Source organism: Notamacropus eugenii, chromosome 2 (assembly GCF_028372415.1).
Source record: "Notamacropus eugenii isolate mMacEug1 chromosome 2, mMacEug1.pri_v2, whole genome shotgun sequence".
In the NCBI taxonomy this organism is placed as follows: domain Eukaryota; kingdom Metazoa; phylum Chordata; class Mammalia; order Diprotodontia; family Macropodidae; genus Notamacropus; species Notamacropus eugenii.
Genome location: NC_092873.1, coordinates 357,615,664 through 357,676,611, shown reverse-complemented (window position 1 = coordinate 357,676,611; position 60,948 = coordinate 357,615,664). Strand labels below are relative to the sequence as shown.

General features: G+C 40.3%; 3 protein-coding genes and 1 pseudogene across 3 annotated transcripts; all 4 read left to right on the top strand.

The window, feature by feature from the left end:
* The first annotated feature begins 2,506 nt into the window (after positions 1-2,506).
* KRTAP17-1 (keratin associated protein 17-1) lies at positions 2,507-9,594 on the top strand. Its single transcript, XM_072646424.1, has one exon. It carries the CDS (start codon positions 8,034-8,036, stop codon positions 8,361-8,363), a length of 330 nt encoding a protein of 109 aa, XP_072502525.1. The 5' UTR covers positions 2,507-8,033; the 3' UTR covers positions 8,364-9,594.
* Positions 9,595-10,444: 850 nt separating this feature from the next.
* KRTAP16-1 (keratin associated protein 16-1) lies at positions 10,445-14,471 on the top strand. The gene has a single exon (XM_072638554.1). It carries the CDS (start codon positions 12,650-12,652, stop codon positions 14,009-14,011), a length of 1,362 nt encoding a protein of 453 aa, XP_072494655.1. The 5' UTR covers positions 10,445-12,649; the 3' UTR covers positions 14,012-14,471.
* Positions 14,472-17,767: 3,296 nt separating this feature from the next.
* Positions 17,768-20,226, top strand: KRTAP29-1 (keratin associated like protein 29-1). The gene has a single exon (XM_072638553.1). It carries the CDS (start codon positions 18,772-18,774, stop codon positions 19,858-19,860), a length of 1,089 nt encoding a protein of 362 aa, XP_072494654.1. The 5' UTR covers positions 17,768-18,771; the 3' UTR covers positions 19,861-20,226.
* A 29,669-nt stretch (positions 20,227-49,895) lies between these two features.
* LOC140524021 (creatine kinase B-type pseudogene) lies at positions 49,896-51,041 on the top strand (annotated as a pseudogene).
* The last annotated feature ends 9,907 nt before the right edge of the window (positions 51,042-60,948 follow it).

Here is a 60,948-nt window from a genome sequence, read left to right as displayed (position 1 = left end):
CTAATTGGCCTTCTAGTTTCCAATCTGTCTCCTCTCTTATCCATCCCCACAGGGTCCTGGTTTGAAGAGTTGGAAGGAACCTTGAAAGCTACTTACCCAGGAAGGCTAAATGATTTGTCCTAACTTAAACTAGTGTCACAGAAAGGATATGAACCCTGATCTTTTGACATGTTTGCTATGATAGAATGTGAGCTCTTTAAAGACAGAGACTATTCCATTGTCTTCATATTACCCATGCCTAGAATATCTAATAGCCTGATACCTAATAGTCACTTAATACTTTTTGATTTATTTATCCATCTAAGATGAAATCTGATTGAGGTGAGTGTTAAATCTGACACTGGAGTTGATATACACATATATGTACACACACACATATATATGTCAGAAATACTTTTAAACATGATTGGGAAGGTATGGTTAGATGAGTTATTGTAAAAAAGATCTAGGTGTTTCAGTGGCCTACAAGCTTAGTAGGAATTAAGAGGATAATAAATCAGCTAAGAAACCTAAAATGAATTTTACTACTGAGAACAAGGGAAGTCAACAAGAGACTGAATAGCACTTTGCTCCAGTCAGACAAATCTGGAGTATTATATTGTTTGAAGGGATAAAGTTTAGAAAGGGAATTTGAAAAGCAACATATCTTTCAGGGGAGAATCACCAGGATGGTGAAGAACTTTGAGGTCATTTTGAGTAAAATTGATTGAAGGAACTGGGGTTGGTGTAGAGCTGGTTTCTTTTTCAACTATGGTTTGGACTGGATGACCTCTGAGGTTGTAGCTAATTCTGAGCTTCTGTGGTTCCGTGATTGAGATGGGCCCTACTAACTTTTATTGAGGTTGTGGGGTTGGCAAGCAACTTGGTTTGCCAAGAAGGCCACAGGTTCATTTAGGTATATACTTTGAAAATAATTCAGTGATTTTTTTGAGTGTTTGTGGTTTGACCCCATCCCTCCAAATATAAGACACATTTTATCACAAACTTATGCTTAATAATTCAAATGTTATTTAAATCTATAATCTATGCTTAATATGTATTATGGCATCTTTTTTTGGGGAGGGAGTATTGTAATTATTTGTATATTGTAAACCTAATAATTTGTCCTAGTTTAAATTTTTTTGCCTATTTGCTTTACCTTAGGAGGGTGACTTTAAAAAAAAAAGAATTTATTAAATTTGTTTTTATCAGAGCAACTATTGTGTGATGAGTTGTCTATATCACGAATTGTTTAGCATTTTGTCCCCAGGCCTTCTAAAACCTGATTGCAAAAAAGAGTTAGCTAAAGGCTTTCTATTAATTCCTGAATCCTAAAATACTGTTTTCAAATCACTTCAACCCTTTGATTTGTTTTGTCCTTTGCAGAGATGGGGTAAAAAGCTTAATAACATTCTTCTTATAGTATAGACATATCATACATCTTTTAAAAATAACTTGGTAGAAAATTGATTTTTTCTTAAGACATTTCTCCAGAAATGTCTTCCCAGAGGTGTACGGACAAATGTGATTTCTCTCTTCTTAGAACCTATCTACTTGTTCCTGTTTTCCTCCCAAGAATCTTCTCCATATCTAGTCTCTTGGATTCTAGGCCTCCTGAGGACTGACAAGACACAAAATCACTGTCTGCCATGAAGTCCGACCTTGAGGGACGATCTTGTACAATCTAATCATCTGCCTCCTTCATGGGCATCTCTCGAGCCAATGACAGTCTGACTTGATTCATTCCTTAATGATTAGCTTTCTCCTACTCCCTTAGGGTCTCCCTGTCTCAGTGATTTGGAAACTTGACTGCTGATGTACAAACTCGGGTCCTCCATCCCCAACTGCCTGTTGTCTTCTCCCATCCACCTCAGCCCATCTGGCTGATCCTTTACTTGTGTTCTCTGAAATATCTTCTCTCAGACTTCTTGTGATCTTAAACTATTTACCTTCTCCTTTCATCTTCTTGCTCTAAGACCTGGCTCCCTCCTGATGACATTTTTTCCTTGGCTACCCTTTCTAATATTTATTTGCTCCCCTCAACTTACTGGTTGAAGTAGGGGAATAGAAATACTGCTTACTTGCCATCTGAAGACCTTACCTCATACTTCACCAGAAACATTGAGGCCATCCTCTGAGAGATCCCTCTTCTTCTCACTGTCACAACTTGTATGTATTACCCCACCAATCTCCTTTACTCTTGTTTCTTTAGAAGAGACTTCTCCTTGGGAACATCAAGTACCCTATACACACCATTGATATTACCCCCTCCAGTTTTTCCAGAAGATTGCCCCCACTATCATCTTGACTCTCTCTGTAACCTTCACTATTTCCCTATCTAATGTCTTCCTCCCTTCTGTCTACAAATATATCCATGTCTTCTGCATACTTAAAAAACCCCTCATTTGACCCTATCATCCCTGTTAGTTATTGCCTTATATGTCTCCTACTCTTTTGGGCTAAACCCTTTTTGAGAAAGCTAGCTACACTAGATGCCTCTGATTCTTCTCCTCCCCTCAACTAAACCCTCAGCAATCTGGTTTCCTGTCTCATCCAACTGAAAAGTGCACTCTCCAACGGTTCCAATCTCTCTTAACTGTCATATCTAACAGTCTTTTCTCAAGTATTATCCTTCTAGGCCTCTTGGCTGCATTTGATACCATAGATCACTTTTCTCCTCTTGTATATTCTCTCATCTCTAGCTTTTTGGGACACCACTATTCCCTGTTCTTCTACCTGTCTGCTCCCCAGTCTGATCTTCTGGATCTTCATACCTACTAACTGTGGGTGTCCCCCAAGGCCCTCATTTCTTTTCCTCTATGTTATTTCATTTGGTGATCTCATCGACACCCACAGGTTCAATTATAATTTATAAATGTTACTCCTATCTCTATATTCAACCTTGGTTTCTGTTCTGAGCTTCAGTCCTGAAGCATTAACTGCTTTTTAGCCATCTTCAATTAGAGACTCCACTGGAGACATCTCAAATTCAACCTATCTGAAGCAGAACTTCTTATATTTCTCCCCTAACCCTCCCCCTTTCCAACCTTCCCATCAGTGTTGAGGTTACCACCATCCTTCCAGCCATCTAGGCTTGCAATCTTGGTAACTTCCTTGAATCTTCATTTCCAATCATGCCACATTTCCATCCCTTTCCCAAATCTTGTTTCTACCTTTCTATATCATTCCTATGTTTTTCTTTTTCTTCACTCACCTACCTGCCACCCTAGTTTGAATTCTTCATCACCTCTTTCCTGTACTATTGTGATAGTCTGATGGTTGTTCTCCAGAGTCAGCTAGTTGACACAGGATTTGAGGTCATGAAGACCTGAGTTCAAATTTGAACTCAGATACTTAGTAACTATGTGACCCTGGGAAAGTCCCATAACCTCTTTTAGCCTGAGTTTTCTCACCTGTAAGATGGGGATAAAATAGTAACCTCTACCTCACAGAGCTGTTGTGAGGATCAAGTAATATAATATTTGTAAAATGTACCTGGCACATAGTAAGAAGTGTATAACTGCTAGCCTCAGTTTTCTCAACTGTAAAATGGGGATAAAATAATAATACCTACCTCACAGGGCTGTTGTGAGGATCAATTGAGATAATATTTGTAAAGTGCTTAGCATAATGCCTGGCACATAGTAGGTACTTAATAAATGCTTATTCCCTCCCAGGTCTCTTCCTTGCCTCCAGTCTCTTCCCATACCAATCTTTTTTCCACCCAACTGCCAAAGTGATTTTCCTAAAGTTTGGGTGTATCCATGTCACTCCCTAACTTGATAAACTCCAGCAGTTTCAAGGTACCTTTATTTGCTATTTAAAGCCATTCACAACTTGGCTGCTTCCTGCCTTCCCAGTCTTAAACCTTATTTGCTTTCATGAATTCTGTGATCCAACTCTACTGGTCATCTTGTGCTGAACACTCCATTTAGTTTTGTGCTAGCTGTCTGCCATGCCTGTGCAATACCTCACTTCCTTATTTCTGCCTTTTAGTTTCTTTATTCAAGACTCTCCTCAAAAGCCCCCTTCTGCTGGAAGCGTTTGCTGCTCTCATCCCTACCCCCTCGTCCCATGCTTTCCCTTCTGAAATCACTTTCCATTTATTTTGAATATATGCTGCATGTACCTAGTTTTTTAACATGCTGTGCCCTTTGGCCTTTGTGTCTGTAGTGTTTAGCAGAATGCCTGGCACAAAGTAGTAGATGCTTAATAAATGTGTATTGACTGACCTTATTGAACTTTACTCATACCTTTCTAATGGCATTTACTGAGTTCTTACCATGACATGGTAAGAATTTGTGATTATATAGGTACTGCTTCCAGCAAACAGCAAATCCCTCTATGCCTAGATAGAAGATAGCTTTTGTGAGTTTCTCTGCCTGACTAAGTTAATCACTCACAGGCCAATATTCCGGTGATAAGGCACTCTGAATTTAGCTAGGTAGGCTCCCGGATGCCAGACACAGGATCCATTGCTTCATCTATACTTGAAGCTTTTCAAGCTTGGTGGATTCTGTAAGAGTTTGAGTTCTTCAGGCATAGCTTTTGAGAACCAAGTGTCACCTCCTGGCCACAGTGAGAGATGGGAAGAGGACTTCAAGGGGAGAATTATCTCATGCATCTTTTTGGTTTTTTGTGCGTATATCTGATCACCCCCTTCTAGACTGTAAGGTCCATGAGGGTAAGCACCATTTCTTATTCTTCTTTGTGTAACTCATGACCCAGTGCCCCAAGCTCTGGGTTTATATAGTTTGGGGGTCATACTTGCAGTTGCACACAAATTATTGAGTGACACTATGAGACTATTTAGGGCTTTGGGGATGGGGAGTGGAATCTACTGGATGATTGTCTATGGGATATTGTTGATCCCTGATATGTTTTCTGTGTAGTGACATTAATTCTGTTTCTATATTGGGTTTGAATTATCACCTCCAGTAAACACATAGCTGTACATCTTTTTACTTATAGCTGCCAGCTCAGATCTAGACACACAGTACGTTCAAGCTGTATTCTGAGGGTAAATATGCATAGAACATGGGTTGGACATTTCAACCAATCCTGGGGGAGCATTTCTAATGAAACCAAGACAGGAATTTTTTTTTTTTGCATGGAGGGGGCAGGGTATGAAATCTAGTTCACATAAATCCAGAACCTGCTGGACTAGACCCTCAGTTATATTTGTATCCTGCGCAAAGCTTAGTATAATGCATTTCACAAGTCAATCAATGTTGCTGAATTTTGAAATGAACAGAATTTCTGTGTTTCTGCCATTGTTGGTTGTACTGTGATCCTCAGGACTGATTTAAATTCTGAGCTTTGATGCATTGTGATCCCCCAGGACAAGTTTTATTGAGATTGGTTCAACTGTAATCCCCAGAACTGGTTTAAGTTTTGAACTTGCTTATAGAGTGATATTAAAGACTAGTTCAAGTCCTGAACTAGGTAAACATTTTTTCCCTTGGGTAAAACACTGAACAGCTTCAGGCTAGGGAGTAGTATCTGCACTGTTTGTCCTTGGTGCTTGAGCAGACAGGTATGGCAAAAGGGAAGAGGAATCCTTTAAAATCTTGGTTGTAATATCACATGTCAAACACTAGGGGTCACTAGAATAGACAACATTCCTTGCTTTTTATAGCTCCTTGGGTCATTGTCTTGTGTCCTTATTTTTCTGATGAGGAAGCTCTCAATGTGCCCAAAATAGCCAAACCAGGAAGTTCTTAGAAGTCAGGGCATATGAGTTACTGGGGATGCTAAGGCTGGCTCATTATCTCAAGGTCATATTTTGGAAAGTAAATGGATCATAATTTTCAACTTGAGTCTTCTTTAGAGAGGCAACCTGGCACAGTGGCAGTACTCTTGGAATCAGAGAAACTGAACCCTGATCAGAGGCTCTGAATTCTGGGATTGAATAACTGATACTTTGGCTCCCAGTTGGCCATCAATGAGCACGTGGGAATGGTGTGAGCCATTCCTTATAGCAACCTTAGTTAAATTACTTAATCTTTTTCAGCTGCAATTTCCTTATCTGTAAAATGATGAATTGGGGCCAGATCATCTCTAAAGATGCTTCTGTCTCTCCATCTATGATCTTCAAGGACTTCTCTGCTTCTAAGTCTCTCTACAAAAGAATTAAATTCTGTTGCTATTCAATAAAGATTTATCAAGTGCCTAATATCTTCATAGCACAGTGCTGGGGAAGAGAAAGATGAAAACGATGCTACATTTCCCACCTTCAAAGAGTTTGGGAATAGGAATGCAATCTGCACACAGGCAACTGTGATTGAAGGGAGAGCAGCAAAAGGGCAAAGGAGAGATGTCTCCATGAACTGCTCCAGTAAAATCAGTGGGAGTGAGTGGGCATTTTTAGCTAAAGCTTATGGGAAAGCAACCAGGAGAGAAATGTAATGGAGGACGGGGATAGGGAGGGTATGTCTTTGTTTTTCGACTTAGATCAGGCTGGTTTGCCTATAGCAAAGGTTGCGTTAGCTAATTCTGCTTGGTGACAGGCTGTCTTTTGTGTTGCTAGGCTTTGATGAGAGATCAAAGCCTCAAACTAGAAAAATAAATTAATGCCTTTTCTTGAGAAAACAGAATACCAAAGTTTATAGTCAGGAAAGAATCTACTGTGAAACTGAGCTAATTCCCAAAGTCTGTTTTCAGCGATGACACCTTACATACTTTGTTCAGAAGACTTCTAAATCCTGACTTTTCTCAATGAGCAAAGGTAATAGATCTCCAATGAGTTGTAATGAACAATATCTAGTGTTGGAAAACTGGTAAGAAATTAGAGCTTCCTACTGTCAGGAGAGAGGGGAGGCCTATGAGTGTGAGGAATGTGTTTTACACTGTTAGATGTTGCTATGTCCAGTAGTTTTGCATGAATTTTTTCTTTGTTACAAAGAAGGGTTCATTGTCAGGGAGTGGTTTAAGGGGAGATAACTGTAGTGCAAATGTGAAAGGAAGCAATAACAAATTTTAGAATACCGTGCCAGGAACAGTTCTTTGGATCCTGAAGTGTCTTTCCATTTTCAATCCTCCCTCTTTTCTTTGTTTCTTCTAAAATATACATATATATTTTATTGATCTCTTTTTATATCCTCTAAATTTATTCTCTCCAATATTTTTGCCCTCACCTTCCAGAGAACCATCCCTTATTAAGAGGTCTTTGTTTCTCCTCTCATCCCTGTTCATCTCTACTCAAGTCATCGCCAACTACAAGCAGTGCTTGGAAATCTCACATAGAAACCGGATGTGACTTCTTAGGGGGTGACTTGCAGCCAAGAATGTCACACCCAGGCCCATAGTGTTTTATGATGAGTCTCTTCTTATTTCACAGGGGGTGTGTCCGTTCTTCTCATGCTCATCAACAGCTACCAGATGTGCACAGACACCACACACATGCACACAGATGCACAGATGCACACATACATGTATTTGCCGTGGAAAAATGATCAGGTGATCAAGGTGACTTTCTTTTCTGGGAGCAGCCAAGTGATAAGCTCTATCATCGGGCATTGTCAGCACTCCATTGTGGACCACATGGATGAGAACACTCAACTTTTTGGCTTCCTGGTTGCTCTCTGAGGGACCAACAGCTCAAAATAACTGGGTCATTCATTTTGACTCCTCACCAATGAGCATACGGGACAGGAGTGTGCCACTGCTGGCTTCACATACCTCTGACCAACACATGGTTAATGATGGCTGAAGTTTACCTGGTGATGATGATAGGTCTCTTACAAGATATATTTTTATTCCCTGGACAAATAACAGTTGAGATGAGTCCTAATTTAGCAGCAAACCAAGTATGATCTCCTTCTCCCTCCCCATTTTTTTCTTTTATGAGTTTAGCTACTCTAGCCTGGAAAATAAACAGACAGCTAATAAGCCCTTCCTCTGGAAATGGGCATAAATAATAACAAAGAAAACATCCTGTGCTTCATGCCAACATACTCTGGGGAGGGATTATAAAAGCCACAGGCAGGAAAGCTCTGGTCAGACTTGGGGAACTCCGGCTGCGCTGCCGTCCTGAGACTTGACCAGCTGGGACCATGGTTTGCTGTCCCAACGACTGCTTCAACTGCTGTGGTGGCTGCCAACAAGGCCAGTCCGAGGAATGCTGTGAGATGTGCTGCTGCCAACCCAGCTGCTGCGGCTGCTGTGGGTCCAGTTGCTGCGGGGGCTCCGGCTGCGGGAGCTCTGGCTGTTGTGATTCCGGCTGCGGTGGCTGCGGAAGCTGCGGAAGCAGCTGCTGTGGCTCTGGCTGTGGGGGGTGTGGATCTGGTTGCTGTGGGTCAGGTTGCTGTGGTGGGTCCGGGTGCTGTGGGTGTTGCTGTGGGCCAGTTTGTTGCCAGCCAACACCTGTGTGTGATACTAAATGAAGACATCTGGAGGGAACCCAGAGACCACATTTTCATTTGAAGAACCCAGATGGAGAGACCCTCCTCCTGTCTCCAACCTCCTGCCTAGGACACCCCTCAATCCAAAGACAGTATCCTCTCTCTCACTTTCACTGTAGATCCCGTCACATTCAGAGAAGGAACGCAACCAAATACCCAATCCAGTGATTCAAAGCATTAAGGAAAAAAAAAAGACCTATCTGGTGAGAAATTTAAAAACAAAAAACTGTCTCAAACAAGGAATCCAAAGAAAGAAAAAATAAGGATTCTTTTCCAAGACTTGACTCTCGCAAACTTGTTGATATCATTTCAGGACATCCTACTTTTTAAGGTGTCTTTGGGATGTATTTCCTATCTGTCCTCTCTGCTGCTTCTGAGGTGCAAACAGGCTTCTTTGCTAACCTTTAAATAAATTCAAGCATTCTGGCATAATTCAATTGGTTTTCTTGGCTCTTCCTTCTGTATATTGGGTGGATCCAGGCAAGAAGCATGAAACGGTGGAGAAAGACATAGTTACTCTCTCCATTCAAGTGTTTGAAGGAGAGAGAACATTTGGCCTAAATTTTCTGAGGTCTCAGACTGAGAGTCTGGGTCTTAGACTGAAAGTCTGGGCCTCAGACTGAGTCAAGACCACTAGGGCTAATATGGGAGAAGGCTGTGGAGTAAAGGTTTCAGATGCCAGGTTTTGTGGATCAAGAATTTTCTAAGAGGGTTCTTGGCACTCTTATCACCTTCTTTCAGATACTTTTCTTTGGCCAGGGTTTTCAATGTGTGTTATGAGTTTTCTTGTCCTGTGGGTCTATAATTTATCCTGCTTATGGAAAGCATGGAGTCAGCTAAAAGTGATCATATACGCTGGCTAGGGGTGGCCTGATTCTGGTAGGTGTCTTAGAACTGAGTCAAATGGAAGAGCCAGAATTTCTCTTTCCTTTCTTCATCTCTCAAAGAAGGAGCTTTTAAAAAAGAGACCTAAAGTCACTGGATGGTAGATTAAGAGTTGAAAGGAATTTAGAGTTCATTCGGTATAACTCTTTCATTTTACAGATAAGGAGACGGAGGCTTGGAAAAGTTAAGTGACTTGCCCAGTGTCACATATGTTAGAAACTACAGAGGCTGTTTAAGAATCCAGGTCCCCAATTTACATTGTATTATGGTGGCTCTCCCAGCTGAACATGACAATGACAAATGCAGAACTGCATTGAATCAAACTCAACAAAACCAACTCTCTATTTTTCCCTAGGTGGTGGTGGTAGTGGTGGTGATGGTGGTGGTGGTGTGTGTGTGTGTCTTTTTTGTATGTATGTGTATGTGTATATGTATGTGTGTGTGTGTATGTTTGTCTTTTTTCCAGGCAAACTCCAAAGTGATATTACCCCATTTCATCCCAGATAGTACCATCTAATCATACTGGGTATAAGATCTGAGGTTATCTTGCTTTCCATATGGCTTTTTGGTTCTTTTCTGGCATTGGTGTGGTTGAGATCTGCTCATATAAAAGCCAGATTCTCAAATTCCCAAGAAGTAAACCAAGGACCAAGTCAGAGAGCTTTTGTGAAATGAACCTGGTAAATGTTTCCACATCCAAGAGTCACAGTGCCACATTCCTGGTTCTCTAGCTTATGATACTCTTGGCCCCCAGAAAAGGGATTCCCTTTGAATGAATGACAACAAAGTAATCTGTTGTTACATTGCTAATGGAAGGGAGCTCTTATATTGTATTGGCTATATCCTTTTTGATCTTCTCTATGTCATAGACTTTAATAGCTAAAAAGATCCTGATTCAGGTAGGCAGAATTAAACAAATTCAACATCTAACATTGTTATGTTTGATTGGACTATGAACCAGAAAGCTCATTCCTTTTTATTCCCATACCCCACACACATTTGTCTCAGTCCCCAGGGATCTATGTGAATCAGGCCTTATCCAGCAGATCTCAATCTTCCATCAATCAACAAGTATTTATTATGCACCTACTATGTGCACTGTGGCAGGTCCTGGAGATATAAATACAAAGAAAGAGACAACCTCCACATTCCATGAGCTTGCATTCCAATAAGGGAGACAAGAAGTACATATATAAATATAGCATAAGTACAAAGTTCATAAATACCAATGTATATGATGTAATTAAATCCATGAAATCCATTCTTATTGCCCCCAGGATTCTAATTAGAGGGATAAGCTCACCCACTATTTTACAGTGATATGGATTGGGATGGGGAGGAGGGTGTCTTGGGGAGGAAAGCAGGAGATTTTTCCATTTGGAGTAGTCCGAATGACTGCTAAAAATGGCACACCCTGTGTGATAAGTGAAGTGAAGGTAGAAGTAGAGGGAAGATTTAACAGGGCAACAGATAGGAGTCTCCACAATGCTCTGCAGAGTTGGACCAAAAAGGTTATTAGTTTTCGTGAGAGAAAACTTGATAACACATCATAATTGCTTACCTTCATGTAGTATTGCAAAGCTCAGAAATCACCGAATGTGCGTGATCTCATCTGTTCCTCCCATCAACTCTGTAAAGGAGGTGCTAAAATTAACCTCATCTTACAGATGAGGAAACTGAGGTTCAGAGAGTTTAAATGATTTTCTAGAGACCTCACAGCCTCAGTACAAATAGAACCCAGGCCATCCTGAAGCCAAGTCCATATTGAGATTAAATTCTTCACAAAGCAGAATATCTGGCCCTGGTAGTGTAAAGAAAGGAAACACTTGTGTCTCATTTCACTCCACTTTATTATAATAGCAAAGGTAAATTTTACATTGATACATGCCTTTGAGATACAAACACCAAGAGAACATATCTATGGCCTGAGGTCTTTGCTCTGAATTTTTCTTCTTTTCTAACTCTCAAAGTTAGGATTCACTCAGTCTCACAAGTGGGCAAGAAGGAGATGGAGAACCTGAAAGATGCTTGAATGGAAGGCAGGGAGGTCTTGGCAAATGATTACTATGAACAGGGGAAATGAATGGGCTTGGACCAATCCTTGATGGTTCAAAACTTTGCTTGTCCTGTGGTGGAGTCAGTGATTCTTGGTTTTGTGGGAGATATCTTGCTGTGAGCTTGGCCTCTGTAACCCCATTTGCTCCTTGGGTCTTACTCATCAGTAAAATAAAGGGAATGCAGTAGCTGATCTTCAATCATCTAATCATTTGTGAACATGTGAATCTATTAGGAAGAATTGTATTGATAAATTTTGTTTTCATGTTATCTTAATTTCCAACTATATCCTATTTCCTTTCCTACTGAGTGAGTCAGTCTTTATAACAATGAATAGACAAAAAGAAAAAAATCAGTGTATCAAAGCTAATTAAATTATAACATCAGCTGGCTCTGATAACAAAAGGTGATGCTCCACACCCATAATCTTCAAACGAAGATTGTTACTATTATTCAGTAGTGTCTGACACTTTGTGACCCCATGGACCATAGTGTCCATGGGGTTTTCTTAGTAAAGATACTAGAAGGGATTTGCCATTTTCTTCTCCAGTGGGTTCAGGCAAACAGAGGTTAAGTGATTTGCTCAGGGCTGGTACAGCTAGTGAGTGTCTAAGGCTGGATTTGAACTCAGATCTTCCTGACTCCAGGCCCAGTGTCCTAAAATCCCCCGAGTCACTAGTTACCACCTCAAAGAAGGTTAGGGGAGATAAATTTTCTCATTGCTCCTTTTGGACTCAACATGTGAACCTCTTTTTCTAAAAGTATAGCCCACTTGACACAGAAATCAGGGACTATTTATTACCAGACAAATCGTAGTACCAAGGAGCTCAGATCTATCTGTGTAGTATCATAGAATCATAGCTGGAAGGGTTTATAGAAGTCATCTAGTCCAACGCCCACAAGTAATAATTTTTCCCCAGGAATAAATTAGGGCATTCTGGAAACAGAGAATTTACAAAAAAAAATTGCAACTTATCTTGTATTTGTGTACACATCAGTAGACATGTTAACATCCTAGTTAACCAGCACCAGTCCCATAAAACAAAGGGTCCCATGGAGATTCCTGAAATATAAGAAGGGCACAAACTTAGGAAGAAAATAAACAAACATTTTAATAAGGAGACAAGCAACCCTTCTGCAAACAAAAGACACTCTAATAAGATGTCTTTGTGCAAACTGGTCCAAACAACAACAAGGAAAAGATGTCGTGTCTTGGAGAAGCACCCATGACTTAGGGGATATAAAAACCCCAGGGCACAAGGCAATGTTCAGACCTGGGTAGCTCTCTCCTTGAAGCTTAGAGACTTTTAGAAAGAAGTAGGTCCAAGATGTCTGGCAGCTGCTGTTCTGGGACTTGTACCATGGTGCCAGCCATCTCTATCTGCCCAACTGAGGTGAGCTGTGAAAGTCCTACCATCTGCCTGGCCACTTCTTGCCCAAGTCCAACATGGCAGCTGGTTAGCTGTGAAGAACCATGCAGCACATCATCAAGCTGTGCCCCAAGTTGCTGTGAATCCTCCTGCTGTGAGCCCAGTTGCTGCCAGCCAGTATGCTGTGAGCCCACTCCATGCGAACCGTCTTGCTGTGAGCCCAGCTGCTGCCAGCCTGTCTGCTCTGTGCCCACTAGCTGCCAACCAGTCTGCTCTGTTCAAGCTTGCTGCGAGCCTATTTGCTGTGAGACCAGTTCTTGTGAGCCATCTTGCTCTGTGCCTACTTGCTGCCAACCAGTCTGCTCTGCACAAGTTTGCTGCCAACCTGTTTGTTGTGAGACCAGTTCTTGTGAGCCATCTTGCTCTGTGCCCACTTGCTGCCAACCAGCCTGCTCTGTGCCTGCTTTCTGCCCACCCATATGCTCTGAGTCTAGTTGCTGCCAGCCACCTTCCTGTGTGACATTGGCCTGTGAACCTGTCTGTCACCGTACCATCTGCTGCCTACCCAGTCCTTGTGAGTCAACTTGTATAGCCCAAGAGCCTTCCTGTTGCATTCCTAGCATCTGCTCATCACCCTGCTATCAACCCACCCCTTGCCAGCAAAGTATCTGCCTGCCCCGTCCGTGTCAACCATCGTGCTACATAGTAAGACGCTGCCAGTCAATTTGCTGTGAACCCATTTCCTGCAGACCAACTTGTGTGCCAACTTCGTGCAGACCATCCTCCTGCCAACCACTCTGTTGCCAGCTGGGGTCTTCTGCCTCTGTTTGCCGGCCAACTTGTTCCCGACCCACTTTCTATGTACCCAGTTCCTGTAGGCCACCTTGCATCACATCTATTTCCTACCGCCCAGCTTGTTATAGGCCCATCTGTTCCTCTCCTCTAGGCTACAGACAACCTTACCTGTCTTCTCTTTATCGTCCCAGTTGTTACCGCCCAAGCTACTCTGTATCCTGTCTGCGCAGACCAGCCTGTGTCACTTCTGTTGCTTCTCGGCCAGCCTGTTGTCAGCCGGTTTGCTCTGAGCCCAGCTCTCCTTGTAAGCCGACTTGTGAAAAGTCCACTTCCAGTCAGCCAGATGGTTCTGAGTCCACTCCCTGCAAACCAGCTGTTTCGGAGGCTAGTTCTAGTGAGCCAACATGCTCAGTGACCACTTCCTGCACTCCCACTAGCCCAACCACCTGTGAGTCAACTGCTGGCAAAGCTGAGGATGGCAAATCATCTGGCTGCTGCTCCAGATCCTGCAGATCCAGGCATTAGGAAACAAGGTTCATCTACGAAGAGAAAAGCCTCTGGCCTCACAAGGGTCAGATGAGTAGTTAAGACATGCCTAAACCCCAACCCCCTCCATCCCTTAACCCATTCTACTTATGCTGTAACAGTTCTATTTAAAATTTTTAACTGTGATGTAGCACTCAAGATGAAGACCCAGTTAAACATGTGGTATCTGGTATCCATGTCATAGGCTGCCATCAAACTGTGGAGAGGTGGATGGTGTCTCTTGTCTCCTGGCCCATCCCTTTTCATTTCTGAAGCTTCTTCCAGTCTACGTGGGTCCCTTAAAGCCTGTTTGCTGTATTTCTGGTCCATGATGTTCTTTTAGATGTGAGAAATCTCTCTTGTTTTCAAATAAAATTGACAGATAACACTCTCATTGCTAGTCACTTATTCACATGCACTTATCATTATTCCTCAACCTCAAATAGAATCATGCAACTGAGTTAGGTCAATGGCATTGGGAGAAGGGGCTTTGGAAAGGGTTTCTTACAATAAAAGGATAGTAAAGAGAATAAGAAGTTCCACTAGACCTGGTTCCTAGGAGAATAATGTTCTAATACTTCCTTCCCTAGGAAACAGTCTTCATAAGGATTCCATATATCCCCTATTGAGATATAATGATATAGTGAATAAAGTGCTGGATTTGGAATCAGGAAGTCTTGGATTCAAATCTTGCCACTGACCATGTATGACCATGGGCATATCAGTCTATGAGGCTTAGTTTCTTATCTGTTGAATGATGGGGTAGGACTAGATGGCTTTTCAGTTCTAAAGTGAGGAACTAATGGTAGGTGACATCTACATGGCACATTATTTATAGACGTTACCTAGTCTGAGCCTCATGTAAGTATGAGGATATAGTTATGATGGACATAATTGTCTCAAATTTCTTCTGACCGCAGGTCTAGGATTCTACTATACTGTGTTGTCTCTAAGTGGTGAGTCCATCCAAAGAAGATCTCTGCAGGCATTACCCTTGATGAAAGAGGCATAATTATAATTATATATGTATATATAGAATATATAACAATAGGCATAATCAAAGCTCATTCTGCATCTCCAATTCACTTCAAGAAACAATTATCTACATCTCCTATGTGGGGATTTAAAACAAAAGAGGCAGTCTCTGCTGTCTATTACTTGACCTGTTATTGGGACATAAAACACACACACACACATAGCTACAAGGTAATATGGGTACGAAGAGAACATTAAAGAAAAGGAAAAATTCATCTAGGTGGATAGAGTGTTGGACCTGGAATTAGGAAGACCTGAGTGCAAATCTGGCCTCAGATACTTGACTAGTTGTGTGATTTTGTCCAAGTTACTTAAACACTGTCTGCCTTGGTTTTCTTTTCTATAAAACAGGGATAATAATAATATCTACCTCCCAGGGTTATTGTGAGAACAGAATGAGACATTTTTTAAGCATTTTGCAAACTTGCTATCACTACTTCTACTATTTCTACTACTACTACTGCTACTACTACTACTACTACTACCACTACTACCACCACCACCACTACTACTACTACTACTGCTACTGCTACTGCTACTGCTACTGCTACTACAACTACTGCTGCTGCTGCTTATTATTGTGATTACTCTTCCTCTTCCTTTGGTACCTGAACTTATTCTTGAAAAAAGCTAAGAAACAGAAGAGGGGGTGAAATGCAGGCTTGAGGGAAGCTTGTAGGAATGCTTGGAGAAGGGAGATGGAGTGCCAACTTCAGGAGACAGTCTAGTAGGATATAAGATAGGATATAAGATGCATATAGAGGAATAATGGGAAGTAAAGGTTAAAAGAAAGGTTATGGTCATTATGGAGGACTTTACACATTGGAGGGAGGAATTTGAACTTTATCTTAGAGGCAATAGGAAACCATAGAAAGTTTTATCAATGAAATGAAAATCTAGGACCATATGAGATGGGCACTGTGGGCATTCTTCCCATTGTACTGATGAGGAAGCTGAGACTCAGGTCAGGACAGGAAAAGAATATGAATTGCAAAAGTTGTTATATGTGGCTGGCCCTGGTGTCTGTCACTGTTTCTTCTCTGTGATAATGTGGTTGAACAATCTCATCTTACTTGGCATGGAAGCCCCAATAACAGCCCAGGGAACTTTCCTGGAAGGGCAAAGGTTTAAGAGATGGACAAAACTTAATTTTCTCCATTGACTCCTTCTAAGAAGAATGCATGAAGAATGTTTGAAAGTCCTGAGGGTTAGACTCTTAAGACCAGGAGTCCTTGGATAACATGTTGTTTGTCCTTGGTCCTCAGTAAATCACAGCTTTCTCCTCCATAAAAATCAGAGAACGAATATATATGCAGTCAGGATTGAGAGGTCACACACAGTAAGAGGAAGGATGATGAGAATAGGGTAATGCGAAGAAATGGGGATCTGGATCTGGTACTGTCTTCCCTGTTGTCAGCTGAACTTAGAGGATCATAGCATTTAAAGGGAGAAGGGGCTCTGATCCCATTGTCTTCTATAGAGAAGGAGATCAAACAAACTAAGGAAAGGTCACAGGGATAACAGCAAATTCAATATTCAAACCTGGATTCTTTCTTCTTATTCCAAACCCCATGCTTTCCCTAACATATCACTTCAGGACAGAAGCCACAGCTCTTCCAACTAGGAGAGCTGCTTTTTTAAAAAAAAATAAAGAAATATTAAGTGCCAGCTCTGCCCGTGTCCTATTCTAAGCACTTTACAAACATTAACTCATGTGATCCTCACCACAACATTGGGAAGTAGGTGCTATTATTATTCCACATTTTTTAAGATTAAGGAACTGAAGAAGACAGAGGTTAAGTGACTTGTTCAGGGTCATTCAACTAGTAAGTGTCAGAGGCTGGATCTGAACTCAGGTTTTTCTCACTCTGGGTGCAGTGTTCTTATCCACTGTGTCATCTAGTTGCCTCAGGTGATTAGATCCTATTAAACAGGGTCCTCTTTAGCAAGAGAGGTAGTTTCTGGAAGGGGAATCAACTGTAACAAGAGTAGAATCATCAGACACACTAAAATATCCTCTCTGGTCTTTCCTGATTGTTGTTTAGTTGTTTGAGTCATGTCCAACTCTTTGTGACCCCATTTGAGGTTTTTTCTTAGCAAAGATATTGCAATAGTTTGCCATTTCCTTCTCCAGTTTGTTTTACATATGAGGAAAATGAGGTAAGTGACTTGCCCAGGGTCACATAGACAGTAAGTATCTGAAGCCAGATTTGAACTAACAAGATGAATCTTCCTGATTTCAGGTCCAGCACTCTATACACTATAGAGCCACCTAGTTGCCTCATCTTTTCTGATCAGTTTGCCCCTTTCTGCAGTCTCTCCATGAGTTAGAGATTGCAGGCATTGACCAGGGAACCCTAAAACTTCAAAATCCTCTCCTCAAAGAGATTTCATCCAGGAATAAGGAGGCAATGGTCTCCTTGTACTCTAGCCTAGTGAGACCACACCTGGTGTCCTGCACTCAGTTTTAGGCATCGCATTCTAGGAGGGGCATTGATAAGCTTAGGAGCATCTAGAGGAGGAGATCAAGACTCACGAAAGACCCTGAGGTCCTAGCTCCTGAGGATAAGTTGAAGGAACCAGGGATGCATAGTCCAGAGAAGGGAAGACTTTGGGGGATGGTAAAAGTCTCCAAGAATTTGGGTGATTATAATATAGAATTGAGATTCCCCTTGTTCTGTCTGGCTCTGGAGAGCAGAGCTAGGAGTAGTGGGTGGAAATTTAGGCTTGATATAAGGAAACGCTTTCAAACACAGACAGGTGGCATAGTGGAAATCATGCTACGCATTGAGTCAGGAATACCTTGAGTTAAAATCTTACCTCAGGCATGTATTTGTTAGGGATGAGACCCTGGGCAAGTCACGTAACCTCTCTAGGACTCAGTTTCCTCATCTGTAGAATGAGGATCATCATAGTACCCACATCACAGGGTTGTGCTGAGGACCAAGTGTGGTAACTTATGTAAAGTGCATGGTAAACCTTAAAGTGCATTGGAAACGCCAGGAATAAGAAAAATCTTAGAGTGGAGAGAAGATGCCTTCCATTTCAGCGAAGGCCTTCAAATAAAGGATCAATGACCACGTTACTTGGTGTGCCATTGAAGAGATTCTCACTTAGGTATTGGTTGGACTAGATGGTCACCGGGGTGCCTTCCAGTTCTGAAATACTGTGACCTTGGGAACAGAGAGTCCTAAAAGAAGAGGAAGATAATTTTCATTTTCTTTGACATCTCATTAGGTCCATCCTGATTTCCTCCTGACTTTGGGTACATGGGCCGTACTTTGCTTCAAGGCAGCATCAGTGGTTAAGGGCAAACATTCCAAGCAGGATGAGGGAATGACACTCATTTGGGTATGAATGGGGGTGCAGCCTGATGAGAGGTTAGCTCAAGTTCTGTTCCTTCTCAGGTGAGGCTGAGGAACTCAACTCTAAATGGTATAGCTGAGTTTGAGGGTTAGAGTGGTCTGACCCCAAATTTAGCTGCCCAGGCTCCAAACCCACGAGACAAGTTTGGTTTAAGTGGGACCAACACCTCTGAGGCCAATGAAGCCTACTAATCAGATGTTTGTACGTACATGAACCTAAACAATAACAAGGAAATGCTGTTCAAGACTCTGCCCATATGAAGCGAGGATAGACTATAAAAGCCACAGCATATAAGGGACTTTAGACACAGCTCATTCACTTCTTAAACCAATTTAGCCACTGACAGAATTCTTAACACCATGCTGGAAAGCTGTTGTCTCAGAAGCTGCCAGGTTGTTCCATCTGCACCTACCATCCCCTTCTATGCCAATGGTGGCACCCATGGAAAGGCTATCTACTTGCCTAGCTCCTGCCAAGGTAAAACGTGGCAACTGGTTACCTGCCAAGAAAACTGCCAGCCATCTAGCTGCAACTTGAGTTGCCCTGAACCTACATGCTGTGAGCCCACATCCTGCCAACTAACTTGCCTTCCATCAACATCTTATGTGGGTTTTGTTTGCCAACCCATTTGTACTGGTGCTAGGTGCTATGAAGCCAGTGGTACCCAGTCAGCTTGCATTGTCAGCAGTTGTCCACAACCTTGCTCTGAATCTAACTCCTGCCAATCAACTTGTGATCCCACTCCATGCCAACCAACTTCTTGTCAGGAAGCTGTGTGTGAGCCTGGGTCATGTCCATCAGCTTGCTGCCAACCACCAAGCTGTGAGTCCAGTTCCTGCCAGCCAATCTGCTCTGAATCCAGTTCTTGTCCTCAGATGTCCTGTCAGCCAGTCATCTGCATGCCTAATTCATGCCAACCAACTCCTTGCCAGATAAGTTCTTGCCAACCGACTAGCTATGAAAGCCAGTCCTGTGGACCGACTTACTACCAACGTGTCTACTTTCTCGGGTCTTGCCAACCATTTCCTTGCATTCCTGTTTCCTGTCAGCCATCTTTCTGTATGCCTAGCTCTTACAAACAAACTTACTGCATTCCTATGTCCTTCCAGTCATTTTATTGCCAGCCACCTTCTTATACATCTTATGTCTGCCAGCCAACCAGCAGCCAACCCAAATGCTCTGTGCAGGATTCCTGTAAATCAGTCTGTGGAACCTCTCTGTCCTGCCAACCAACTCGCTGTGTACCTTCTTTCTACAAAAGGGATGGATGCAAATCCTCTTCTTTCCAGCCTGCTTGCTGTGTGACTGGTTCGGAAAAACCATCTAGCTGTGGCATTGGTTACTACCAACCCACTTCCCCAGGTTCCTGCAAGACAGGTAGATACCTGCTCAAATCCTGCCGACCCAGCAGCTATGTATCTGGCATCCGCAAAGCTACCTATTGCTAATGGAGAAGATTCTGCCTCATCTGAGAAGCCAAGTCTGCCCAACAGGATCCTGCTGCATTGCTTGTGTCTTATTTCTTGGTGTACAGCAAATTCTTCCAAGTGTATATTTCTGCTGTTCATCATCTACCTATGCCATACATACTCCCTTGAATTCCAATGCTGAAAGCCTCTGCAGGTATTGAGTAGGCAATGGAAGAAGTTGTTAGGAAATGATTTTCTTAAACCACAAGGGAAAAGACACTGGACAATAATGGGTGAAACTATGTTTTGCATTTCTTGATGTTGTCAATCTCATTTAATTTCAGCAAATGAGCATTCTTGGGTTCTTTCTATACTATTCTAAAGGCAATTTGCTACCTTTGTTAGTGATGGCTAATAAATATAATGGATTAAACAGCAAATGTCATTCTCATGGCTCTTCATTAATTAGGTCTGTTCTCTGACTCTATTTCCTCCATATTTCATTTTAACTTGCTTACCCTGTAATCATAACTTAGATTTAATTATCTAGATGTCTAAATTGCTTTAAGCTTTACATGTCAGATTATGTGGCTCAGTGGACAGAATGCTTGGCCTGCAATTAAAATTACTTGAGTTCAAATCCAGACTCAGACACTTAATAGTTGTGTGACCCTGAGCAAGTCATTTAATCTCTGTTTGCCTTAATCCACTGGAGAAAAAAAATGGCAAATCACTACAGTATCTTTGTCAAGAAAATCCATTGGACAGTATTGGAATGCTATGATCCACAAGGTCACGAAGAGTTAGACATAACTGAATGATTGAAGAACAACCATATGAGATAGATTGTTAAAACATTATCTCAAACTTAGAATTTAAAAAACTGAGGCTCATAGTAATTACAACTTGTCTATAGGTGCACAACTAATAACTTGAACTTAGAGAGCTTGGCTACAAGTCTGGTGTTGTTTCTATTATACTACAACACCTCTATGACATTAGAGCTATTAAATCCATGGCCAGTAAGTGCGATGGTCATCTGTTTTCTGCCTGCTTTTCTTTATATCACTGACTTAGTAGTCTTCCTGATGTACAGATGAGCATATGACACTCCTCAAAAACCATCATGGCTCCCTAGCCCTGGTATCCTCCCACTTCAAAGTCTTCACAATTTGGCACAGCCTACTTGTCTCACATTACCCTTTATACATATTCACAAATACTTATTCCAAAATGACTCATTCATGATTCAATATTGAAAAAAGTTCACCATTTTATCTTAAAGTACCTGCTAGATATCTCCATATGATGCCAATACCTCAAGCTTAATATGTGAAACTGAATTCATCATTTTCACTTCCTGCCTGCCCCATGCCTTCCCCATTTCTGTTGATGGCGCCAAAATCTTCCCAGTCATCCAGGTGTTTCCTTTGCCCTGCCACCCTATTCCACTCTTCAATACCAACTGTTATACATTAAGATCATCCACTCTGCTCCTCCTTTTGCTCCTTCACTCAGGCCCATATTGCGAACCTTAGGACTCATGATCATGGCACCTCCTTTTGAACTTGTTTCCCACTCCAACCCCAAAGGGTACTGAGAGCCAGATTCTCTGGAGGACATTTTTCCTGCTATGTTGACATGACTACACCTTTGGTAGGGTTATCAACTGTCTCTGCATTGCTATAGTCTCCCTCTCCCAACTGCCCTTAGGGAAAATAATTCCTATTTAGGGCTCTGTAAGTACACTATATGTATCTAGATGACAGCTGCTGTATATTTAATATCAGGTTCCTTAGCATCTAGTATAGTACCTTATACTCACAGGATCCTTTAGTCTCATAGATTGAGTGCTAGAAGGGACCTTAGAGGTCATTGAATTCAATCCCTTCATTTTACAAATGAGTAAAGTAAGAGTCAGAGACAAATGACTTTCCCAGGGTTACACAAGTGTCTAAGGCAGGGTTAAAAATCTGATCTTATTTACTCGAAGTTTGTGGCTCCATCCATTACAGTCTCTAGCTTTGCTGTTGTTGTTGAATCATTTCAGTTGTGTTCAACTCTTCATGACTCCATTTGGGGCTTTCTTGGCAAAGATACTGGAGTGGTTTGCCATTTCCTTCTTCAGTCCCTTTAATAGATGAGGAAGCAAACAGGGTTAAGTGACTTGCACAGGGCCACACAGTTAGTTAGTGGCTGGGGCCAGATTTGAGCTCTCAGGTCTTCCTGACTCCAGGATCAGTACTCTAGCTGCTGTGGCACATAGTTGCCCAGGGAGGATATCTAGCTAGTTGTTTCTTAAGCACTTAGTAGATGTTTAATAAACCTTTGATGAGTTGCTGGTGTGTTACATTTATGTGACTACAAATAGAAATCTCTGCTTGAAAATCAAGAGAAGCTAAGCATGGAGATGATGTGCTTGAAGCCTTCAAATCCCTTCTCTGCACTTGATCTATGCATGGACTGTGATGAACAGGAATAGATGAGAAAGTGAGAGAGTTGGGGAGTTAGGGGATGATGGAAAGGAAGAACAGTATATTGAGCCCCATAGTGTACAGAGACCAATGGATTATTGGGATTTAAAGCCTTGAGAGTTTAGAGTTGGTGGGCCATTCTGTCACAGCTGGAGCTAGTGAATGAAAAATCATAAGGAGAGATGGATGGTTTAGGGAGGAGGGTAGGTTTACTCATAACAAGAATATGTACCTGCATGGTGTTAATTCAAGGATTTGGAGAAAGAATATCACTCTTCAGGCAACTCTTCCTCTCTAATGTCCAGAGTTCCTTGAAAAGAAGACAAAGCAATGGTGTGCTCATGTTTAACAACTGGCTCACCAAAAAAAAAGTATTTATAACACATTTTAAAATTTGGCTTGAATTAACATTTTCTTCATCACTTTCTTAAATCTAGAGGATCAATACAGTAATATATCAAGTCCTAATTTGTAGCATTTGCTAATTTCCAAGCTGTATATTCTCACACTGAAAATTTAGCAATTAGCTCTCAAGAGAACCAGTTATATCTATCCCAGCACACCTCTGGGACAAAGTCACAACTGGCTTTTGTGATAAGTCTTAATTAAAGTACAAAGAGAGGTAATAATATTGACACGGATAGCATTTCAAACTCATGCTAAGGTATACATTACTACTACCACAACATAGGAATCATAAAGTTAAAAGGGACTTTAGAGGTTCTCTTGTCCAACTCCTTAAATTTAAAGATGAGACTACTGGGATCCAGAGAAACTTAAGTGATTTGTACAAAGTCACCCAGGTATCAAAACCAATTGCTGAGAGGAGGTTTTGATAGGGAAAAGGAGAGAAGTGTTCATGTATTTTGTGCCAGAAAGTAATAATAGCTAGCATTTACATAGTTCCTTATGGTTTTCAAGACACTTTACATATATAATCTCATCCTATCCTCATAATGACCCTGTGAAGTAAATATATTTTTATTACTCTCATTTTACAGATGAGAAACTGAGTTTTAGAGTGGTTAAATGACTTGCATAGTCATTCCTTACGCAGCTGGTAAGTGTCTGAGGCAGGATTTGAATTCAAGACTATCTGACTCCAAGTCTACCAAGGTTGGTATGGGGTGGGGAGGCAGGGAGGAAGAAAGAAGTGGAGAATACTCAGAGGAAGGTGCAAAAAGGAGAAGGGAGAGGAGGAAGAAACTATCCTTTGGATTGTGGCTCTACTTTGCCTGGAAGTATAAGAACAAGACAAAATTAAGAATTGATCTAGAACTGAGGAAATTCCTCAGCCTGGTATATTAATGTCTACATTGGCTTTTGTATCTCTGTGGTGTGTGTCCCTGTAATTTATGCCCTGAGATTCCCAACCCTGCAATAAAATTTTGTCTGGTATGCTAAATGACTAGCCAAGTGTAACTTGGGGACTGACTCATTGCCAAGGAATGAAAAGGAGATAAAAAATGTCCAAAGGGTTTTTTTCTCATGGAGTTATAGAGCTATAGATAGTGTGGTACAATATGGAGGGAAAAAGCACAGAATTTGGAGCTAGGTGATCTGGGTTCAAATCCCTTCACATGTATTTATTAGCTGTGTGATTGGGGGCATCATTGAGCTTCTGGTTCTTAACCTGTGAAATGAATGCAAAGAGAATTACACAGCCCATCTCCTAAGGTAGATGGGAAGAGAAGCTTTTTGTGAGTTGTAAAGTGCTATGTAAATTAGAGGGATTATTGTGATTAGTGATAATAATAACTGTTTCAACTGGATGGAATACAGTCTAACATCCTCATTTTACAGAAGAGAGAACTCAGGAAGGGCTTTAGCTTCAAGAGGGAACTCCCCTGCCCCACCCCAAGCTGCTTCCACTCAAGTGAGGTTGAGGGAAGTGATTGGTAGGAAAATTGATCCATTAAACTATCCCTATTATTTCTAATACTTGTCCTCTCCCCAATCTGTTTCCAAATTTTGCCTTGTCTGTTTCTAAAATCTTTGCTGACACTTTTCTGCTCCTTTAGGCAAAGACATTAAAAAATGATCCATCAACCAACTGGTTTGTTTGACTGATTTAACAAACCCTTCTGAAGTTAGACTTCTTAACTGTTAATGTAGCAAGTAGTTTACTGTCCGATAACTCAGTTTCTCTAACTCAAAATAGGGAAAAGAGACAATGTGATGCTGAAAGACTTCTGGACTGAGTGAGACAGGAGACCTCACATTAGTGCCTGGCTCTATTAAATATAAGGTATGTGACCTTAATCAGGTCACTTTATGTATGTGAGCCTATGTTTCCTCATCTATTAAATGAGACCATTGAGCTAGATGGTCTCTAAAGTCTATTCCAGCTCTATAAATGTAGATAAGATTCTATGTGGTACAGAAGGAAGGGTACTGGTTCTAGAGTCAAAGGGTCTGGGTTCAAATTCTGTCTCTGATGATTATAAGCTGTATGACAATGCATAAAATTTACCCAGGCCTTTGTTTTCTCAGCTGACAAGTGAGGGAGCCTCTGAGGTCCATTTCAGAGTTACTATCTATAACCCTATGTCTCTAAATTACCATAACTGATTGTATGGGGCTGTTGAGAAAAACTAATAACCATAATTGAAGAGCTTTCCCAGTCTAGCTCTTAATTATGCCCATTTCCAATCTCCTATGTGATTATATCTGCCAGAAAAACATATTAGGAAGCTATGACAATTTAATTCAGTAAGTATTTATTAAGTGCCAATTATGTACACTGTGGTAGGTGCTGGATATAGGAGATTAAATGATACAGAATTCTTGCCTGCAAGGAATTGATAATCTGATAGGTGGAAATGCAGCATGTACATCAGTAGAATGAGAAAGTCAAATGTGAGAAGGACAAGGAGAGGTCCAGAAAAGATGTTATCAAAAAATGTGAGGAGGGAGAGGTCACTTTCCAGGAGAATGGGGATTTTTTTTCCATCTTGGATGATACTTTATTTTGCATTTCATATATTATCCAAGTTCATATTTTCATAGAATCAGCAATGATAGTAGCAACCTATTCTCCAGAGTCTGAATACAAGTGAGACTGCTGTGGGTAATAAGTAAAGCATTTCAGGACCAAGCTGACATACACTCACAAAAACAAAATGAAATTGCACAATTTGTTTCCTTCATTTAAAAAAAAACCCAAACTAATGCCTGACAAAACTGCTTATTTCCAAAGAACAGGATCTTTTTTCTTCAAGATTCAAAATAAACATTAACTTATCTGACAGAGCTAATCACTTCTTTTTGCTAATTGCACACAAACACACATGGAACTCTTCATGATGCGTAAAGATGCCTTGCTACACATGGTACAAAAATACTTGAGCTTTTTTGGTTGTTTCGAAATTCACAAAGGATGATCACAGCTGCCTAGGTAAGGAAGGGCACATATTCCATCAGAAGGTAGAGAGGGGACACAGAAAATAGAGAGGGGATATTTCATAGAGGAGGGAGAAGCAAACTTGCATCATGAAGGAAGGGAAAGAGTTTAACATGGAGCAATGGAGGGGAGGATGGGAAGTTCATTTCAGGCACAAGTAAGCCAAAACACAGAAAAGGACAGGAAAACAAAAATGTTCTTGCAGAGGCTGAACAGTCCAGTTAAGTTTGAATGTGAATTGTATGAAAATAAATGGTATAAAGTTGGAAAGGTGGGAGAAGAATATAGAAAAGCCTTAAATGGCTAAGGAGTTTATTTGGTAGAAAATGGGGAACCACTGAAGGTATTGAAGTCTAGGAACGATGTGATGAGAAGGGTGCATTGGGAAGTTTTCTTGACTGGGTATATGAGATAAAGACTGGAAAGAAAAGAAATTGATCTTTGAAAAACTCATAAGGAGGTTAATACAATAGTCCAAATGAGTGATAATGAAGGACTAGATTGAGATGATAGCTACCAATGGGATTAGAAAAGCAAGAGATATTTTGGAAATAGAATAAACAGGATTTGGAAATTAGATGAGGATTGGTTGGTTGGTTGTTGTCCTTCATTCTCGAAGAGGACCAAAATGACATCACTATGATAAAGTGAAATTTCAGGGTGTCTGACTGTGGTTGATCAGACCAATATGAGCTCAGAATACTGCACCACAGGTTGGGCACAGATAGTTCTTGTGAATATTTGAGCTGGATACTCCAAATTTGCACAATCTACATTTACTTTGTGCTGTCTCACTTCTGCTTTGCTCATAGAGCACAGCACCCTTTCTGATGTGGGCATGCCATGCTGAGCGGTCCTGTGCCAGTGTCTCCCATGTTACACAGCCAAATCCAAAGTTCTTGAGATAGGCCTTGAAAGTGTCCTTGTATTGCTTCTTCTGACCACCATGTGATTGCCTGCCCCGATGTGAGTTCTCCATAAAATAGTCTTTTTGGCAAGTGTACATTTTGCATTTGAATAACATGACCAGCCCATTGGGTTGGCCTCTCTGAAACATAGTTTGAATGCTTGGCATTTCAGCTCAAGCAAGAACTTCAGTGTCTGGTACACTATCCTACCAGGTGATCCTCAGAATCTTCCTAAGACAGTTCAAATGGAAGTGATTCAGTTTCCTGCCATGGCACTGGGAGATGGTCCATGTTTCACAGGACAATGAGGTCAGCACAATGGCTCTGTAGCCCTTCAGCTTGGTAGTCAGTCTAATATCTCTTTTCTTCCAAACTTTTCTTCAGAGCCTCCCAAACACTGAGCTAGCTCTGGCAATGCATGCATCAACCTCATTGCCAATGTGTACATCCCTAGAAAGTACGCTATCAAGGTAAGTGAACTTATCCACAGCATTCAAAACTCCATTTGTTGTAAAAGATGGTTCCACGTATGGATGGTTTGGTGGTGGCTGGTGGAGCACCTGTGTTTTCTTGGTATTAATTATTAGGCCAAAATTAGCACAGGGAGCAGAGAATTGAGCCATACTTTGTTGCATCTCAGCTTTAGAGGCTGCATTGAGTGCACAATGCCAGAGGGAAGGCACAGAAGCAGGTGGGGGTGGGTGGGTGGAAATGGGATAGGCCTCTTGCAAAAGGTAGGATCTGATGAGTCTTAAAAAGCCTGAAAACAAGGAGGTAGAGATGACAAGATGCAATATGCTAAACATGCAGGTCAGTGAGTGAATAGGCAAAAAGTTGGAAGATCACATGATGTGCAAAGAAGAATAAGAAGGCAAATGTGGCTGGATCCTAGGGTATACAGAAGTCAGTAAGTGTTAGAAGACTAGAAAGGTAGGAAGGGACTGAATTTGGCTTTAAAAGCCAAAGATCATTTTAATTTGTGACCTTGGAAGTCATAGGGACTCAGATCAAATCCTACCTTTTGCATGGCATTTATTCACTAAGCAAGCCATTTTCTCTGTCCAAGCCTCCATTTCCTTATCTGTATAATGGGAAGTACCAGTGGGGTATCTCCCTCAAGATGGGGTGTGTGTTCTTCTTTTGTTGCCAAAGAAGACCATGCCATCAGGGAAATAATGACATGACTTGCACTTGACTTTGTTTTGAGTGAGGGAGGGCTGTGCAAGGTCACCAGCCTCACTTCTCCTGCAGAGCCACCTGAATCCAGTGACCAGATATTCATCAGGATGACTGGAGATGACCCAGGATGAGGCAATTGGGGTTATGTGACTTGCCCAAGGTCACACATCTAGTGATTGTCAAGGGTCTGAGGTGAGATTTGAACTCAGGTCCTCCTGACTCCTGCACTGGTGTTCTATCCACTGCACCACCTAGCTGCCCCTCGCTGTTTCATAGCTGAGTGAAGGATGGACTAGAGAGGGGAGATGCTTGGGGCAGGAAGATTAATTAGCAGATGATTTAAATGGTAAAGGTGTGAAATGATGAGGGCCTGTATCAGTAGATGATGAAGAACTACACAAAGAATTATTTATTAAACATTTACTTTGTACAGAACACTGTGGCAACCCAAAGAGTGATATGAAATTAGATAAAACAAAGTCCCTTACTTTTATGGGGCTTGTAGTTTAGGAAGATAATAAAACACCAAGGGGGTTGTACCCAAACAAGACCACAATTTTGGTTAGCAGGCAGATTGTTCCTGGTTATTTCTTACAACTATGTAGTTGTGTGGGGAGGGAAAAAAGGGGAGAAGGAATCCATTCCCTTTTCAAAGCAATGGATCTCTAAGTGTCAGTGAATGTAATGACATTTTTAAATAGTTATAGCAATAAGGGAGCTATTTGACGGATGGGAAGCAAGCATGCTTCAATGAGGTCATGAGTAGAAGGAAGGGAGGGGCTTGAAGGACATATTTCATCTTCACTCTGGGGTCTATAGAGCAGGAAACTGGTCCTGAACAGGGGAAGGGTTTGAGGCAAAAGTAAACACATCAGTGGCCAAGATGAGATTAGGGCCTCTGTAAGCCGTAAGCATGGAAATGGGTGGGGGAAAGAGTTAGTGATCTCCGCAATATATGGACCCAATACTTGAAAGTTAAGATTGATGAGAACTCAAAGAGCTGACAGATGTGACCTTGGGTAGCAGTGAGAAATAGTTGTGCTAACTTTGTAAGTTTATGCATCACAATAGATTTCCTTGCTTTCAGTTCCTTTTCATTTCTAATATAGGAAACCGTGTATACGTGTGTGTGTGTGTGTGTGTGTGTGTGTGTGTGTGTGTGTGTGTGTGTTTGTGTGGGTATTTTTAGTCTATAGTCAACAGTATAGATCATTAAGCAATATAGTCAATAGGAAATCAGGTGAGGCAGATTTCAGATATAGGTGATGAATTATTTTTTCTACAAGAGAATGAATGGATAGCTGGATAAAAACATTATTTAGGACCCACTAAGGATGAGACACCAGAGATCCAAATTCAGAAAAAGCAAGGCAGATCCACTCCTCAAGGATTCTGAATTGTACTAGAGAGCAGCAATGTCATATAGGGGAATGGTGATTAGAGAAGGGTGTCTTGCTCTGGGTAGGAACTATGATGGTGAGTGTGGTCATGAGGCAGTCCGTTGATACCTGCTTTCCAGAAGAAATGGTAGAAGTGATTTGATCACTGTTTGGGGAACTAGTCGAGGCTGTTGAGGGGAGGGTATGGTGGAAAAATGACCAGGGTAAATCACAGTTGGGATTTTCACTAGATATGGTAGGCTCTCAGTAATTAAGACAGCATACTCCCAGAGCAGAATTACTCAACCTCATAGGCTGAGCTCTTCAAGCTTTCATTTCTGGACAGCTGAATGGGATAAGAGGAAAGTACTAGCAGCTCGAGGAAGAGGGAAAGCCCTCTTGTAGGCAGTACTGAGCTCCTATCCAGCAATAGTGGTGACAACAGTTTCAGGGCAGTATCATAGTACAAATAAGATATCAGGATTGAAGCATCAGATAGTTATGATCTAAAACATTATATAACAAGTAAATTAGAGAATTACAAAATAAAATGCTACACGAGGACAGAGTGATAGAGGGATCAAGGAAGGCTTCACTGAAGAGGTGGCATATGAGTTGGCTTTTAAGAGACAAAGATCTTTTGATTAAGATGATCATGTGAAAAGTTTTAGAGGAGCCCAAACCTTACAACATTCTCCAGGAGAATTGTAAAAGTTCAACAGAAGGAACAATAACAATGAAAATGAAAGAAAAATGGCAGTAAGCTCTTCCCCTCAGTATAGGACTTCTGGAGAAGATATTCTGAACAGAGACAAGTCATGGATGGCAGAAAAGAGTGTCCAGTTTTGTACTGGAGGCATAATAGGAGACAAGGCTAGTGTAGTGCTCAGGCGGCTCATACCTGAACCATAATAGAAGTGATAATCACGAATTCAGACAAGGCAACTGTAAAAATAGACATAGTTGAAATAAACGGAGAAGTTACATTAGACATAAAAGTGGTATAGAAGATGAAATAATATTTGTATTTGCTATACATGCATCAAATGTATGTATGTGGTTTGTCCTTCATTCTTGAAGAAGACCATGACATCAGGGATATGATGACATGACTTGCAATTGACTTTTATTTGAGTGAGGGAGGACTGTGCAAAGTCACCAACCTCACTTTCTCTTCCAGAGTCATCTGGGTGAAGTGGCCAGATATTGATCAGGATGACTGGAGATGGCCCAGAAGTGCATAAAATGGTGTAACATTTAAATGATTAAAGGGAAAACTAATAAGATTTTAAAAAGAAATAGAAGGTAAAACTATAACAACTGGGGACTTTAGCATAAACCTTTCAGATGTAGATATGTCTAACAAGACATATGAAAAAGAAATTAAGGAACTGGATAAAATCTCAGGAAAGTTTGATAAGGCAGTTCTCTAGTATTTATTGAATGGGAATCTAAGGGAGTAGAACAAGTGGGGAAGTATAGGACATTCAAGCATTTTACATGCCTGGGCCAGATGGGTTTATCCATATAAATCTTTATCTGTCCTGAAAGTTGTATAAAGGATTTCTTCTTAAAAAATAAAAAAGGAGGGGGCAGGGTCAAAATGGTGAAGTAGAAAGATGCACATACTCTAGCTCTTCCCCCACAGCCCATAAAATACCTGTAAAGAAAGACTCCCAACAAATTCTAGAGCATCATAAGCCACAGAACGATGGATTGGAGGAGATTTCCAGCCCAGGGTGACCTGGAAGGCCAATGGGAAAGGTCTGTCGCATGGGACACAGAGTGGAGCACAGTCCAGCCTTGGCTGTGCCATACCAGAAGGAGCAGGGCCAGAGCAGACCTCAGAGGCAGAATCCCCAGCAGCAGTAGAAGTTCACAGATCCTTCAACCCACAGATGACAAAGACACTTCAAAGGCCAGTGAGAGGGCTTTTTCACCTCCATGACAAGGGAGCAGGGTCCTCCTGTAGCCCTGGCCCCAGATGGTGGCTGTGGTAGCATCAGCAAGCAGCAGCCAGTCTCCATTGTTGGAGCACTCAGTTTAAAGTCCCTAGGAGCAGCTGATCTCAACTTCAGCCCTGAGTGATGGCCCTGCCCCCACCTAAAGCCCCTGGGGGAATTGAAAAGCTGATTTGAATCTCAGCCACAAGCCTGGCCAGGGAGTAAACTTCTCTTCCTTGACTGTGCCACCTTAGAGGAACTGAGATCTTACAGGTACCCAGAGTATACCCTACTCTTGACAAAGGACCCAAAAGTCAAGTAACTGGTTGGGAAAATGCCCAAAAAAGGAAAAAAAAATAAGACTATAGAAGGTTACTTTCTTGGTAAACAGGTATTTTCTTCCATCCTGTCTGGATGAGGAAGAACAATGTTTACCATCAGGGGAAGACATAAAAGTCAAGGCTTCTGCATCTGAAACCTCCAAAATAAATACTCAGTGGTCCCAGGCCATGGAAGAGTTGAAAAAGGATTTTGGAAATAAACAAACCTGAGTCCCCAGCTAGAGACCACATTCCAACAAATATCTCAGTGTTAGCTCTCTCTCTCTCTCTCTCTCTCTCTCTCTCTCTCTCTCTCTCTCTCTCTCTCTCTCTCTCTCTCACTTGAAATTGATTCCCCTCTCAATTGCCTTCTCTCAGCTATAGTACTAATAAGGACCACCAGACTATCAAAGATCTGTGTTGTTTATAAAGAAAAAGTAAGTGTTTAAAACAAAGGTAAACACTTTCCCCATGACCTGAGGGAAGAACTTCAGGTTTCTGTTGGGAATCTGGGTAGAGAAAGGAGATCAACATAGAATTTCCTGCAGGCATTCCTCAAACCTGATCCAAACAGCTATGATTCTACAGTCCTTGCCCTTTCCTTCATGATGGCCAACTCAGTTATCCATTCCATTGCTTCTGGACTGCGTTGAGCAGTCACTGGGCAATGGCTGCCATACAGGTTAGCCATTTGATTCACAATTCATTGACGCATGTGAGCTTGAGAGAGAAAAAAGACAAGAGTGAAACTGAAGGAAAAGAAATATTGATTATATGCATCACAGATAAAGACCAAACAATAATGTCATGATGGTGGTATAGAAAAGGTGTCAATCCTAGAGCACTAAGCCTATGTCAAACAAGTGGTAGGAGGATAAGCCAAGTTTTTTATAATTCTTAGGGAGTTTTTATAGTTCTTAGGAAGTTTTTACACTTCTTAGGGAGTTAATAAAATAAAATATAGTAAATGTTTAGTGTTATTTGAGAATTTGTATATGTCAAGGTTGAGGAAGGATTAGTATTAGTGAAATTTTAGATAAAGTATATGATGTAGCAAAGTATTCTAGAAGATTAGTCAAATTAATAAAGTATAACTTTGAATATGCATGGATTGAATTTTAATACACATGGATTGAATTTATTTATGAAAACAAAAAAGCGTTAAGGTCATATTAAAAATACAACCCAGTAATACACTGCCTACATGAAATGCCCCTAATGCAGAAGAATACTAAGAATTGAATAATTGAAAGGATGAATTAAAATCTAGAGCATAAATAAAACCATGTCTGGCTCTCTCTAGTTTACCTTAAATTACGCATTGACATTGTTATTGCTTTCCTATGTTCCTGTTTTTATTGCCTTACCAACCACTTATTATTAGTCTATAAAGGGAATATTTATTCCTTAGTCACTTCTTATATCTTCTGAAGATGAATTTACCACTCTGATAGGTAAAATAATTTGCAATTATCCTTATAGAGGGAATTCCAGTAGATATTGGAATACTTGAAGTTCATTACTGCAACTATATCATCCCTTTAAATCAACTTTGAGACCTGCATCAAGCAGTCATCATGCATTCCCCTCTTCTAGTTGAGTACTTGCATATTGTACTTCCACAACAACAATAAAATTTGTTTTTCCTTTTAAGCCTACCTAGACTCTCCATTGTGTGTCTTTTTTCCTTTATTATCACATTTAAAACCTTCTGAATATATAATTCAATTCTCTTGTTTATATTGTGTCCTATTGGAGGCAATACTGGTAAATGATATTTCTTGAGAATATGATTCACTCATTTTCATTCTCTTTTTGGGTTTTGTTGTCATTTACAAGAGTCAGGCACCTTGGTGACTGTTCTAAGAGAGTCACATCTTGTTAGTGATACTATTTTGAGTTCCACTCATCTGTGTGCTGTCAAGTGTGTGAAGAGTCTGTAAGGGGAGGGCTGGAGCTTGGAGGTATACTCCTTCCTTAGTGGAACATAATAGCAGAGGTCATGAGTCTACCAAGACAATTGACATGCACACTAGTCTATAGTAAAGAGTTAAGAAAAAGCACTGCTCTTCATAGAAATTCAGAGAGAACGTGAGAGGTAAATTGTAACTAAGAAACCACACCTTCATGCAGTTGTTTTGCAAATACCTGCCATTGGCTGCAAAGGCATACATTAAAGGATCATGAATTTAGAACTAGAAGGACCTTATAGGCAGGATTTTCCCCACATCCCTCTGACTCCAAGGTCAGTATTTATTCTCTTGCATCAGGATGCCTCCCTAGATCAAGTCAACGTAAATCCATGACTATTAGTGGGAAATTGTCACAAAGGTCTGTAAGATATACTGACATTGTATCACCACCACCACCACCACCACCACCACCACCACCACCACCACCACCACCACCACCTATATGGTACAAATCAATTAGAATAAGTTTATCTATGCAAATATATCAGATTTATTAGGAAACTGATGACATCCAAGAACATTTAAGAATAAGAGTAGGAAAGGCAATATGAGAAGTGTAAAGAAACTGGAAACAGTTTTAGAAGTAAGAAAAATGTTAACAATCGCAAGGACTAAAGCTTGAGTAGTCTGCACACTTAGACACAACTATTAGAGGATAAGTATGAGAGTGTGATTGTATAAAGTTTCTTGCCTACCTTTCTGCGAAGAATCTAATTAGCAGCTGGAGGTTCCCTTCATCAATAGACACAGTGGCTAAACAGAATATAATATTATTATTATGGGAAAAGGAGATCAGGGAATGAACTAGCAAAGGAATCCAATCCACAGAAAGCCATGGGAGGTCTTTGGTTTGGCCAACAGCAGTATCATAATGGTCACAATATTCTTTACTGTCTATGTGGTATGAAGCTGATCAAACTGGTCAAAAGATAATGACCTCAAAGAAAAGTGGAAGATAGTAATTTCAATACATCACATAAATGCCAAGACCATAAGCAAAAGGATGAAAGCAGGTGAGTTGACAACATGTATTGCACAGGTTAATTGTCAGCACTATTAAAAAAAGGGTAAGTTATGAGATAGCATGTTGATCAATAATAGGAAGGTGGGCAACAGCTGGATAAACAATAGATGGGGTGGCAGCAGATTGAGAACAGCTGGTGAGCTGGCAACAAGATGGTTGGCAACAACTGGAGCCACATATAGAGGGTTGGCAGCACCTAGACACAGCATGTTGGTTTACAATGTGTTTTTACAGCAAACTGTCCTGCAGCATGTTGGCTGGCAACAGCTGGTTATGCTGCAGCTTGGATGGCAACAAGGTAGTCAGAAGCTGGACAAACAACAGATTGGCCTACAAAAACTTGTCTGGCTACAGACTGTCTTGTGGCATATTGACTGGCAGCAGGTGGGAGAACAATAGCAGGAGCTGACCATGGTCTTGATTGTGTAGATTTCTATTGAGTTGGCAGTGGAAAGTTTCTCAGAGTTTAAAAAAATCCCTCTTTCTCTAGGGCTTTTTATACATATTCTCACTAACTGAGTTTGACCTAATGAGCAGGCTCTTTCCTTGTTATTGTTTATACCATGTTCTTTGGTTAGAAGGAATTGTCCAGGCTAGTGGCTGTTAATTATGTGTTATAATGAATCTTATTAGAATAAATGATTTGATTAGTTCCTTCACTTGGACTCATCCAATCTAATCTTTCCTCAAGCATTACTAAGTCCATCTTCAAAGATGTTCATTATCAAGGAAGCATTTATCATTATAAGTCAACAGGCCCACCACATGACCATTTGCTCACATCAAGAAAGAAGTGAACTTAGAAGCAGTCTAATCCAACCACTTCACTTTACAGATGAGGAACCCATAAAGGTTAAGTGACTTGGACAAAGTCACACAGGCATTAAGTAACACAAATGACATTTAAAACTAGATCCTTTGACTCCTCAAACTGTGTTTTTTCCATTACACTTTTTGCACTTACTCTGCCCACCTCTCTTTTGCTTTTGTTAGATTGGTTCATATTAAACCAGGATATTAACAAGCTTGTGAATTTAATCCTGTACCTGGGTGTACTTGAAAGAACTTAGTATTACAAATCCTCAAAATCAAGATTCAGATTGAAGTTGAGTTCCTCATTTCACCATATGACCTTGAATAAGTTATTTCAACTCTAAATTATTGATCACCTGGGTATGAAAATATCTCCCTGATGCATTTTACAGTGTTGTTGTCAGCACTTAATGAGATAATTATGTAAACTGCAATGTGTTTTACAAATATGCGAAATTGTTGCTCTTGTTCTGAGTTTAAACTTTGCACATAAAAAATCTGTCTGAAGACAAATTGCATGTCTTTCTCAGATGATTTCAGTGCTAAATGCATTAAGAAGTCAAACCACATTTCCTATGTGGTGTGGAGGAGAATCTGCAGTGGGAAAGGGGATACTGTCAGAACTTTAGGGATGGCTACATCTGGAGAACCAACCCAAGGCTAAGGGTGTTCATGCCCGAGTCTGGGACATAATCAGTCAGTCACTTCAGGTAGGCAGCAATAACTGTCATTGGTTTGTTCATACATCTGCTGCTGTGATGAGGGGAGGGCTCTACTGACTTGGTTATAGGAGAGCAACAACTGTCCACTCGGTAAGTATGGTCCCTAAATGATCCAGTTGTCATGCACCTCTGATGGTTTTAATGTACTCTACCCCTCATCATCAATTTTCTGAGAACTTTACATGTAGGGACACAAGATAGGAATCTTTAGGCAGAAAATTATTCTAATAATTCTGTTGGACTAAATATTCCTCAAAAAGTTGTAAATAACTGGACTTTACACAGATTGGCTGACAAGATTAATAATAGCTAGACACGTGGCCAGTAGACTTACCACAGGATTTTGGCAACTGACTATTCTGTAACAGGTTGTCTGACAGCAAAGTTGACTATGGTTTGTTGGCAGCTCAAGAAATTGGTCAACAAGAAGCTGTTCAATATAGTGGTAATGATAATGATAATAATAATAGATGGCACTTATGTAGTACTTTAAAGTTTGCAAAAGGCTTTTTCTCATTTTATTTCATTTTGATCTTATGAAAACCTTTGGAAGTGAGTGATATTATTATTCTGATTTTACAGAGAAGGAAAATGAGACATGGAGAAGTTAAGTGATTTTTCCCAGGATGATATAGCTAGTAAGTGTCTAAATCAGGATTTGAACTCAGGTTTCTGTGTTGCATCACTTTGCTGCCTCTAGTCTAAAAACAAAAAAAGATTCTAACTGCAATTTAGAATTCAATATATTACATTGATAGACAGTAATTAGATATACAGTGTCAGAATAGAGGAAAAGCTAGACTTTTTCCTGCCTTTTGATAATAATCTTATCAAATTGTCATGTGATGGACCATCTTGAATCATGATGATTGCTGATTCAATGAAAATGATGAAAGTCTTTGAAGAGGAGGAAGACAAAGTATATGAGCCCCCAATGGAGGAACCAACTAAATCATTCATTCTGATAAGACCCATCATCACTCTTAGTCAATAACTCCCAGTCCAGACAATTCTTGTGGCCATGGAACATGATATAAACAATAACAAGGAAAGATTCTGCCAATTGGGTCACATTTGATTTGTGGTATAAAGAGCAAGGAGAACTTCTTGAGCTTTGGGAAAGTCTCCTTTGTAACACAACAGAAGCCTCAATAACCAAGACCATGGTCATCTCCTGCTGCTGTGCTCCCACCTGTTGCCAGTAATTTTGCTGCAGGACAGTCCACTGCCAGACAAGTTATTGTAGCCCCACCTGCTGTGTGTCCAGATATTGCCAACCTTCCTCCTGACGGCCACTTCCTGCTGCATACCTTGTTGCTAACCAACCTGCTTCAGGACAGTAACCCCATTTGCTGCATGTTCAGCTTCTGCCGGTAATGCTGTCACCTTATGTGTTATGTGGCCAGTTGCTGCTAGCCTTCCTAGACTTGACCTTGGCTTTGTCCAACACCTTGTTGTGTTTCTAGTTGCTTCTCACCATCTTCCTCCCAGACATTTTGTTGCCAATCAATCCGATATCATCCAATTCCCTATTCATCATCTTCTTACTGAAAGTCCTTTAGTCCTTTGGATGCTGCATATTGCTTGCCATCACTAGAAATAATGCAAGTTTTCTGACTCTTTGTCTGGTGACTGGCTTGTAGGCAAAGTTTTGCTCTTTTTGTAGTAATGAACTGAAAACAAAATAGATACTTGTTGATTAGGCCATGACTAAACAAAGAATGGTACCTGAATATCATGAACTATTATTGCACGATAAGAAATGACAAACTCAGTGATGAAGGAGAAATAAAATGTATCAAACTACAACGAAATAGTAGATATCTACTATTGTAAGACTGTTCATTTTCTGAGATAAGAGATGCCTGTAATTTTCTCTTATTGATTACCTCAACTCTACCTTAAAACAAATCTCATTAATATCTGTAAATGCATTTATTAATGTCCTGTTCTTGAAAAGAAAATTTTCCTCAATCTGATAATAAATCCTGCCAGCTGAATTCCAAACACTCCTCCTTTCTCCTTTTGAATAATCTATTCTTCCTTTACCCTTACCTCTTTGGATGAAAGGTTTTATTTATTTATCCTCAATTGCTATAAGATACTGCTGATTGCCACTCTAAACAGGGCTGAAAAGTTATATATATAAATGACCCCTAAGAAGTAGCAAGAAGAGATAAAAACTTTTTCTTAAATGAGCAATGCAAAGGTATAGAAGAAAACAGTAGAATTGGAAAGATAACATTTCTTTAAAAAATTAGAGATTTTAATGGAAAGTTTCATGCAAAAATGGACACATAAAAGACAAAATGTCAGGGATTTAGCAGAAGCAGAAAAGATTAAGACAAAGTAGCAAGAACACACAAAAGAACTATACAAGAAAGATCACTGACAATCATGATGGTGTGGTTCCTATCTAGAATCAGATATCCTAGAAAATGAAGTGAAATGGGACTTAGGAAACATTGCTAACAATAAAGTTAATGAAGGTGATGGAATTCAAGCTCAGATATTTAAAATTCTAAAAGATAATGTTATTAAAATGTTACACTCAATATGCCAGCAAATTTGAAAAACTCCATAACAGCCACTGAATTGTAATATATCGGTTTATATCTCAATCCTAAAAAAGGACAATGGCAAGAAATGTTCAAAGTACTGAATAATTGCACTCATTTTACATGCTAGAAAGTTTATAGTTAAGATTCTACAAGCTGGGCTTCAGCAATATATGAACTGAGAATTACCAGAAGAGCAGGCTGGTTTTCAAAGAGGCAGAGGAACTAAAGACCAAATTGCCAATATTCACTGGATTATGGAGAAAGCAAGGGAGTTCCAGAAAGAAATCTACTTCTGCTTCATTGACCACACTAAAAGTCTTTGTGTGGATCACAAAAAAAAAAAAAATGTGGCAAGTCCTCAAAGAGATAGAAATGCCAGTTCACCTTACTTTTCTCCTAAGGAACCTATATGGGGGCTGAGACACAACATTCTAAATTGCTGTCCATATCCTTTTTTATCTTTAGAGGCAGAAAAGGGGGGCAGCATAGAGTGCTGGACTTGGAATCAGAGAGACCTGAGTTCAAATCCTGCTTCAAACAATTACTAGCTGTACAAACCTGGGACAATCACTTAATCTCTATGATTCACTTTCTTTCTCAGTAAAATCAGGGTGATACTATTATTACTCCCCAAGGTTGTTGTGGGGGAAAAAAAGAAATACGTAAAATGAGAACCATGTATAGAGCCCTTTGTTAACCTTGAAGTACTATACAAGTGCCAGCTATTATTATTATTATGATTACTATTATAATTATTGCCATATATTGTAGAACAGCTTCCTGTTGACCAATTTGTTGAGCTGCCAATAAACCATGGCCAACTTTACTGTCAGACAACCTGCTATAAAAGTCTGATGCCAAATTCTTATGGAATGTCCACTTGCTTTGTGTCCAGCTTTTGGCAAACTTGCTGTTATTCACCCTTTGATAAATCTAGCTGTTGCACATTTTTCTTAAGGAAATTTGGTCCAAATTGATTTTCTGCCTAAAGATTCTAAGCTTATTTGTCTACATATAGATCACCAGAAAAATAGTGGTTGTGATACAGGTAGATTAGAACTATGATGACCAGATGACACTGGTTCTTCTAAGTTCTATTTCTACTTAGTGGGCAGTTAATGCTCTCCTCTGGCCCACTGATCACCTCTTGTTATGTATACAGCAGGAAACTGATAAAGCCCAAGTAGTGCTTGCCTGGACAGAGGCTCAATCCTGTTGACTAAGAATGCCCCAGTAACAGGCACAACCTCATTCAATCTTGTTCTTACTCTTAATAGGTTCTCATCCTTAATGCATTGATAGTATGCCCTAGGTATGTTGTATGCACACAGTATGCTGGGTCTTTCCCTTCACACCCAGTAAGAAAAGTGAGGTTTGATTTCTAATGTAATGCACTTGAAATAAAATTGCCAGGAAGTGAGATGCACTCTGGTTTTGAGTAGAGACTTTTTGTGTGTAAAGTTAAACAATAATATTAATGTAATTTTTTTTCATAAAATAAATTTCCATTTATAAGGTCAAATAATTAAATGCTGACAGAAATTCCTTAAACCTAAAAGACAGGTGTTATTATTCCCAGGTTGTAGGTAAGGAAATGGATTTTTAGAGATGTCATATAACTTATTCAAAATCATTCAGTGAATAAGTGACTCATGATTTTGTGACTTCAAATTCAGAGTTCTTTCAACTATACTCAATTACAGGGTTAAAATTACAGACTTATTCTTGTTAGGATCCTGTTTTGACATGATCAATTTAAAAACAGGAATAGAACAAGAACTGGGGAGAGAGTGAACCATCACGATGCAATGAGAATGATAAATTTAGATCAAGATGATGTGATTTCCTATCCTTGTCCTGCTTACCACCTGTGTGCCTTTGGTGAAATCATTAAATCACTCTGTGTTTCTTCAGGTAGAACAGAAAGAGGTTGGTTTATCCTCCATCTAGGACCATATCCTTCTTAGAATGATTAAATTATCAAATAACGGGTCTGTCTTGAATATGATGGTAATTTCATGATAAAGATGAACATCTTTAAAGATGGACTTTCTAATACTTGAGGAAAGACTGAATTGGATGAATCCAAATGGAGGAACCAAAAAGTCATTTCTTCTAATTAGATTTATACTAACACTTAGTCAACAATGGCTACTATGGGCACTTTCTTGTTTTGAACAAGGAATATGGCATAAACAATAACAAAGAAGAACTCAGTTCTTTGACCTATGCTCAGGTAATGGGGTTATGCACAAAAAGACCTAGAGTGGGAGGGCCTTTCAGAATCTGGGCATCTGTCTACTGCAATTCAACAGAAACTTCTATAACCACAACCATGATGAGTTCCTGCTGTTGTGCTCACACCTGCTGCCAGCCAACATGCTGCAGAACAGTTTGCTGCAAAACAACTTGTTTCAGGCCCACCTGTTGTGTGTCCAGCTGTTGCCAACTTCGCTGCCAACCAACATGCTGCAGAAAAACTTGCTGTAAGCTAACCAGTTGTGTGTCTAGCTCCTGACAGCCCACCTGCTGCTGGACAACCTGCTGCCATCCCACTTACTGTGTGTCCACATGATGCCATCCTACTTGCTGTGAAATCACTTGCTGCATCCATCTTCTTGCACCACTTCTGCCATCCATCTGGTTGTGTTTATAATTGCTGCCAACCCTCCTGTGTTGATTGACTTACTGTCCAACAACCTGTCATGCTTCTAGTTTCTGCTTGCCATCCTTTTCCCCCAAAACACAATTCCCATCCAACCCATTTGCTTTCCTTCAGTCATTTTCTTGCTCATAGTTTTGGCTTCTATGTGATGAACTAATATTGTCTACTACTTAACTTTTGGATCATCATCTTCTGACTAGCATGCAGACAAGCAACCAACCTCACACCACCCAGCTGCTGAAGAGTATTGTTATAATTTTGTTACTGCTGTTATCCAAGTCAAAATTCTTCTATGGCTTTCTTTGCAATGAATTCCAATGTCAGCTAATTCCCTAAGCTGTCCCATCCCAAATACTGTCTGCTTAGTCACTTTGTCCATTGATGGAGGGACCCACAAGGAACTAGTTCTATTTCTTCAACAGAGATATCCAATAAGCCGTGTAGCAAATATGTTCTCATATTTATGCCTGTGAACTGAATCTTAAATGGCCAAACTGCTAAAGCTTTAATCATTGCAACTTTCAAACATTTTTTGCTTAAAATATTGTTTCCAATTTCTTTTTACATTACATTTCATCCTTTTATTCTTAAATGTTCTAGTGATCATCAGGGCTTTTGTGTTTGTTTCCAATAAACTTCATTCATTTATGCAATCAAGTTTGTTCTTGATTTGTATCATTTTTTTTTTTGTGGTGATGATGCTGATGCTAACACACTGTCCACAGATCTTCTACATCTTTGTACTGATTTATCACTAATAGTAATAGATTTATTTTTTAATGAGATAGGCATCATGGCTTAATAGAATGAATGCTAATCTTGGAATCAGAGAACCTGGGTTTGAACCTTTCCATATAAGGTACTTTTCAGTTCTAAACCTTAGATCTTTTGATCTATACCTTTGTGTCCAATAGCATATATTTGAAAACCAGCCAAATGGATTATATGATGAATTGTATTTTATATATAACACCACAAATGTTGTAAAAACTTGATCTCTCACCTATTTCATATAAATAAGGATCTGGTTTTTCTATCTCAGCTTACCTCTTCTAAGAAATGGGCATTTTGGGGGTGGGTGGAGCCAAGATAGCAGAGTAGAAAGATGCACCTACTCTAGCTCTTCCCCTATAACCCATAAAATACCTGTAAAAATGACTGTAAACAAATTCTAGAGCAGCAGAAATCACAAAACTACAGAGCGAAAGAGATTTCCAGCCCAAGGCAGCCTGGAAGGCCAACAGGAAAGGTCTATCACACTGGCTCAAAGTGGAGCACAGCACAGCCTTGGCCACACTGCACTACATAACAAGAACAGGATTGGAGCAGACCTCAGGAGTGAAATTCCTGGCAGCAGCTGCAGTTCCCAGATTCCTCAACCCACAAATGCCAAAGGCAGCTTCAAAGGTCAGTGAGAAAGTGCTTTTACCTGGGTGAGAAGGGAACAACGGTCTGGCCCTGGCAGCCCCAGGGCAGCAGCAGTTGTTACAGCACAGCATCCATTTAAGGAGTTCTCAACTTAAAGACCCTGGGGGAATTGCACAGCTGATCTGAATCTCAGCCCTGAGTGGTGGTCCTAGGGTGAGGAAGAGTGCTGGCATAATGGAGTTGGTGGAGGCTCTGGAGAGGGAATTCTGCTTGCAGATTCCAGGCAGAAAAACCTGTAGTTTCTCCTAGACCAGAGTGCACTCCAGGAGAGGAGTAAACTCCTCTCTCTTGATTGTGCCACCTTGGAAGAACTGAGAATTTCCAGGTCCCTAGTGTATACCCTTCACCTGACAAAGGACTCAAAATTCAAGTAACAGGTTGAGAAAATGCCCAAAAAAGGGAAAAAAAATAAGACTATAGAAGGTTCCTTTCTTGGTGAACAGGTATTTTCTTCCATCCTTTCAGATGGGGAAGACGAATGCATATCATATCATCAGAGGAAGACATAAAAGTCAAGGTTTCTGCATCTGAAACCTCCAAAATAAATACTCAGTGGTCTCAGGCCATGGAAGAGCTCCAAAGGATTTTGAAAACCAAGTAAGACAGGTGGAGGAAAAATTGGGAAGAGAAATGAGAGCAATGCAAGAAAATCACGAAAAACAAGTCAACAGCTTGCTAAAGGAGACCCAAAAAATGCTGAAGAAAATAACACCTTTAAAAATAGACTAACCCAATTGGTAAAAGAGGTCCAAAAAGCCAATGAGGAGAAAAATGCTTTAAAAAGCAGAATTAGCCAAATGGAAAAGGAGATTCAAAAGCTCACTGACCTCTTTGTAGATTTTTTTTATAACTGACTTAATAATGATAAATTTCTTAGAGGTTACATATATTATCTTTCCATGTAGGAATGTAAACAGTTTAACCTGATTGAGTACCTTAGAACTTGTTTTTCATGTTTACCTTTTTATGCTTCTCTTAAGTCTTGTATTTGGATATCACAAATTTTATTTAGCTCTCATCTTTTCATCAGGAATTCTTGAAAGTCCTCTGTTTTATTAAATGTCTATTTTCCCCCCTGAAGGATTATACTCAATTTTTCCAGGTAGGTTATTCTTGGTTGTAATCCTAACTCTGGAATTCCACATTCCTTTAACATGGAATCTGTTAAAGATTTTCTGATCCTGATTGTGCTTCCATGGTATCTGAATGGTTTATTTTTGGCTGCTTACAATATTTTCTCCTTTAATGAAAGCTCAGAAGTTTGGTTATACTATTCCAGGAAGTTTTCATTTTTGGATATCTTTCAGGAGGCATTCAGTGAATTCTTTTATTTTCTTTTTTTACCTTCCATTTCTCAGCTATCAGGGCAATTTTCTTTGATAATTTCTTGAAATATGTCTAGGTTCTTTTTTTGATCATGGATTTAAGGTAGTCCATTATCTCTCCTCAATCTATTTTTCAGGTTAGTTGTTTTTTTTTTTCTGAGATACCTCACAGTTTCTTCTATTTTTTCATTCTATTTACTTTTAAAACTGTTTCTTGATGTCCATGGAGTCATTATCTTCCACTTATCCAGTTCAAATTTTTAAGGAATTATTTTCTTCAGTTAGCTTTTGTATGTTTTTCCATTTGGCCATTTAGTTTTTTTGAGACTTGCTTGCATTATTTTATTCTTGCAATTGTAATATGTTTTTATGGTCAACTTTTTTCTCCTTTTTCCAGTTTATTTCTGTACTTTGAAGTTTAAGAAAAAACTTTTGGGGAGACACTATCTCAAACTTCAGGCTTTTTTTTGTATTAGTATTTTCAGAACTAGTTCTGGAGGTCTGAACATTTTTGGTACTTCCAAGGTACAGTGTTCCAAGGAGAGGTGTGGTCACTGCTCTTCTGGTCTGTGCTATAGTCCTTACACAGGAATGACTTTTGCTTCCCTGCAGCCACAAGCACTAGTACTCCTTTCTACTCTTCAACTGTTATCAGGGCCCCTGCTCTCTAGCAGTTATAAGTACTAGTGCTCCTCTCTGTCATGGAACTGTCACCATGGTTCCTGATTCATTGTGACTGACTGTAAGTGATCCTGTGTGCCTCAAAATTAAGAACAGAATTGTATATGAGCAATAGACTTGCCAACCAGTTTGAGGCCCTATACCCATTGCCAGCAACAGATCTCTTGTAATCTTTTCTGATCAGTTGTCCAGTTCCCTTGGTATCTCTGGGTTGAGAGCTCCTGAAGCTGCTATGGTAGTTATCATGGCCATCCCTAAAGCCCATTACTTGTGCTTTGGGTCAGTTCTCACACCTGTGTCACAGACTTCTCTTGCCAGCCCACTAAGTTGTCTTGGCCTGGATTATATCTCACCCTGACTTTCTTTGTTCTGCCACTCCAGAACTTAATTTGATATATTATTTGGAGGACGTTATTGGGAGAGTTTGGCTGATTGCCTGCCTCTACTTTGCCATCTTAGCTCAGTCCCTTTCCCTTCACTCTCATTCCTGCCTTTTTATCCCTCTCATAATCATCTGGGTTATTTGATCGTTAATCAAAACAATACTACAATTTAAAAAAAATCCCTTTCGTTACCACATCAATTTTGATATTGATTAATTAATCACAATTCTAAAGCTCTTATAAATTACATGAATTATTAAAAATTGATAGTATTTTATTTTTTCCAATTACATGTAAAGACAATTTTAGCATTCATTTTTTTTTAAATAAAATTTTGAGTTCCAAATTTTCTCCCTTCCTCCCTCCCTTCCTTCTCTCTAAAACAGTAAGAAATTTGATATGTGAAATTATGTAAAACCTATTAGATGAATTAGTTTGATATGTGGCTTTAGTTTTGTGAATTTTTCATTTTACATATGAAAATTTGTGTTGGTACTTCTCACCATAGTATTATCAAAAATTATATGCATTTTTAAATGGCCATTTTTTTTTCTTAATAACACATGCTTACCAAAAAATTCTGAAAAATCAATTTGATGGTGAAGTTCTCTGATGTAACTTTTGCTGCAGCATATATGTTTTTTAGTTCTTATTTTTGGCAAATATGATGTGTATTTAACTTCTTGATACATTTCATAGTGCCTTAAAATAGCTTGAAAATTAACATTGAAATATCAATGTAGGGTGAATTGGAGTTCCATACACCATTGGTCTTTTATGAATTATGTTGATATGAAATCAATTCCTTATATATTGTTATAATATAGTAATCAGATTCTTTTGTTTATTGATTTTTGCATAATAACAGAAGTACCGAATCATCCTACGTAGAATTTCAGAGAATCATACATGCTACCTCACTTCTTGAATGCTTTGAGACTGGGGAGGAATGGTGGATTAATGAGAAAATTTCTTTAAATTTTAACAATCACAAAAAATACATACTTTAGATCATTTGTATGATACCAGAGAGAAATTTAATAAGGAAATGAGCTGATTTTAGAGACAGGTGAAAAATGGGTGAAGGGTTTTTTTTTTTTTGTTTGTGGGGGGCGTTAATCACTATTCCTTCCAGTCCCCTGGCACATAGTATGGTTCCAAGCTCTATTTCTCTACAAATGGTGTCATAAAGGATTTTTATATTTTTCCTGTTTGGGGGGCTTTTTCCTTTTATTTCTTTAACGATTTTTCATCACTTTTGGGTAGGTTTTCATTATTGAAACAGGAGCTACATTTAGAACATTCGGTCTGGAAAATATTTGTCCATTTAATATTTTTTGAATTTTGAGATGACTCTTATTTCATTATTCTTATACTTTGCTGTAATACTTTATTGCTAATTTTGATCTTTCTTTCACTTAGATGCTCAATTTGGAACCATTTTTAGTTTGCTGATTGAAATTATTTCCAGTCCTGAATATTTCAAAACTTTGTTTTCTTATTTGTATGTGCTCTGCTCCCCTGTGGCTATTGATAGCTTTGCTACTGGAATAGAGAGATGACCTCAGAGTCAGGAAGACCTAGCTCAGATTTTGACCCTGACACAAATCCAATGGCTTTTCCTCAATCCTCAATCTCCCATTCTCTCCTGGTGTTCCTCCTGCCTATCTGACCTCTCTTATATTTCTTTGCTGAATCTTCATCCAGACTATACCCTCTGACCAGGGTTCTGATTTTTCTCTTCTCCCTCTATTCTACTTCACAAAGGGACCTCTATAGCTCCCACGGCTTTACCATCTGTATGCTGATAATTCTCATCCTAAACCAATCCCTCTGCTTACCTCCAACCTTCAATTGTCTTTCAGTCATCTGTATGTCTAGCAGACATTTTAAGCTCAACATGTTCAAAGTTGAATTTGTTATCTTTCTCCCTAAAAACTTCCCCTCCTACCTTCCTTGTTACTACAGAGGATGATGACTCATCCTTCCAGATCCTTAAGCTTATAATCCAACAGTCATCCTGAATTCTTCACTGTCTTTTCCACCCATAGCCAAGATGTTGCCAAGATCTATTGATTTTACCTCTGTAACATCTCTGTATAAGCCCCATTCTCTCCTCTGACAGGAGGAGGTCCTCATTTGTCTCTTGCCTGGATTATTGAAACAGTCTGCTGGTAGGTCTACCTGTCTCTCGCCACTACAATCCATCCTCCATTTAGCCACTGAAATGATTTTTCTAAAGTGCAAGTCAGTTCACATCACCTTCCTCTGCATATCTCCCTTCTGTCACCCAGCAAACATCAGTGGCTCCCTATTATTTCCAGGATCAGATACAAAGTCCTCCATTTTGCATTCAAAATCCTTCATGTTATAGCTCTCTCCTACCATTCCAGTCTTTTTTATACCTCCTGTTGGCACTGTCTTCCTTGCCATTCTACAAACAACGCACTCCATATCTCAACTCCAGGCATTTTCTCTGGCTGTTCCCCCTGACTACAATGGTCTCCTTCTGCATCTATACCTTCTGGTTTCCCTGACTTCCTTTAAGTCCCAATTAAAGACCATCTTCTACAGGAAGTCTTCCCCAACTTCTCTTAATTCTAGTGCCTTCCCTCTTTTCTTTCCTATTTGAATTTTATATGCTCTGTACATAATTGTTTGTTTGATGTCTCCCTCTTAGATTGTGAGTTTTTTGAGGACAGGGATTATCTTTTGTCTCATTTTATACTTGTAACATATAGCACAGCAGCTAAAACATAATAAATGTTTATTGACTGACACAAACTGGCTCTGTGACATTTAATCTTGCAGTGTATATTATAGAGAAGGTATTGATTTGCTTTGGTGAAAGTAGTTCCTTTCTAGGAGCTCCCTATATTAAGAAAATTGATTTGTGAAAACAAAGCCAAATAAAACCAAAATGCTATTACAAGATCTATCTACTACATTCAAGGATTAAGGTCCAGGAGAGATGTTAGAGAATATTAAGTCCAAGATTTTCACTTTATAGGTGAGGAAACTCAACTACAGAGAGGTTAAACAATTTGCCAAGAACCATATAGCTAGCAAGTATAGCAAGTAGAGTCTGAACACTGTTTTTTTCTGATTCTAAGGCTGATCAACTTCTTTCAAGCATGTGTGAATCACCATTTTCTTTTCAAGACTGGGAGCTTCATTTTCTTTGTCTATGATTAGGAGCTTAGACCACTGGAAGAGGGTGACTTATCAGTAGTCTCTAGGAAACAGGAATCTATGACTTTTTGCAAAAATTGGAGAGATTAAGAAAGTTAAACTATGGATAATTACCCAACCATAAGCCATTCACCACTGGTTCCAAAGAGATCACTGTAAATCTATTAATGAACTCAAGTGCATAGATGATCCATGGATGAATGAATAGTATCTTCACCATCACCAACCATCAACACCACCACCACCACCACCACCACCACCACCACCACCACCACCACCACCACCACCACCACCATCATTTGTACTCCACAAATTGACAAGGACGAGTGAGATTATGTAAACCACATCTATTAGGTGACCAGCTGGGAAATTTTGGTGGTCCTCAGAGGACATTTAAGAAAGAATAAGTAGGAAATATAAGAATAATAAAATAGAAAAATAAACAAAGTTAAGTGGCTACAAAGAGTAAAACCTCAGAGATTAGCCCTTTAGATACACTTGGTCAGATTCTGACAAGAAAAGAATGATTTTTTGTATGTCACTGGGGATTTGAAAAAAAAAGGGTCAAACACAAAGAGAGTCAGGGCTGGTCATGTGTAGTAATAAAATGAACATAACAGTCATATTCCAACAAGGGACATGGAGTTGATAGCTCAGCTAAAAGTGGTAGTCAGACAACGAGATAGAATAGCACTAGCTGGAAATAGATGACCTCACATCCAGGGATGTTCAAGACTTCCAGTAACATGATGGTACAGGAATACCTTTGTATTTGTCTAATAAGAGAGGGGTTGACAACAAAAATGTAGAGTCTGAGGATGATTGGCTCTAAATAAAATTGTTGCCCTTTTGGTCCTGCAAGTTGATCAATAACAGGATGGGTGACAGCAGTTAGACCCACAACAGGTGGGCCTGTAGCATGGTGATTGGTAGCAGATTGTTTTACAGCAAGTTGGCTGACAGCAAGAAGGCTGGCAGAAGCTTGACTCACAGCAGGATGGCTTACAACAAATTGTTTGGCAGCAGACTGTTCTACAACAAGTTGGCTGGCAGCAAGGTGTACAGTAGCTAGAGCCACAGGTGGTGGGTTGGCAGCAGCTGGGCACACAAGTTGGTTTACAACAAATTGTTCTGTAGCAAACTCTCTTACAGTATGTTGGCTAACAGCGGATGGATTTACAACAGGATGGCTGAGAGCAAGGTTAGCAGTAGCTGGGCTCACAGCAGGTTGGCTTATAACAAGTTGTTCTCCAGCAAACTGTCCTACAGTATGTTGGCTGGCAGCAGGTGGGAGCACAGCAGAAGCTGACCATGGTCTTGGTGGATGTAACTTTTGTTGAGTTGTAGAGAAAAAAATTCTAGTAGTCTGAGAATCCTCCTGTTATAGGACTTTATATACCTGTCCTTAGTGTGTGAAGTTGGCCCCATGAGCAGGATCTTTTCTTATTATTGTTTATGCTATGTTCTATGACCTCAGGAAATTGTGTCATTATGAATCTTATTTGAATCAATGATTTAGTTTGTTCATCCTCTCAATTCATCCAGAATATTCTTTCTAAAGTGATAGACAGTTTGTCTTCAAGAATCATCTTCCTCGGACTCAGTGACTGAGCTCGAGCTTAGGTGGCCTGGGATCCCCACGCAGCCGCCGCAATCCGCTCATCCTCTGTGACCCCTGGAGTGCCCTCACCTTCTACCTTCATGCCATTCTCCAATAGCCACAACATGCTGAAGTCCCGCTGCCCCACCAAGGAGGAATATCCTGACCTCTCCTCGCACAACAACCACATGGCTAAGGTGCTGACTCCTGAGCTCTATGCAAAACTCCAGGATAAGGCTACATTAAGTGGCTTCACCCTGGATGATGTCATCCAAACTGGTGTGGACAACCCAGAGCACCCATTCAGCATGACTGTGGGCTGTGTGGCTGGAGATAAAGAGAGTTACAAAGTAGTCAAGGAACTGTTTGATCCCCTTATTGAGTTCAGACATGGAGGCTACAAGCTTTCTGTTGAGCATAAGATTGATTTTAACCCTGACAATCTGCAGGGTGGTGATGACTTGGATCCAAACTATGTTCCGAGTTCCCGTGTTCAAACTGGCTGGAGCATCCGAGGATTCTGCCTGCCTCCACATTGTAGCTGGGGCAAGCGCTGCACCATAGATAAGCTATCTGTGGAAACTCTGGCTAGGCTGAAAGGTGACCTGAATGGGAAGTACTATACTTTGAAGAGCATGACTGAACAGGAACAGCAGCAGCTGATTGATGCCCACTTCCTCTTCGACAAGCCTGTCTCCCCACTCCTCTTGGCTTCTGGCATGGCCCGAGACTGGTCCTATGACAGGGGCGTTTGGAACAATGACAACAAGATCTTTCTGGTGTGGATCAATGAGGAAGATCACCTGAGGGTCATCTCCATGCAGAAGAGAGGTAACATGAAGGAGGTGTTCACAAGTTTCTGCATAGGGCTTACCCAGATTGAAACACTTTTTAAGACCAAGAACTATGAGTTCATGTGGAATCCTCACCTGGGCTGCATCTTGACATTCCTCTCCAACCTGGGCACAGGCCTACATGCAGGTGTCCACATCAAACTTCCCCACTTGGGCAAGCATGAGAAGTTTGACGAGGTTCTGAAGAAACTGAGATGGCAGAAGAAGGGCACAAGGGGTGTGGACACAGCAGCTATGGGTGGTGTCTTTGACATCTCCAATGCTGACCAACTGGGCTTCTCAGAGATGGAGTTGGTGCAGATGGTGGTGGAAGGTGTGAAGCTGCTCATTGAGATGGAGAAGTGTTTGGAGCAGGGCCAGTCCATTGATGACTGTATGCCAGCCCAGAAATGAGCAGTTGGCCCCTGAATTCTGAACTTCCTAATTTATTGGGTGAATGAATAACCACCATCCTTCCTGCCTGTGTGGCACCCTGGGGGGCTCTGGATGCAGCTTACCTAATCATGCTATAGAAAAGTCTTCTTTCCATCCTTCGGTGTTAGAGTTTTATTTTTGATGACTGAGATGTTGCTGAATGCTGAAATAATAAAAATAGTGTTTTGGCCTGACCCAGGTCTCAGGGCAAAAAAAAAAAAAGAATCATCTTCCTCCTCATGAATTCATTCACCATCATTATGCAAAGTGGTCATGTCATTTGATCATCTGATGGTGAGACATCAGAGATCAAAAGGATGGTCTCACCTCTTCTTTTTCCTACTGATGATAGGTTGGTAACTTCATCTAGTTAGCATTGCAAACTTGTGACTTTGATTCCGGAGCACTAGATTTGGAAGGAGAAGTCTAGGATTGAAGCCCTACATCATCTACTTATCAGCTATGCAATGCTGAACTTGTCACTTTGATTCCTAAAACACAAATTACCTTCTCTATAACATGGAGATAATAGTAACTTTCCTAGGTACTTCCATGGTTCTTAGAGTATCTAATGAAAAAACTATGTATGTTTCATTATCTCTTCCCCAGAACATTCAATAACTTTTCCAGAGCCCAGTACACATAGTTTTTTCTTCTGAAGTTGGTCCTTAGTTTATGCATTTATTTTGCTTCCACAGTTTTAAACCTCATCATCTCTCCTCATTTCCTCTCCCTCCTCTTAGCCTGATTTATTCAAACATCTGGAGTTAACTCTTAATTTAAGTCTTTCTTTTTTTAAATTTAGTCCTTCCCTTTCTTAATTCAAATAAGAGTAAAATAGCTCAACTTTCTAATGTGATCATCCCACATCCATGCACACCAACTATTTCAGTGATAGTAATTTATGAAGCCTCTTAATAAGAAATGTTTTTCTTTCACTCCTTTTCTTATTCTTTACCAGCTCTAAAATTTCCTATATCTAATTTCCAGGAATGATAATTCTGGATACAGATGCTTTGGGAGGTGTTTGGTGATGCTTGTCTGAGGATTTAAGCCTATTCTTGCTCTGTCTCTGTCTGTCTTTGTCTCTCTCCCTCTCTCTCAACATCTCTTTTTGGTTTTATGCCACCTTCGCCTTGCACTTATGAACTCTTTTCTACTCTCTGAGCTGTGCCTTTTTTGATTTTCTCCTAGTTGAAGCTATCCAGATCATTTCTTTCACCTTAGTAAGAGTTTGAAAAAGGCATGACCCATCTTGTAGAAGCTGATTTCATAAAGTTCCAACCCCCCTTCATTTCATCCTCAAGTGAAGGTACTATTGAAAGACCTCCTTTTCACTTTTCTTATTCTGAGGAATTGTTTCCTGGTGTTTCTGGATTATGGTGTAATTTATTTGAACAAAAGGGGCTATTGCAGTTATTATTTCATTGAACATGGAATAAATGCTCAGAGTCATATATTACCCTTTTGTATCTAGTTCTGTCTTTGATGCATGGCTTGGGACAGTGTCTAACCCCTTCTTCCTATTGAGGGTGAGGGGGGAAATGTGCAGGGTCAAATACATTGTCAGTACTTGATGCAGTGAGGTAGTGTAGACACCTCTCAAGGGGAGAACAAGGCTTAGTAGACTTAGTAAATGTAGACCACCCTCCTTTTCATAGAAGCTTGAGGTGAGATTCTCTGCCCATGAGCAACAACTGTCAGCAATTTCAATGAGTCACTACTCTGCTGGATACAATGTTATTGTAGGAGGGGGAGAGAGTATAACTTGCCCACCCAAAGGATTCAGATGATGGGAGATATTGTGTGGGTAATGCCAGTCTCTTATGCTGCTGTTTTCTCCTCAGTTTCCAGTCATCTATTTTCTGGGTTCTTTCCATGTAAGGACATGCTATTCTGTCCCTTTTAACTAATTTTCCTCCATATCTTGGACACTCTAACCTCTCACCTCTATTGCCTAGCTTCCTTTCAAAACTCACCTTAAATCTCATATTTTGCAAGCCATCTTTACTAGTCAGTCCTAGTCTTAGCACCTTCTCTCTGAGATTACCCTCAATTTATAATGTTTATTCCATTTATGTACTATTTTTTTGCATGTTGTCTTCTCTGTTATAATGTGAAATCCTTGAAACAGGGCCTATGGGTTTAGATATTTTAAATTACTCTGCTTAACACTTAGTAAAGGCTTATTAAATGAGTGTCAACTGAAACTGAACTACTTCAGAGAATCCTATACAAAGGATTCCAAAGAACTAAAGCTGGAGAAAACCACCTTTGTCTCCCTAACTACTTATGGAAGGAACCTTAGAGAACCGCCAGTAATCTCTACTTTGAGATGTCAAAGCCACCTGATGATGGACAATGGAAATCACTTTTTTTGTGCTTATCATTCCACTGATGTGCTTTACCAGCTGCCCAGCTTTATTTCCTTTAATCATATATTTCAATTTCCTTATCGTCTTCTTATTTCTTTTTTTCTCTTTCCCATTTCCTCTGATTTGCCCTTAGACATAAGGAATATAATATGTGTGTGTGTTTGCGTATGTATGTATGTATCTGCTAAGCAAGACTTCCTTACTTATCTACCAATAAACTCTATTCACTTGAGTAATCAGTGTCATCCTTGTTGATTTGTTCAGTACAGCTATCAGTGATGATGAGGGTAATGTGATCCATCCTTGGTAGAAAAATATGTACATTTGAACTATTTTTCTTGCAATGGCAATGGAATTCTGCTGATCAATTTGCACCTTGGGGAGTTCTGGTATGCATTTGTAAACTAAATGACTAAATTCAGGAGCACAATATTTTAGTCATGGTTAGCTAACACCTAATGTTTATATGAAAAACCATGTCTTCTTTCTTGAACACAAGTCTTGGTGCCAAGTCCTATGGTGTACTGAGGAGCTTTGCTATTTGAACCTAGTAATGAAGCAGAGCCACAAGAAGCCATACCCAATTAAAAACTGCTACTGCTACTATTTGTCCTTGATTCTCAAAGAGGACCATAGTATTAGGGAGGTGATGCCATGATACGTAAGTGAACCGGATTTAAGTGAGACAGGGCTGTGGAAAGGCATCAGCCTCATGTTTACTTCTAGAGCCATCTGACTCCAGTGGCTAGATATAGATCAGGATGACTGGAGATGGCCCAGGATACAGTGGGGAACCTGGACCTTTTCAGGCAAAGGTCTTGGTTTGACTGAGTCAAAGCTTATTCAATGATTAAAGCTTAATAAGAAGTGAGGCAAAGAAGAGACTCTAAAAAAAATCCAGGAGGGGAAGACCTTCAGGGCTTCAGGCCAAAGCAGAAAAAATTGTTATTTACATTCATTCTGAGCTAATTAAGGTCCAAACAATGACTAAGTAGGACTTGGCTTGGGGCCTATTACTGGCCAATCAATGAGGAGTTTTGCTATTTGGACCTGGTAATGAAGCAGAGCTACAGCAAACCATACTCAATTAGAAGCACAAAGGGAAGAAAGGAAGAGTTTGACAGTGAACTCACAAAGGGCAATTGAAAAAGTAACACAGTCTCCATCCTGTGATCAAAGTCTCTTGCCTCAGGGAGAGTAAATGCAGCTCAGACAAATAGAAAGAACAGGTTTAGTCATGATTAGATGCAAGAAATAAATCACTCTTCCCTATCTGTATTCAAACAGTGAGACTAGGTATATGGTATAGTAAAATTTCAAGAAGAATTATTTCACCTTTTATTTCCAGAAGATATGAAGCTATGGGTATATTTTTTATTCTAAGGGATGAGATATAGGATGAGAGCATTTGAGTAAATAAGTGCACAGGAAGGAGACATGGAAGTAATATTGCTGTGGGAATAATACAGATTTTGTATTTCACCTCTATTCCCTTATAATAGAAAATCAATTCTCAGAATCCTGAACACTCAGAATTCTTGAAGGAAAGTGAATATTATAGCTTGGCTTGAGCATTAAAAATATGTAGGAGGGAAGAGAAGGGAACAAGTACTACTATGTTCCATGCACAGTGCTAAATACTTTAAAAATATTATCTCATGAGGGAGGGAGCCAAGATGGCAGAGTAAGAGCACAGAGGGGATGGGGATAAGAGAAGGGAGGGATTTGATGGAAAGGAGGGCAGATTGGGGAAGGGGTAATTAGAATGTATGGCATCTAGTTGTGGGCAAAGGGGAGAGATGGGGAGAAAATTTGGAAATCAAAATCTAGTTGAAGTGTCAGTTGAAAACCAAAAATAAGTAAATAAATTAAAAAATATTATCTCATTTGATCCTCATATAGCTTGGGATACAGCTGCTATTATTATTACCCCAAATTTACAGTTGAGGAAAGAGAAAATATTACTTTATCAGAGTCATTCAGCTAGGGAGTATCTAAAGTCATGAACTCAGGTCAGGCCCAGCACTCTATCCTTTGTACCACCTTGTTGCCTCAAGAGTGACATGAAGTAAAGGAAAGACAAGTGTGGTCAGAACTAGATTGTGAAGGGACTGAAAGACATTGCAAAGTATGAAGGGAATCACTGATAATTTGATACCCACAGTAGCTGCTATGTCTATGCATGTATAGGGTAAATTCACAAAATATACACACTCTTTCTCAAAGACAAAGCCAAAGTATTTATTTAGATACTAGATGAATTACCAATCTAACACAGTAACAAAGAAATCTATACACATTATCAATGCAGGGAGCACGGCCAATCTCCAAGCCTTCCCTTTATTAGGCCTCCCCACAAACAGGCTCATTTAGACAAAATCTCTCCCTCTCTCACTCACACTAGCTGCTCTCCTCTGTGCTGTTTGTTCTCTCCCAGCTCTGCCTCACTCTCTCTCAGCTCTGCCTTTCCTGCTCCATCAGTTCAACAAGCACCTCCCACCATCAGCTCCATGTGACTCAGACTGTGGGCTGGGCCAAAGCTCAAAGCAGGTCACATGGGTCTATTAAGGAGCAAGGAAGATTTTCAAATTTCCTTAACATTACATTCAGCTCCAAGATCTTTTGTGTCCATTAATAGGTCAATGGGAGTTTAGGTCAACCGGTATTGACATACCTTTACAACAATATAACAGGGATAGCACAAAATAAACACATCAAACAACATCTTAGGGCAGAGGCTTGAGCACAAGGAGCCCATCATTCCCCCTTCAAACTAATTGTACCAAAATCCTTTGGGGTAAGGGGTTAAGGTCTCTTCTTCTATAACTATTTCCTGCTGAGATTGGATATAGACCTGTCTCTGCCTCATGATATCCCACTTGAGGGATCAGTTCTTTAGCCTGTTTTCAGACCTTGGTCAATGCTAGGTCAAGGGGGGATGTATTGTAGTCTTGGACAAAGGGTAACATCCAGCTTAAACAGTCATCTACAAGTGGAGGGCACTGGGCCTCCAGAAGACAAATCTAGCAAACAGGTTCAACAAATGAAAGCCCAAAAAACAAGGAGAAAATAGCCACAAGCAGGGTAAACATAGCATCAGCCTTGCTTCTGGAGTCCATGAATTTACTAGAACTGCATTAATTCCTATCTTCCTTACTACAGGGTTTCCTTCTATAAGATAGGCATCTGCCCCAGTATCTATTAATGCCCTAGTCATAGTAGATGATCCATTTTTTCAGCATATGGTAATCCCATCTGTGTACTTCTTTGATCCGAGCTGGGGCTTGGCTAATTTATTATTCTCCCTGAAGATGTGACGAACTTGGATACAATGATTTAGGAGGATCTGTAGGGACAGTTCTTACTTCCCTATTCTGTTTAATATTAAGTCCCTTTTCTAAGTACATCTTATATAGTTCTTTACTTGGAATACCATCTGTTCTTCCAAAATCTGTCCCTGTTCTTAATAAAGCAGTAAACGATTTTTTCTTTGTTAATCTATTGCGACTTTGAATCCTCTGACTATTTGGCCTGCTTTCTTGAAGAAATTTATCTTTTCCCCATTTACCTAAGTCATCTAACTGTGAAATCTTATCCAGTACCTCCAAAAGAGGTTGCCCTATTTCCACAATTAGTAGAGTTAGAATTAGGTGCTTATAAGCAGGAGGAGCAGATTTCACTATTATATTCCTATGAGAAACTGTTAAGGGAGTGGTATGATAAGCCTTGGTGTCTCTGATTATTAATGCAGTTTTCATTACCTCCTCCTTTAACTTTCTCATATAGTCTATAAACAAATACCAGGGTTTATCTCGACTAAGCCACATAGAGCCAGTAGGATACTACTTACTGCATTCCTTGGCAGCTAAAGCTAATAGATTAGTTCCATTGTCACCTCCTTGAATATAGTAATCCCTAAAAGCTGGTTGTACAAAAAGATTCTGAATAATACCTAAAAGTTTCAAACAATCTATGTTATCCAACCATACTACTCTAGCTCCTTCATCACTGATTCTCACCATCCAAGATACTAATGTTTCTACAGTGTTCTTGGGTGAATTGGCTTAAAATATCAGTGACCTCCTGTTGAATAAAATCCTCAGTCACATCCTTAAACACTGTTTGGGCCTCTTGGTTCTCCTGCTTCCTTGGTAGTATTGGATGTGCATCCATATTCCTAGAAGCCTCAGCATCTAAATTTGCTTCATTTTCTTCCCATGTGTCTTTCTCCCAGGTGTCTGGGCTCCAATCAAGCCCCACAGATGCAAGGGTTTCATGAACCTTCCTTTTGTTTTTTTTCGTTTCTGAGCTAAACTTAAACTGCCTTTTCTCTTACCACCTGATACTTTTTAGCTTGCTCTTCTGAAGGCAAGTGTGGATACTGTAGCATAGAAATCTTCTTTTGTAAATCAGCTAACTCCTTTTTCAGCAAAGCCTTTTCGTCCAGGAATTTATCTCTTCTTTTATATATAATATGAAAGCTTGTTAACAACGCCAACTCTCTTCTACATATCCCTGCCATTTCTTTCCCTGGTTCTATTGGTATTACTTGAAAACATCTTTCCAAGTCTCTGAGTTCTCCCTTCTGTAGCCTCAGTTCCCAGTCCTGGGCTTTTAGCTCATTCTCTTGCCAGGGAGGAATAAGGTAAATTCTCCCATCACAGAATACTAATTTCCTTACCTAGAGCCTTCTTCTCTACAAGTAGAGATTTTATATTTTGCGATCCCATCCCCATTGCCTTTTCTAATGTCAATGCGATACCCACAGCAGATGCAGTGGATATGCATGTGTATTTCCAGGTAAATTTGCAAAATATAAACTCTCTTCCTCAAAGACAAAACCAAGACATTTATTGAAACACCAGAAAGCCAAATCCATCATAGTAACAAAGAAATCTATACACATTATTAATGGAAGGAGCACAGCCATCTTCAAGCCTTTCCTCTATCAGGTCTCCCCACAAACAAGCTCATTTAGACAAAATCTCTCCCTCTCTCACTCAAACTTACTGCTCTGTTCAGCCCTGCCTGTTCTCTCCCAGCTCTGCTTCACTCTCTCTCAGCTCTGCCCTTCCTGCTTCAGCAGTTCAGCAAGCCCTTCCCACTACTGGCACCATGTGACATAGGCTAAGGGCTGGGCCAAAACTCAAAGCAGGTCAAATAGGCCTACCAAGGGGCAAGAAAGATGTTCAAATTCCCTTAATATTACACAAAGTCAAATGATTGTCATATTTGTTCACTGGGAAGAATAATATGACTTTTGCACATATACTGGGTTATGAAAGAAAAGACTTCCGGGCGGGGATTATTGTTAGGGGGCTATTTAACAACTGAATCTGATAAACTTTTTAAGCCAATGGCTATTGTAAGACACTGTGGTAAGTGATTCAGATACACAAATAGAGTTTATAATATAATAAACTTTAGGGGACTGTTTTGCTGACCAAAATGCTAATAATTATACATAATTGTATGTGTATATACAGTGAAATTAGTAAAATATAACACATATTTTACATCAGTAATACTACTACACACAAAATTAAGAATTGGATGTGTACACAAATCAAAATCATCCCAGGGAAAATGCATCCAGCAGAAAGTTAAGTCATAGTTGGCGTAGGACAGCTGAAAGAGGGGCTGCTGGGAGCAAAGAGAAGGAAAAGTGTCTAAGGAAAGAGGAGCTACAAGATGTGCTCTGTGAAGGAATTATATCATAACATGTTCAAAGAAACCTGTACAGTACCAAGGACAGATCTTATTCCTATGTTCACGGAGAAGGCAACTGATGTTTACAGAGGTCTAGTGATTATATAAACGCTTTGGAGCTGGTAAATAGATGAGCTACGTGGTCACCACCTACAAAGAGACATAATTTCCTGAAATTGTAGAACACAAGAAATAAACGAAAAGAAGAATGATGTTGTTCCAGAGGATCAATTTCACTAAGTGAGGTGGAAAAGGTATGTAAGAAGAGGAGACGTCCTCAGACTCTTGGAAACCCGTTCCTCTGCTACTGCACAGAAACCTCCCCCACCCCAGACCATGGTCAGCTCCTGCTGCTGTGCTCCCACCTGCTGCCAGCCAACATGCTGCAGGACAGTCTGCTGCAGAACAACCTGCTGTAAGCCGTCTTGCTGCACGTCCACCTGCTGCCCGCCTTCATGTTGCCAACCTACATGCTGCAGAACAGTTTGCTGCCGCACAACTTGTTGCGAGCCCACCTGCTGTGTGCCCAGCTGCTGCCAACCTTGCTGCCAGCCATGCTGCTGTGACTCTAGTTGCTGCCAGCCTTCGTGCTGTCATCCAGCTTGCTGCAGAACATGCTGCTGTGAAACTACCTGCTGCAGGCCCACCTGTTGTGGGACCAGCTGCTGCCACCCATCCTGTTGTTGATCAACTTGCTCTCCAGAATGTGCAGTGATTGTGCTCAGCGGGCCGCCCATCTTCCTACTCCAGGCTTTTGCTCTCAACCCCTCCCTTGCTGACCAGTGTTCCCTCTCGCATCTTGCTCCGGGAAAATCTTAGACTCTCTGAAGTGTAGTACCATCCGTTCCGCGTTCTCTCACCTGTGCTGACACCTTTGTGGGTAAACTACCAGCTCCATGTCCCTTGGCTGCAGAGGAGAATGACCTCCATTTTCTTGTTCCCGATCGACAAGGCTCTAGCTTCCCGTGACTGTCCTTCCATCTGGTCCTCATGCATGAACAACAGAGAGGAAGTTCTCCTTTTCTGGTCCTAATCTGACCCAATGCACCCCCTTGGTTAGTTCCTGAGATTCCCTTCTTTGTAAGCACTCAGGTTTCATTTAGCTATTCCTTTGTGAAGTGGATGCTTCCGAGGGTCATTGTCTTTGTGTTCCATCTTATACTTTTTTTCCTTCCATGAATGTTTCTCGATGTTGTCACAGGACCCATGTAACTTCCTTATCTCTTAATAAACCCTGCTCGTTTGCGTAAACTTCCTTGTCCCTGCAATTTTGCGAGGTAGAGGTGATGACGCTGCTGGTGGTGATAATGCAGAAGATAGGCTTCTATCACGCATAAATCAAGCAAGGAATTGAATTCTTTTCCCCCTAAGAGGAATTGATTAGTGTGGCTCTCTATACACCTTCGGGGCTACTGGTAGGCAAGTCACAGCTGAATGACATGTACGTCCTGGCCCTGTCTCTTCTTTTCTTTGTGATGTTAGGCAAGATAGGCAACTTATTTGCCTCTGCCTTTCAGTCATTCGTAAAACGATGGGGCAGAACCAGGGAACCTCTGTGATGTCTTCCAGGTCTACATCTATGATCCCGTATCTGAAGGCTTACGAGGTGCCATGCTCTCTGATAAGCACTGAGGATGCAAAGAAAGGCAACGGTTTCAGTGCTAGAAGAGCTTCTGTTGTAGTGGTGGAGATAACAAGGAAATAGCTAGCTATATACCACGTCTGCATCTACCTATGTGTTATAGACACACATGGCAACACACGGATGCATATTAACGTTCATGGACGCATAAATGTGGGCT

Excerpts from the sequence above, each read along its gene's own strand:
- KRTAP29-1 (XM_072638553.1), top strand. The coding sequence starts at position 18,772 with ATGCTGGAAAGCTGTTGTCTCAGAAGCTGCCAGGTTGTTCCATCTGCA.
- KRTAP17-1 (XM_072646424.1), top strand. The coding sequence starts at position 8,034 with ATGGTTTGCTGTCCCAACGACTGCTTCAACTGCTGTGGTGGCTGCCAA.
- KRTAP16-1 (XM_072638554.1), top strand. The coding sequence starts at position 12,650 with ATGTCTGGCAGCTGCTGTTCTGGGACTTGTACCATGGTGCCAGCCATC.